The following is a 68,767-nucleotide window of genomic DNA, read 5'->3' on the forward strand; positions in this document are numbered from 1 at the left end:
ATTTTCACGATGGCGAATTCGTGAGTCAACAAGCTTTCGTGAATTGATTCCATGGCTACGTAAAAAAGTGTTGCAGGGCCCCTCTAAAACATGTTTCCCCATCACTGAAGTGGGTTTGTTGCCCTCAGTTAGATAATTAAGACCAATTTTAAAAATCGGAGCTAGGTAGCAGGACCATTAATGGTCGCAGCTATGAGAGCACTAAAAGTCTCTCCTTGAAAGCAATTTTTTTGTAAAAGAATGTAGAACGCTTCCATTATCGGGAAAATCGGCCCAGACTCACGTTGGCGTGTACATAATCTTGCTGGATCTGCAGCTTTGTTTTTTTTTTCTTTCTTCTTGCCTTCATTTTTTTCGATACTCTGCAATGCTTTCTTCTAACTTTTTCCTTCCTTTACGCCAACAGCTCGATCTTCACCCATCTGCTTAGCAGTTCGACGCTTCCGTTGCTACAGGCAACAACGACGAGCATGTGCAAGACAAATAAACATATCGAATAACCACAGCATGCAAACGTGGCAACATAAAATGAATAGAGTGTCCTCAATTAAAAATCAGATTCGCATATGAGAAACAGTTTATGAACGACAAGCCCACAATTGAGAAGAACGCATCAGTTAATAAAAAATGGCGCACACAAATACGCATGTAATGTTGCAACAGCCTCCTGCTGTGTAGCAATTTAGCAGTTATATAGAACTCAATAAGCACCTTGATTGTTCACAGTGATGTGTTATTGCACTCATAACGTCGTAGAGCGCCTGACGCATTCAAGATGGAGCACGGCAGAGAATTATACTGGACCGCAGACAAAGAGAAAATACATCAACAAACAGAGAACGTCTGATCAGTCAGTCTATAGCCTGGCGTTCGGGTGCTGGAGTCCGGAAGTTGCGGACGGTGATGGCGTAGTCATCGTCAGGTGGCTGACCGACAGGTTACGGATTGAAAAGTTGCGGGAGTCATGAAAGGAGTTAGTGACCCACCGCTCGGTACACAATAGCAGTCACTTCCTAAAGGCTCGTCTGAACCAGGCTACGACATTCAGAAATAGCTTGGTTTCATAAACATTTACTTTAAAAGCAGATGAAAACGGGAAAGCCACCGCTATACTGGCTAAAAGGAAGAAATATATCGTTCCTGTGAGGCTCAAATCTTTAGAGCAGAAGCCGCTTACCTGCGGCCCCTGGTGCGACGTCAGAAACCTTACCCTTCCCTCCTTTACTTCCTATATGAAAGGCTTGATTTATTGATATGTGGGGTTTACCGTCCCAAAACCCCCATATGATTATGAGATACGCCGTAGTGGAGGGCTCCGGAAATTTCAAGCGCCTGGGGTTCTTTAACGTCCACCCAAATCTGAGCACACGGGCGTACAGCATTTCTGCCTTCATCGGAAATGCAGCCGCTGGAGCCGGAATGCAATCCCGTGACCTGCGGGTCAGCAGCCGAGTACCTTAGCCGCTAGACCACCGCGGCGGGGCTACATGAAAGTCTACAGGGGGGTTTTCACCTCATATGCCGTTTTAGCTTGCGACACATTTGTTTGTGAATAGAAACCTTGAGGATGCTCGTGATATCCATCTTGATTTTTTTGCTATATTGTCATTACAATTAGCTGAATAATTTTGCTCTTTGCCGGCAAAAAAAAAAAAACCTACAGCAACCCCTCCTCTCACCTCGATTGGCCTGGTGGCCTGCGCCATTATGGCTGCATGTGACGTGGCCCTCCCCTTCAAAAGGTAACCGACCCTTGCTCTGGAGCATAAAAACCAGAATAAGTATTTAGAGGCGACTCACAAGCGAATTTCGGTTTAGAGTCAACTGACAGTAAAATTTGTTTAAAATAGAATGTTAAAAGGAGCGCAAACATTGGCGCAGCTAAGAAGTCATTTCGAGAAACTTTTGACTACTGAAAGTGTAGTGAGTGGATGCAATGTAGAACTCAATACTGCTGAGTGACTGCATTTTTATTTCCACTATCGTTACGCTATGTTGACAGCCGTTTTGTTTAAGTGAAGTTTTATTGCTACTGCTACAACTAACGTCGAATATAACTCAATTATGGACATGAAGCTTCTTTGTTGCTTGCATTTATTTTGAAAACTTGTGGACTGTAAAAGGAGTACTGAAACTGAAAATAGGGAACACCCGCACCACAATGACAGTTGCAACGACTGCCTTCAAAGTTTTTAGCTTTGATAGCGTGCATATTCATCAATGGTGCTCTACAGCTGATTCATAGCGTTGTAGTTGTAGTGCTCTCGTCGCAAACGTTTTTTTAACTCATATAAAGCACAAGGACTATTTCGCTCAGTTCAGCGGCTTCATAAGCTAAAGCAGGAAGCTGTCAGGCTTTTTTGTTATAGCGCTACAATTATTTCCTATGGCATTCACTGCTTTGCTCTTGCGAAGAAAATGTGGCTTTTTTCTAGTTAAAACTATTCGCAATTGAAAGGCAAACAAGCACACATGTCGACAACACGTTTCACGTGCGCAATAATTCTATAGTATAGACTATTGTGCTTCTCTAAATAAAGGCTCGTCTTACAAAGGCCGCGGCATGCTTAAGGCTCAAGAGATGTCTATGTTCATTGCGAATAAATTTAAATTCGTGGTATACAAAATACTAGTCGTGTTGGTAATTGTTTGTTTGTTTGTTTGTTTGTTTGGTCGTCTGCTTGTAGCGTTAACACGATCAAAACCTTCGTTCAGGAGAGCAACAAACTTTCGGAGTGACGCCCATGCGCAACAACACAAATTTGAAGGCTCAAGCGGTACGTGGAGCGAGGGAACCGGTCATGTGGCTTTTCCACTGCGCACTCCGTCCGAAGACCTGCAGTTGGGAGAACAGGCCAATGACACGCGTATCTTGAGCTCGGACCGTCAGCCGGGCGATTCATCTTTTTCGACAGCTGTCGTGGGCTGGATCGAGACGACCAGGCACTACAAGGAGATCACCCCGAACTGGCCTCTCGACGACTCGCTTCTCCACCGCCACTTGTCTACGGTGCTGTTGGCGCAATACGACTACTGGTGGAACTCACTGTTTCTCCATATGGGCGCCTTCGCCGAGCCACTCTTCTACCCGGACGCCGACATGTCGGCCAGCTATGGAGGCCTGGGTGTCTTGGTCGCGAGGCACCTCTTCAAGGCCTTGGACTTCAAGGTTTGCGCAGCAAAAAAGACGTCGCGCGTAACGAAATACTTTAAAAAGCTTACCAAGTAACCTTCGACAATAGCGAGGGTGACATCTCCCGCTGCTTCCCTGATTAGTTAAACAGGCACTGACACCTTTTTTTGAAAGGCGAGCTTGCTTTGCCATACAAACTTTTAGTTTACATAGACGAGTCTGAGCAAGTGTGACGCTCAGCAAATGTTCATAAGATATAGCAGTTTATTATCAAAGTGAATTTTCCCGAGGCGCACTAACCGACATCGACACTAACTTGACGTCGAGCTACAGTACTAATTCTGGCGACTTCACATAGCAGCCTGGCTAGATGTGATGACGTCAAGCACCAAAACGCACAAAAAAATGGAACATTGAGCACCATCCTCTCGATCGTCTGCTCGCGCCGTGTGGTCATTGTTATCCAGCTTGCCTGTGAAGCGAAGAAGTGGAGACTGGAATGGTGTACGTGCACGTGAATACAAGATATACACTTATCCGAGGAAAGGATTCGTTCGTGACTAGGATGCATTAAGAAAATTTACGCAAGCAGATACGGCCGCTAGTGGCACTGCTGATTCCGTGTCGTGACGTCAAGGTACAGTAGGAACTTAACTTAGCTTTTGAAAGCTTGTTGCAAAGAATGTTTCAGGGTGCACTCATGCTTACCGGTACATTTCTATACGCTCTTGGGTACTCGACTTAGCATTTGACGCAAAAAATATAATTGAAAATTTTTGTGTAAGTACCCCTTTAAATTGCTGGCACAAAGTCGGTCCCATACGCATACGCAGTCGCATTTGTCCCACCATTCTCTTAAGAGTAGGGCTACGGTCACGCAGGTCTCAGCAGCAGATAATTGTGGCTTAAGGCCCCTCTTCTTGCATTCCATGAACTGTTCACCTCCAATCTCCCGGTCAACGAGAAACCAAAGGGCAGGCCTTTTAGAGTTGCACGTCATACCTTCATCATCATTTATCCATTGATTGTGACGCATGTTCTCTTTTGTGACGGTGGAAGGAATCGCGATGAAACTTTGCTTCTCCTCACTTTAATGGGCAACCCTGCGCATGTTCGTACATATAATGCTATAGAGTTGCGAGTTTTTCTCCTATGATTATGGTCGCAGATTTGAAGACGATAGTATTTCTCGGGAACCTTCGACAAAAAAAATGGTCTGTCTGTCTGTACATTTGTTTGTTTGTGCATTCTTAAAAGCCAACTCCGGCGAGTTTTCGATTATGTCAAGATAATGGCTGTTTTATGTTCCTTTGACACTTTTCTTACGCGCCCGATAACTGAAATGCTCAAAACATGCAAGAATAATCTTTAATTACCGAAAAACTGCAATACCGAAACCGAAACCTAACCAAGTGCACTTCTATGTGTCACGTAAATATTAGCCTGACACTGCCAACACGAGCCTGATTGCACATAATGCCCGCCAGATGGCACTACCTGTCCAGGTCAACCGCTGCGATCGACTGTTCACCATAACACTTACGCGTTTATGGTGAACATATGACGAATCGTGTGTTGCTCACAACGCAACACCACTTGGCACCTATTACACGCCCACCAACACCGAAAAGGAAATTGCACACTCAGCCGAGGAAGCGCCGGCCAAATCCACACAATTCATAGCAGAAAAGCAGACGCTGCAGTGGCACATCAGTTCGTCACTTCCACCTGGCAAAACTCAACGTCACACACACAATGTTGCCATGAATTTTGGCGAACGAGGTGAGCGTCCCGAGGCCAGCTATAAAGTTCACTTGAAAAGAATCTGCGAAACTCTCAAGCCTGCAATTTCACATGAATGGCGCAAACGTACAATTTAACGTGCCAAGTAATTTTGATAGCGATCCACTGACCTCGAAAAATCACCGGAGTTGCCGTTAACCACACCCCAAACGCACCTAACGATACTCTAAACGGCCGACTCCATATGCAGCGCCCACCAATATTGCTCAAGATTCAGTGCTCATACTTGTCAATTAAAAAGCAACTAATGCACATATCTGAGGCACCATAACAACACGTCAATATTCTATATGTGTGTTTTTTACTAGAAAAGGCATACATAAGTGTTTCTAAAGACCATAGCGTTTATCACGCTGCGATGACAACGCAATGCTTGCACAAAAAGGCGATTGTTTCCAACACTTTGCTAAGGTGGCACGGTGGTGGCACCTTAGCACTGGTGCTAAGGCGACACGTTGGTGGTGGTGCCCTTGCGTTGTACACCTTATCGCCGAGACGGGTGCGCACGCCGCGCGCTTTGTTTTCCAAAATATCTGCCAGATAGCGTCTCACGTGTGACGTGACTTGATGCGCTTGTTCATCTCCGCTGTACGCTGGAGGCACTCTAACGCAGTGCCTCTAGAATACCATTCACCGATTTTCTTGCGCAGAACATCAAATGAACGTTTCGTTCGCTCTCTCCAGACGCAAGGCTATCGTCTTTCGGCGACATTTGCAGTGTAACATGCACATTCTGGGCCAATTTTTTTACACTCCCGTTTTATGGAGGGCATTGAGCTTTTCTAGGGTACAACCTTTAGTATATGATCAATACGATTGTAGCGTCACCAGGGTGAACCTCGATTCAGAATGAATAGAAAAGTTACAGACTTGTTCACAAAAAAAAAAAACTTGGAGGACGCTATCGAAATTCAGTCTCAAGAGTAGAACACAATAACGTAAATCAGGACCCGTGCTCAACGCTTTTCCCCATGGCGCAAGAAAATGTAACATTGGCCGTTCTATACTGTCCTGTACTGTATACTGGGCTCGCAGTTGCTTAGGGCTCACTACGCCAGAGTTCCTTCTTTCGGGTATCGAGGAAGTACCAAATACTGATTCGTAAAGTGCCACGCGCAATTTATGCAGCTTAAAACCACCTAATGGTTTCGCAATTCACTTGTTTTGACGTCTGATGTGATTGTAGGATTGTGCTATGCAATTTGACATGAGCTTATAAGTCTGATTTCATTACAATACATTCATATGGCGTATTTTTTTTTTAATGTAGTGTGAAGCAGCCCCGTGAATGGAACATTCTTTTGCATGCATACGGTCTAGGTTCGATTCTCGCTTCAAAGCGGAAGTCTTTCAATCAATTTTTTGTGTCTTTGTTTTCTATTTTTCGTCCATTGACAAGGTCGATATTTTTCGCTCACAACCAACGACACTGACGCCGATGGCTGAAGGAGGTTTTTAACGCATTCGCATTAAAAACATAATATTGCTGTAGAGAAAACGACGAGCCGGCGTCCCCGTCACGGGGCCCATCGTCCACCTCTTTTTTTTTGGAACACTCTGCCCCTCATCCTAATTATCATAGTCGCTCGTCCTCGTCTACACAATATTTAACATCCTACGTGCCCCATAAATTACGCATGTTGACGAAGAGCACTTAAACACACCCACGTTCTTGGTACACAATACAAGTCAGCAGTTCCAAGTTGGTCTATACGAGGAGCAGAGGCTTGATCAGTACAAATGGCTTGATCCTGTGTTTTCGTGATATTCCTTCTGCTTCTTTTAGCTCTATTATCTGGCCTTGATTTCCCTCCTTTGGGCACTTTTACGCTGGCCGATGAAGACTTTTTAACGTCCGAGTCTGCCAGCTTTTGCTTGGACGCATCCGTAACCTCTCATGGGTGAACATTTCGACATACAAAGCCTTCTCTATTTGCAACCATGGGAATGCCTCCCACCTCAAATACTGAAATTGTTGTAGACGTCTTGTCGATAGTTTCATAGGTATTGCACGCTGACGACAGTTATAAAGGCGTGGGCCTACTCTTTTTAATTATCGGTTATTTGTGCGGGCTTCTTTGATGGCCGTTACAGCAGTCAAGATGCTAGTCGGTTGGCATCTACAACGCTCAAGAATATGTCCAGAGGCTGATTCGTCTGGCATGTGTGTGGCAAGATTGCTGTCCAACGGGCTATGGCTGGATGGCCATGATGCAGATGCAGAGAGTGCCTTTCTTTGTGCTTCCAATTCAATCTGTTGACTTATTGATGTCAAATGAGACTGTCGAGCATTTAAGGTTTCCGCGATCTTGTATTCTGCTCTCACCCCTACTAGAATGATTTTGTGCTCGTAAACGTCAGCTTCCTCCATCTCTGCCTCCAAATTATTGATGTCTGTTGAACTCCCTACTTTTTGTTAATTCGTCTGAGTTCATCATACTGCTCGGTCAAAACTCGGTGAATGCTTCGTAACTCAAAGATTGGTGGGCGATTCCATTTTCGAAGACGTTCGATGTCTACGACGACTTGCAGGATGACCTTGCGTACTTGACTCCGCCTTTCGTAGAGGGGCTTCATGATCCGGTTCAGTGTCGCAAACGTGAGAAGTCACTGGCCGGCCGTGTCTCTAGGCAATGTCGAAGTCAACCGGCAACCATCACAAAAGGTTCGCACAATGAATATCCGGCAGTTGTCGGGCACTAATTGTTCTTTATCTTGCGAATATGGCGCCGTCGACGTTAAGGGCGACTCAGGACAAAGCCGAAGTAGAAGTGAGGGCTCCCATCCCGCGAGCCTCCAGACGATGCCTGCACTCACGGGGCTGCACCGTCAAGATTACGTCGTCGACCTCGATAGGCTGCCTTGACTTGCTAATATCGCACCGTCGTCGTGAAGGGCGAGTCAGAACAGAGCCGTAGTAGACTTCAGGGCTTCCGTCACGTGAACCTCTAGACGATGCCTGCACTCACGTCAGTCAGTCCATAAGTGTTTATAGTGGTCTTAGTTCTAGCCAAAGTCGTGCTCCCGGGTTTCGGCGGTCGTTAAGCCTCATTCACAAGCTTGACGTAATGGCGGTGTCCCGAAATTCTCCAGGCTGCATACGCGGACGTCCTCGTCTCTTGTGTTCGTTTTCTGAAGATTTTGAAGATTAATAATGGATTACCAGCTAGCCCGATTCCACACTTTACCTCAGTGCGGACGAGAAGTCGTGAAATCCGCTCTGTCTTACCTCTGAAGGCCCTTTCTCCCGGGTTTCAAGGCACCAAATTGTAGAGAAAAGGACAAGCCGCCACCCCCATCGCGAAGCCCACTGTCAACCTCTTCTTTATGATGATTATGATGATCCTTGTTACTCTGGCGCACACCCGCAAAGGGGGGTTGGCTAAGAACCAGGCGGCAGGATCTTAAGTAAAGGTCTTATGGTTTTTTGAACACAAAGTAATTTTGGACTTATAGGAACAATCTGCCCCTAATCCTAATGATGATAGTCGCTCGCACTTGTCTGCATAATACATAACTATTGCTACAAAAGACACCACTGCGCCGATAAGAATGCAACATCTAGTTTGAATTCATAGCTTTTCTTTCAACAATCAATTCCTCACGCTGCTTCAGAAATACCTGGTTTTGAGCACTTGTTTATAGTACAAAAATAGTAAACTGCAATACAATGCTGTATCATGAAACATACCATCCTCAAATTGTTTACGCTTTGAGTTAAACAACATTCCGCCATCCTGCTCTGTCGTTGGCTGCCGTATACTGTTCTAAGATATCGTGCTGACGAACGTGAATGTGCGGGATATGGCGTGAAGCAACGTAGGAAGTACTCGACTCTGTCGATGTGGTATGAGGCCATTGAGACCCTGCTCCTAGTCGGAGGACCACGTTTCTCGTCTCACGTTTGTTCGTACTTCATCTTCTTCGTCTGGTGGTCCGCGAGCGCTCGCGATAGAATTAACACGTATACAGCTAGCGAAGTGAACAACGCCAAGTACACTCGGCGACCACTTTGTGTGGCAGCACAGCTAAAGCTACGTGGGCGGAGCTCATGCACATGCACATGGCAAGACTACGCCAAGTAGTCTAATATCTTGCGGCTTAGGTTTCGGTTTTGAAAGCGCATCCAACGCGTACTTTTTCGCACGACCATCATACAATGAATATTTCATTAATTTGGGAGAAAGTAAGTAAAATGTGCATTGTTGAAGAGAAAGCACGTGAAACTTCTTTGAAGCGTTGAAATTTATTTGAGAAAGAAAAGAAAGATATGACCGAGCATGTACTGGGCGATTGGAACAAAGCAAAGCCAAGAAAACATTTCTTATATTGCAGTGCATACTTGTTCAGCATGATTGTTTTGCTTTTTTTTTAGAGACGGAAGAACTTTCGGGAGACGCTCACGTTATTTATCGGGGCCGGGAAAAGGTGAAATTGCACCTGAAAACCAGAAACCTAGAAACAGAAAAGAACGAGAAACCTGTACGGTTGATGCTTTCTGATAAAAATGCAATCTTAAACATATTATTTACACAATTCTTTTCTATTTTTCGTTAAGCTACGTGTACAAAGATTAGCGTTCGTGGACTACAGGCAGACGCTTAGTAAAAAAGGGCGTGCCTGGGCTTCGTAGCCTTGGCTGTGCTGCCACAGAAAGTTGCCGCTGAGTAAAGTCTGGTTTTTTCATGTCATAAATGGTGTGCAGAGTGTTAACTTCCCAATAAATTTCTGATGGCAAACTAGCGAGTCCGGCAATATAAAAAAATGCCGGCGATCCAGATGGCGATTACTGTTTACTAACAGAAATCTACTCGTGCTGTTTGAGTAGGTGGTAAGCATTTTTTTTTGCTTTCTGCTTCGTTTCTTCGTAGCGTGGCTCCCGCGTCGACGCCCAGCGCCGTCGTCGCGAGTGGATGTCAACGGATAGCCGCGCGTCGTACCAGCGAAAGATCGCGTGCACGGCAGGCAACGACGAGGTTCTGGCTCACGTCGCCGCGCTGGAGATCGCGTATGCGGCTTTCTTCGGTTCGAAGGCAAAGACAGGTGGCGCCAAGGAAGGCCAGCCCAAGGGCCAGCATTTTCCCGGGCAAAAGGAGGCCTTCTCTCCAGAGGTGGTCTTTTTCCTCGTCTACTGCCGCGCCTTGTGCGGTGATCCGCTGGGTTGCGGAGACGTGCTGAAGCACGTGGCACGCTTCCGTCGTGAATTTCAGTGCCCCGACAACTTGACTACGACTGCAACGTCTGGGTGCACCTTTTTCTGAAGCTGACGGTGTGGAGCTGCGCGCAGGTGCTCACCGAAAGGACCACAAGGCGCTTCTTGGGCCGTAATATTCGCATCACGCTGCGATAGCCCCACAATTGCATGATATGATCGTACGTTTAGATTATACTCTTTGTTAGATTGCATTCTTGGTTAAATGGCGCAGGATGAACGCCTGTACTGCAGTGTTCCATTCGTTCTCGTAGTTACCGCATTCGTCGACACTGAAACTGAGTAGGAAAGTACCGTCGCCTTTATTATGAGATGCAGTGTGCGAGCCGTCATCCCTGCGGAGCATGAAACACAATTCAGCACAATTTTTGAAATACAATTTCACAATTGACAATTACAGCAATACGTATTTTTTTACCTTGCGCATCGGTCCAAAAAAGGCTGGCGCGTTGCAAGTCATTTTAACGCAACAGCACTGTTTTCTATACACAGTGAGTCATATTACTTTGCTATATAGATAAATCTCCAATGTTGCATTTGGTATTATTCAATATTTGGGCGAAACCACTTTTCTACGACCATATATACGTGCCAGTAATCATCGTCGATTTAGGAGGTGACACAAGTATACAAATTGTGCGCCTAAATTTTACCAAACTCGAACTCTTACACTCGTTCCTAGTGTACAATCTTGTGTATTCCTTGTAGTAGTCTTTCGAAATTCATGGACAAAGCAAGGTTTTTGTTTGCCTTGTGAATTGATCTTCAGACGATTATTGCATGAAAAGCTCTGTTTGACACCACGTGAACAAAATCCTATATGAATTTTTGCACATTATCAGCATAGTAAAATCTACAGACACCATGCAGGACAAAGAAAACGCGATATATGAGCCGTGTGTCTGCATGGTTTCTGTCGCGTTGATGAGTTCGTTCTGAAGGAATAATTTAACGCCTATTCTTTGCGTCATTTTCGCAACCTTGTGTTCGTAAAAAATCTTTCAAGTGAGAGCAACATGAATTATGCACAGGAATAACCATAAACGAAGCCTACTGGAGTATTACAGCTTGTACAGAGAGGGTCGTACAACAAAAACGTACTGCACACCACGGTACTGTGATGTGGTGACGATGTTTGGTTGCTCACCCGGAAGTTGCCGGTTCGACCTCAGCCATGGCGGTCGCGCCTCAAAGTGGGCGAGCTGTCAGAGGCTCGTGCTCTGTTCGATGCAAGTGCTCGTTGAGGCGGTGGGCAAATTTTCGGGAGGACTGCACTACGTCGTTCCTCATAATCATATCAAGGTTTGGATACGTTAATCATCAAACATTTTGCAGCGAAAGCTGTTATGAGATTCAAACAAGGGTCGTGTGTGGCGCCGTAGTGGTCCGTCACCGCTGTCATCAGTGTCCATAACCACTATCGCACAAAATAAGAAAACAACTAATAAAAACACTACGTGCACAGCGGAACTCGAGCCCGGGTCCCCTGCGTGCCAGCCCAGTATTACCGCAGAGCTACGCCAGTGCTTGGAAACTCCGTTGCAAACTTTTTTTTAGGTAGGCTTGATGTCGGGAAAGGAATGGCGTTGGTAGGTGTAATAAAGCGTTTTAGAACAGCATAGGAACAACCAGGCGTCGCACTATGGGAATCACGCAACGAGTGGCGTTGTTCAATGCTGAAACGCATTACAAAAGCTTCTTCTAGATCGCCTACTAACTATGGCCCATACCCAATGCAGGCATATTTCTTCATGGTCGTCATCCACAGCATAAAACATTTGCGCGAAATTCCTAGCAAGTTAGCAGTGGATACCACGCTTCTCGGAAGAATGACGAAGGCTGGCATAGTGAATGCAGGCCTACTAAACAACAGTTATGATTGTTTATGGTGTAGTCGGTACCCATCAGGTGTACTTGTAGCAGTTACCCAATGTGGGCACGGCGGCAGCGTCAGTATGCCACCTAACAATTCGTTTCAATTCTTTATCCACACGCTCCTCATTCTGCTGCTTCGAACAGTGATGCTCTCCCCTGTAATAATTCCCAAGAGGGATTGGCAGTATTATGTAAATAAACAAAATAAAAATAAAATAAAGGGTGATAGGCCGCTTTTCCAGGTTTTGGTGTGACTGTACTGTGCGTTCCGCGCAGTTCTAGTGTTTTTTATGAAAGCTGTAGTGGTTTTAATGAAAGCCGGCTTGTTAGCGCCGTGGTCAAGGGCTGCGCTAATCAACAACCAGCACCCGGTGACGCAAGTTATCGAAATAGTTCTTCCATCGGAAAAATGTGCTCCATCAAGAGCACTTTGCAGGATATACTAGCTTAAATCTGAGTACCCTTTAGCTTCGCCTTCAAGAGAAGATCTCGATAGTGTAATCACGACTCGTGCTCATCACCGCTTGAACTGCTAGCCTATTTCAGTTCTGGGTGGATGCTTCTACTTTGCGGCAAGGAAACGAGTGACTGCGCGCAAAACATGGGCCATTGAAAGTATAATTGAATGCCTAACGCAAGCACAGTTAAGTGCCCGCTATGCCTAACTTATTTCTTTGGCGAATCCGTGAAAGGTCCATGACGTGTACGCAGGGCAACTCACGAATCTATGCAGCTGTTCCCTTCCTTGGTGGCTCTGTTGCTGATGATCAATCGATATGTGCGAGATATTTAGAATGGTTGGGTCTTCAGAACATGCAGCTGTTCCCTTCCTTGGTGGCTCTGTTGCTGATGATCAATCGATATGTGCGAGATATTTAGAATGGTTGGGTCTTCAGAACACCCAATAATTGCCCAACTCATCTTTTGACGTCTGGCACAGTTCTATATACGTTTCTGTCACGCAATATTGGTCGCGTCAAACCCACTACCTTCACTACATGAGATCCACATGGTGGTTTCTTTTTGAGAGCACTTTCAACAAATATTGCGACTCTGGCTTAAAGCACTTGCTTGCCATATAAACGGCCTGGTTTTGATTCTCAGCTTGAACCAGGAGATGTTCACTACTTATTTTATATGCATTTTTTTCGGCCATGGACAAGATGGTAAATTTTTCACTCATAACGAACGATTCCCATGCCCATGGCGACTCCGCAATTTCTTCGAAACCAGCCTTTTGACGCTATCGTGTCAATATCCCAGGCCCACCCTCTAACTTCTGATTTTTGTATATTTCCACAACATCTCTGATTAGGTAGCTGCTTGGGACGGAAAATATTTCGGTGGAAAGACACCTCTGTGAACAAATGATAGAGCTAGGTCCCTGGTTCTGTTTATTGCAGTAAGTTTGTCAGCGAAATTGTAAACACTGAAAGACGCTTTAATTTATTCAGAAGAAGAGAACATCTAAAGAAGAGGGTGCTCTTTCGCGTTTTCCAGCCTTCACGCACATGATGTTTACAACACTGTAGACAAATTCCACCAGACTTACGTCACGAAAATGTGGTGGCACTGTCTTGGTAGGCAAAAGACACTTTGCCTACCGCAGTTACTTCTGGGTTTTGAGTGCTGCATGTGGTGTTCAATCAAGCAACGAGAAAAAAAACGCTGTGCCGAAGAGCTGCATCGTGGTTGGATGCGAGTCGCATCTCACAACTTGGATTTTTTGTTCGCGCATATCGCAGCCCTCAGAGCTTAAGGCGGAAGTTAGGTGCGTACGTCGCTATAACTTTTCCCATAATATTGATGTTGGCCCACCTGTGTTTACAAACATGGAATGTGTCTATATCCTCCTGACTTCCGGGTTGGATTTTGGTCCACGGAATTTCCTGAAACTTTCACAACTGGGTGTGTAGATGACGAAGATAAAAAGTGAAGCTTATTATTTCCGTGATGCCTGTGCTTTTGGTATGGCGTGATGTCCAACTAATTGGACGCTGAAACTTAATTAAAGCGTTAAGTAGTGGGCCTGAAGCAACACAAAGCAAGGTTACTGAAGAAAATTGTGACAAATTCCGGAATAACTGCTAGCTATTATTCAAAATTTAACAAATAATAAAAAACCAACAGAAAAGTGGACCTTAACTTTCGCCGTTTAACTTCTAGAAGATTGCTCTGTTGAACGCCACCATGTTTTCTTCTTTGTTTCGCGATCTCCTGGCGCAATTTTGACAAAACTTCATGGAGGGCGCCAGTAGATGTCCAAAATTTTGGACAAGTGGTTTTTGAGGAAGAAAACGTGCTGAGATCTTTGTGGTGATGGGGTATTTGATGTCCAATATTTTGGACAAATCGCCATAGCTGGAACTCAGGAGGATATATGACGAGGGCATGTTCGTCGGAAACATCCGCATTTCGCGGACGAATATGCAAGTGCTACAAAAAAAGCTATGCCGATCCCCTATTCGCCACTGGTCCACTGAAAATGAGAAAGGAAACACATGAGTGAAAAAAAAAACATTCAAGATTTTTGCACAGACGTAACCGTAACTGAGATCGACTTTATACAACCAACGTGATTTACCCAGTGAAATACATTGGTGCGGCTTCTCTAAGCTTTGCAATTGTCCGCAGTGGTTGTGAACCACAGATAACAGATAGGTAGCTAAAAATACTTAGGCCTAGGAGAATATTTGTCTCATTTTATAGGAGCCAGAAAGCGGTAGGGAGCCTACATGGCGCTGCCTAGAAAGTGGGACGCTGCACCGCCATATTGTGGGCGTTCTGGACAGGCCGGAATTGATGAAATCAGTCGTGCCTCAACGAAATGAATAACACGCTTACTCTGCGAATCCGTAATTCGTGTGGGGCGGTAAAAAGGCACTCTGCCAGAGCTAGTGCTTAACGTCGCTGACCCCATCGCAAATGGGATGCTGAAAGGAGACCTCCATTTATCTGAACTATAGCTTTTCAATTTACCCCAAAAAGTGCACATGGCTAGGCGAAACTAGAAATCGTTCGCCACGTTAAACGCTAAACGTCTTCATTGGCTGCTACATCAGTGGCATCGCTCCTTACGTGGCACGGAAGCCCAAAATATGAAAAGAAAAAAAATCGGCAGATCCCACGTACCTGGGAATCAATTTTATGTGTAGCACGCGGAGGAAAGGTGACCATGTTGCATTTTTTTTGAGCGACACCCCATGAAATGACGCTAAATATACGTACAAATTCTGCACGCCTAAACATATGTTGAAGAGTTGCAGATGTTTATATAACCACTTTACCACTTAGACAACGAGGTCAGCTGGAAATGTGTTTTAGCAACACCAGAAGCTGATATGAAGCGCTGATGCTCGCGAAGATGCTGGCCCTTGACACTGCTACTTATCAGCACATGGCACCTCACCACAATTGACGTTAAAGCGACGTGACGGCTGTATGAAAGGAGTACATATGTAACGTTTATAAAATTGGGTAGGCAGCACTGCAACCACTATTGACGTTTCACGAAGATTAGCGTCTATTTGGAAAGTATTTCCCAGACCTCGCGTAGCTCTGTGGTAGCACGCTTGACTGCCACGCAGAATGCTTGGGTTAGAATCGTGCTGGGAGCCAGAAATTTATTATTTGCATTCGTTGGGTGGTCAACGCTGCCTATGTCCGGTTTTTCTTAACACAGACATTTATTCTATGCCTTTGTTGGGTCGACGCTACCGATGTCGGGTATTCCTTAACGCTCACGCGTTAAAATTGCCCATTTGTGCTTTAGTCGTTCCTTAGTAGATACTAAGTGTCAGTCACCTGTGGCACATACCCACTTACCAGTGGCACATACCCACCCGTGAGTATGTGCCAATGTCTGACGGGAAGTGTTTGACGACGTACGCGACGGGATTGTGGCACTATTCATGTCTTCATCAGCGTGTCATATTTGTCAAACCATCTAACCTCGCATGCTAATTTTGGTTCATGCCAAGTTAAGGGGGTGACCACGAGAGCACCCCAACGTAAGCGGCTAGATAGATAGATACGCTCAACGTCGCCGAAGTTCGCTAAGAAATGCCACAATTTAAAATTGAAAGACGCTTTGTGAAAACAAAGTGTATGCGGCTAAGGTCTGCGCTCACTGAGATGGTGTAGGCCAGAAAGGAACACGATGCGCGCATACCCCTCCTGGACACGCTTTCCTAAAGAAGCTACGCAAACAAAGAGCGAGCGTTGTGTAGTCCAACGCGAGGCGCCAAGGACGTGGCAGGCGTCTGTTGGCGCGTCCCGGTGGCCACCTAGGGAGTCTTCATGTGCACGCCCTGAAAACGGAGGCGACGCGCACCTGAAACAGCTACAAATACAGGCGGCGCGCACCTGAAGCCGCTAAAAATGGAGGCGGCTTAGCAAACACCGTTCATGCAGCGCTGTCTTTTAGTGGAGGCCACCTCAACAGTGCTATACACTGATGGAGAGTGGGATAGAAAAAGGGAAGTTTACTGCATATACTCGTATAGCACTTCAGGTGAGTACAACTGTCTCATGCAGCAAAATCACTTCTGTGGCACCTTGGTTGCACTACGGTGGCACGTACAAACAAGACAACATAGACACGATGCAACTTACAGCGCTGCAATATTCTCTCAGATCACAAATCACCGAAGGAAACGAATGAAGTGCGCGCGTGCCGCTCCTCTAGTGCTGCCGTGCCACCTCTTGGCATGCCCGCTGGATGGCGGTACTTCTATATGCTGAATATTCGATGAGAAGGTGTGACGTCGTGGTAGTTGGAGTGTTCGCTAAAAGGACGGAAGAATGAACGAATGGACAAACAGACATATGCATGGACGAACGCATGGATGGATGGATGGACGGGTGGACGTATGAATGGACGGACGCAGGGATGGACTCACGGATGAACGCACAGATGGACGAACGCACGCACGAACTGACGCATAGATGGACGCACGGACGGTTGCACAGACAGGCGCACGGAGGGACGGACGCTTAGCCCAACTAATCATCATGTACTCCATAGATATGCTGTGATTTTTTTTATTTTCATCTTCCACGATTATTCGGTCGCGCATAAGATGACAATTTTTCACTCGCAACCAATGACACCAACGCCGACGCCAGAATTTCAGCGAAACGAGCTCCTTAAAGCTTGACGATAGTTATAGCAAAGAGAAATAAAGAAAGGTGAAGAGTGGACACTCCCGTAGACCCCAGCAGCCCAATCGACCCTAGCGCACCTAGTGGTTGGTGAGAGCAAGTGGCGTGCGCTTCCTGTTTCGGTTTCACTGGCGCCAATTTTGAACTTTTATTTTTATTTCAATTAAGTTATAATAAAGAGAGATGCAGGTAGTGATAATTCACTACAATTTTATTCATCGCGCTTGTTCTTGTTCTTTTGTTCACTTGTTGATCACTTGTTCTTTTGGAACAAGTGATCAATGTATATATCAGTCAAAGAGACAGAGTATCCGCAATGTTTTATTCAAAGGCGAGGTAGAGTCTGAGAATATAAAAAGCACAGTATGACAAAGGTAGACAACAAATGCATCTCGCCTTACAAATAAATTGTAACAAATATTGTAACAAATACAGAGAGAACACAGACAACGCACACATCGCTAGAGTTGGCAGAAGCAGAGAAGTTGGTGAAGTATGACACACCGGGCCCGTGGGTAAGTAAGGATCTATGGCAAAAACACAGCGCAAAATGCTGAAGAAGGAAGAAGTGACATATACACAGCAATAAAGTCGCGAATCACGCGTGGGGTTAACCAAAATAATGCATAGAAAAAAAGAGTGCACAGGAACTACACGACACAATATAGCAGAAAGGCAAAGCTGCAGTGTGCTGGCTGTGCTTAAGAACAGCTAGCCCAAAATGAAAAAAAAAGCAGACTTGATGCCTGCTTGTCCTCAGAAAGGTAGGTCTTTGCAGCTTGCTCACTACGTGAAAGACAAACTTTATGCTACAACACTGGCAGGTCTTGTGGCTCTTCTTATCATCAAAAACTTAAGATCCCAAGTGATTTGCGTCTAGGTGTTGTTGTGACGCTTGCGAGCTAAAATAGATTGTAGTCATCAATTATCCAGAATTGTGGACCTTAATTGGTGTTACGAGAGTGGTATTACAGGGCTAATAAATAGCACAAGGAAACCACTTTGGCTCATTATTTTTCACAAAGGCTCTACATCGTACGTTATCACTCACAAGCTATATAAAAATAAAATGGCAGCGTCCGCAGCCCCATCAAACGCTACAAGTTTGGGTATTCTTTTGAAAGTTTTGATGGGCGAGATGAGGAGGTTGATGAGAAGCTAAAATACAAAAAGCGTGATAACGTGAACTGTGCCCACTTCATACTGTGTTCCTCACCCGCTCGAATACATTTCAACAAGCGGTTTTGTTATCGATATATTACTTGAGCTGGAGAGATAAAGCATACACAGTGACCAAGCGACCCACAGTAAAGTGTACAGTTCACCCGCATTTGCTACAAAAATACAGACAGGATACCCAACATTCTTTTTAAGGTTATGCAAATCACTTCAAGCGAATACACAGTGTCCCTACTCCTCATAGCGGGTAACCAAAACAATGTATGCAACGAATGAGTGGTTAGTTTGGTGAGGCTGTCTCCGCAGTCTTTTGATAGTTTTCAGCTGTGCTGCTACTTTGGCTTGCAGATGTTTAATGGTTTGCTTGTACTTCATTGATTGAGACATTGTCGCTGGCACACAGGAACGCACTGCAATAAACAAAAAAATGGATGTAAAAGCGAAGAACAACTAATCCCATATGAGAACTTTCCTCGCTCTTTCAGACCCAAGGTGCACAACTTTCTGTGGTGCAAAGTTTTCGATTCCACTACCTAAAAACAAACCATTCACAATGTTGACAATGCACGAAAAAATGAAAATCACTGAGAGCCCACCCTTACATTTTGTAAGTGCACACGTAGTGTCCTTTTGAGGATAGTTTTCTCAGAATGTCCTAAACATAAAATAGCACATTAAAAACAGCTGCAATAAAAGCATAGTCACCATTTTCTCTAGGGCACTCAGACGTGGAGCTGTTGGCGGAGACATCTTCTGGAGGGTCTTGTGAAGCTTGTTCAGTGTCTCGGACAGTGCTGTCGGAACAATCTTGCGAGCGGCCTGCGGAAGTCTCAATATCAATCCACTCTGGTGTTGAAGTGAACATACAGCTTACCGGTCACACAAGTTCTTTTTGTGACAGCTGAACGACTGGTTAAGGTTTTCTCTGGCAAGACGAAGTCAGCAGAAATTCTTTCACCAGCTACAAGGGAGCTGCCACCTGCAGAGGTTTGGTCAACAGTCAGTTTGGGTAAAAAAAAAGAAATCGCGACACTGAACGCACCCTGTTCATCGGGACACCTCAATGTGTGGGAGCCGCTTTTTGAAGCCTCTACCGCAGGTCCTGAAGAAATGAAATTACGACAATGTGTCAGCAAGAGGCTCAAAATAACACAAACTGAAGCTCATCTGCACCTTGCAGTGCAGCTTCTGCAGTCATGTCACAGTCACTATTTGAAGCGACGCTCAGAAAATCTGCATATATGTGCAGTTGGTACAAGTTACAAAGCTTGTAGCATGGGGAAACTTAAACAACTCTTTCAAACGCATAAATTGGTAGAACGTGAAAGAAAAGAGAAGGCACCAACAAGGAAACAGGAAACAAGTAATTTGTGATTTTTGGAATTATCTACAGTGCCAGCTTTCACTGATGAAAGGTACAGATGCTCGCGTCCGTGGCAGACGCAGCACGCGTCGCCTCGGCTTGACGCCGTGCCGCCTATGCTATACTGCATACGTTGCACAATGTTCCCGTCTAGCCGCCGCATAGAGCCGAAAACTTTCTATTTAGCGAACTTAATTCCCTGTCCTTACAAGCTACAGAAAAAGGTTACAACTGCGTGAATGAGACGCCACGTAAGAAACAAACTCGCACACACGAAGCGCAACGTGTGTGTGTGCATCTTTCTATGTTTGTTGCATGGTGTCTTATTCGCACAGGTGTAACTGTTTTCTGAAAAAAATGACCGAACAAGACCAACAACATGTCATTCAACAAGCTTCGCTTGAAAACGTGCCTCACCTATTATCTCACGCTTGAAAACGCCGACGCAGCCGACGTTGACGAAGGCGACGAAAGCTTCTCGCTGTCAGTCATGCATGGGCTTGTCGCTGGGTGGATGGTGTTTACGACAGTACGGCTGAAGAAAAATAATCGCGTAAGGTGTGTTGAATAAATTGTTTTTATGTGTAAAGAACATACCTAGTTTGGGCGTATAATTATTATTTTGTGAAAACAATTCTGTTGCATTGATTATAACAGTTTTTTTGCGCTTGCGCCCTCTGACGTTTGATGAGAGCACTAGTTGATTACATAATCGTGACGCACTTCCTGAGGCCAGGTTTCGCGGAGTGTCCTCTCCTAATTGTCTTCTTCTTTCTCTATGGTTATAGCGCGAGAACAAAACGACGACACAGAGACAAGAAAAACACGAAAGACACGAAAGACATGAGCGCCTTCTTGTCTCTGTGTCGTCATTTTGTTCTCGCGCTATAACTATCATCATGCCATACCAACTAGCCCAAGCTGCCACACTTTCTTAAAGCTGTCACGTTAAAATCGCACTGAAGCCAAGCGTTTGCAACACACCGGTCTATGGGAACAACGTTTTAAAATACCGTTGGTGTAGGCTATCGTTGGTGTAGGCTATCCATCGCTTCTGCGTGTTCTTGCAGCCGTCGCAGCCTTTCCCGGGCTATTCTATGGTACCTTCTCGTTGTACATATTCAGGGTATCCGGCTTACCAGCGTCCCTTGTCAGCTATTTGCTGGGCTTAGGGCCTTCTACATTTTTAGAAGACGAGTGCTATACCACTGTGCTATTCCATTTCTGCGCCACATATCTCTTAAGATAATCGTTTGCTACAATCTATTCATCAAAGTTTTCTAAACAGCTTTGCAGTTAAAAGAAAATAGCATATACGAAGGACATAACAGCCCTGCTATTTACGATGTTGGAGCAACGGTTTAGTTTGGATAAGGGCCACTTGACTGTCAAGATAATAAACAAGTGCTTTTCGCAACCTGGATGATGTAACGATTGTGATAGGATAAAATTGCAACGTCTCACGAAAAACGACAGGCACCGCATTACTTGCAGCGCACCGCTGAAGCACAACAAGAAAGAACGCTCGAAAAGAGCACACAGGGGTACAGAGCACATGACTGAGCTAATAACTGTCGGACTCCTTTCACCTGTGTGTTTGAGCAGCCCGCTTCAAGTGTGCTCAAACAGATAAACAAATAGCAAACTTGTGCCTGGCACTCCTTTTTTTCCCCTACCCCCATCACAAGTGGGTACAGAAGGGGACCAACTTCTCGTGCGCGTCTCAAGGCCAGTATTCAGATTGAAAGAAAATGTAGGAGCATTGAGTGATGACAAAACCGGTCAAGCTCCTCTAAAAACTGGGTAACGTCAACGGCAAATAGTGTATATAAGTAGCTTTTTGCTCTAATGCCAGCGCGGCATGAAAAAATTGTTACGGGTTGTTGCATCATTTCATGCAGCCCGCTGCGGAGTAAGGGTCGCTGGTTCGAATACCCGGATGGGTGCCTCGGGGTGCTTCTCTTCAGATTTATTTTGTGCGCCTTCTTTTTAGGTATACTCAGATATACATGTTGGAGACACGACGACGACGGCAAAAATTGCTTATTACTATCAATAGGATAATCAGTTAATTCAAAGAGTAGATGCTTTTTCATAGAGTTTGTCATGCAAAAGGGGAAAAGCTACTTCAGGTGGTTGAAAAATCCTTTATAGTGACTCCCCTCTTGCTTATTATTATTACGAGGCAGTGGGCATGACCCCACCGTCGTAGACTAATCGAAGAGGAATGAAGCGGACAGAGCGCGCGAAAGGCTGGCAGTCCTGGTGGTTCTCACCTACTTGTAAATATTGGTAATATACTCATTTCTTTCTTCCGTGTGCTTGTAATCCCCGTAACAAATTGGTGGAGATGCTGGGTTACAAAGCGCCATACAACGGAGCTCCACAGTGGTCGTCAAACTGGAGTTTCCGTGAAGGAATACAATACTGATTCCAAGGCCACCTCTCCATCAGCCTCGGCAGCGCCTGCACCATCCACGGCAACGCCTCAACCGGCCCCACCCCCACCCACGTACGTGTTGACACAACCGAAGCATCCAGAAACGTTCTGTTATACGGACGATGTTGATGTCGACGACTGGATAGCCGACTACGAACGTACCAGTGCGCTCAGCCGGTATGACCCGGCTCTCATACTGGCCAACGTGCTGTTTTACCTGAAAGGCACGGCCAAAGTCTGGTACGAGAACCATGAGGAGGAGATCGGCAGTTGGGACACCTTCAAGAAGAAGCTTCACGACTTATTTGGGAAGCCCATCGGTCGACAGGCGGCTGCGAAGAAGGAGCTGTCTATACGTGTTCAGACGTCCACAGAGCCGTATATTTCCTATATACAGGACGTGCTGGCTCTATATCGTAAAGTCGACAACGACATGTCGGAGTCTGATAAGGTTGGCCACGTCCTCAAGGGGATACGGAAAATGCGTTCAACCTGCTAATGTGCTGGAACTGTGTGACCGTCTAGGAAATTATTCAGGAATGCCGGCGTTTTGAACTGGCTAAAATAAGGCGCATTTCAAGATCATTCACTCGGCTGCCGAACACCGCTGCAAATTCCTCCTGCGAAGATGAATTGACCTCTCGTCGGCAGTCTTCACCGGCGTCTGAAATCACGCGAATCGTCCGGCGGGAAATCGAAGCAATTACAGCTGCTCTTCCCGCCAATGGCCACACCGATTTGCCAGTGCTTAGGTTTGCTTGGTACAGTCGATTGTGCGGGAAAAACTCAGCAATTTGGGCTTCGATGTGTGCGCGGCTGCTTAGTCTCAACCCAATAACTTCCGTTCAAACTCGCCGCCTCGTCCCAGGGTACCGAGTGCTGCAGCTTCGGCGTGATCGACGAAAATGTTCACGGCATCTGGTAGCTTCCACACTGATTATGAGTAAAATGAATGACTACCTTGTATGTGAAAAAGAGGCAGTGTACGCCAAGTTTCAGGTCACGTGGTCAAGCTGAAAAACAAATTATAATTATGACATCGTACTGATATTCAAGACCTCAAACCTGGCTGCCGCCCGAGGAAGGAGGGCTATACGGTGGGGCTAGTCTCCGTAAGACCCAGCGAGAACAAAATATAAAGATTTGACTCTCTCTCTGAAATCTGCAGTTGTGAGATGGGGTCACATATTGTAATAAATTATTAATTCGATATTTCTTCATTCCGCAATTTAGATTCCTACACGACAACAAAAACATGTGTGTCATGCAGATTGGGAAAACACCACTATTCACCACTGACAGTAAATAAATCGGACTCTGGCTCTGAAAGTTTTGAAATTTGTTTTCAGCCTGATTTTTGTGTTTCATGGCGATCAAAATGCCCTGGTCACAAGTAAGTACCAAAAAGTAATGGCCTACTGACAATGGTGCGTGCATACCTTTCGCTGTGAAGACCACTAACGGAGACACCGAATTTAAGTTTTCGGAAGTTGAGCACGCAACACAAATAATTTTTGCCATTCCTTTACAGCGCTGAAAGGCTTACACTTTTCCGTCTCGGGGAAAAAATGTTTTGTGGACATGCAAAGTCTTATACAAGGAGTTATGTGACATTTGCAACGTCACAAAATCAGCCGAGAACATATATCACTGCTGTGTTAATTTGTTTATTAGTGGTTGACATGATGGAATTGTACAGGATTCTCATGAACTCTCTTTCAACGCTGCACGTATTTCAAAACATGGCCGCGTTTTGTGCGTTTGACAGAAGTACGTTGCGAAGGGTGAGGTTTATTAACAGGTTTCAGGCCTATGTGTCCCTGGCCAATATATCATCTTGAACCTTTAAAATTGTGGCTACAAAACTATACTTGCACTTTTCCTTTCAAACACACACTTTATGCACTGGGTATTATTATTTATTGCAATTGTAAACTTTCATTATTGTGGCCACTGCGTAACAAGCAGGGACGCCCTGTAAACCCAAAGCGCCCACTGCTACGCGATCACGTGGCTCTCTGTTGCCTCACAACGGTTTTATGCGCAACAGTGATCAGCGAGTTATCGCAGCGTTAAAGGAAATAAAACGCGACGTTCCATGGTGACCTCACAGCATCCACACTGCAGTATCCTCGGTCAATTACTGCGCAACGGGCTTCTCTTCTTGACCGAGGCGTGCTGACGGGTGTAGCGCCGGTGCGCGATCAGGGACGCGTAGTAGCACGCCATGTTGAAGGAGAGAGTGACAGCCAGCGCGTAGACGAGGCCGCGGGACAAGCCTTCGTTCTCGTACACGATGCAGTTGCCGCTTTCGCCACACGGCTGGTGCCACGACAGGCACGTCTGGTCCAATATGCCACCAAAGATCACTGGTGCCGGGATGGAACCTGTCGAAAGAAGAGATCGGTTTAGTAGACCGTTCTAGTTGTGTTCCAAGTCGCCCGACTGATGCAGTATAGTTATGGCATGTAATTTGTAAGCCAGTAAGGACTGAGTGCATATAAATAAAAAAATTGGGAGCACACTCCACCGACCTGTCGCGGATGTACATTTTTTCATTACGCGACATTGCCTAACGTGCCCACGTTTCCGCAGTTGCTTCAGGTACCATGTGCGAACTGTTAGAGTTCTACTCAGTTTTTTTTCTTTTGAACCAGTAAGTTTAATAAACTCGCATTAGTGTTGTATGTATTGAAATTAGCTTAGGCCACGATCTTCTTTTGCTCACACTTCACCCACCAGCATCGTGCCTTGAATAGTCGTAAAAACGGTTAAATTTATGTTACTTTACAAAGCTTGTTTCCAAGGCTGCAGCATCCACAAGACAGTACTGGAAAAGGTAAGGGTTTACAGCATGTGTAGAAAGCAGTCATCCCTTGACAAACACTACAATGACATGCGGGAAGATGAAATAGAACCATCAAATTCGCTTAGCCTGTTTTTTTTTTTTCATGAAGCCCGCTTTTCGAACAAAAATCATGCCCGCTTGCCATAGCTTCACAAGTTATCCGTTGTCAGTGCCGACAACAGGTTATTACTTTTGGGACTGATTGATGACAACTTAAATAGGAGGATATTCTGTTAAAAAAAAGGGGGGGGGGGGGAAGCATGCAGACACATGCAGAAAACTGAAAACACGGTGACACTTTTATGAATGTTATATAGCCAATTCACTTACTTTCACTAGCAGCTGTTCGTAGCTTGGAGCGTTAGGCTTGCTTAAAACTCTCTATGCGAAAAAAAAATGCGCGGTCGCGCCGACACGAAATCACACGTAGCACAAACGCGGGTGCGAAAAATTATAGACTACCTTCAGGAGAAATAATAAAAATAAAATAAAAAATGCAACGCTCCGTAATCCCGCCTGTCCGACAAACCACAAACGCGCTTGTCCGGCTTTATTGGGAACGTCTGTAGTCGATAAAGCTTTAGCCTTATTAGGGTCATACGTAAAGTTTGCTTCGGTTCAAGGACGAAGCACTGAATGCGAATCCTTCTCGATAAACAAATAACGACAAGCCGTTCACTCATCAAACCAACGTGGTCTCGGTGGCGAGCGACATGACTATCCTGCGATCTGTGGCTTCAACGCGAGCTTTCATATTAGAGCACAAGCCGTACAACGCTATTACCGTTATAAGCCGAGCTTTCGAGATAGGCGCATGATCGAAGGCGACCACGCGCTGCGAATGTCAAACTACGGATCTGGAGGTGCGTATCATCGCGAATCGACCGGTTAATTTTAAAGCGCACCCTTTGTCATCTTGCGCCATTGTTGCAGGTGGAATCGAACATGCCTCTATCACGCAGAAGCATTTCGAAGATATGTGCACCACCACTGGCAAATGGTGAACATACCTATCTGACTGTTTGTATGCCGTCGGATGTATGTGCTTGTCATCGAAGTCTTTGGCGTGAGGGGTCACAGGTTCCAATCACATGTCACATGATTCTGAAATACTTTCCTCATACTGCTGCTCTGTGTAGGTTTAAATAATACTTTCCTTTCACTAAACAAACAATAAATATGACAGAAACAAATTGTAATGCTATACGAAGTGAAACTAGCAATCGACTCTTGCATCCAATCTCGCATAACTCTACAAGGACGCAGCAATCATGGAATGCGGCTACTTTAGGAAGTGAAGCTGTTTCATGTTAGCACAAAGTAATCAGCGACAGCACAGGACGTACATGGGTATAGGAGCCATCTACTTAGCGTGCCGAGGAGGCACTGCAACAAAGTTTGCAGTGCGTCTTCGAGCGATTAGCTCTGAACACAGTTCCCGATTGCTCACAATTCCCTTTCGTTAACAGATTTAGGTAACTGATTCACAAAGCTGTTCTTTCTTTACCCTTTCTAGTTATTGGGCACGAGCTTTCGCAGATAAACACAGTATGCCAGATATTCGTATTCACTGGAGCCATTTCATGAAAGTGCCTTGAGTGAACATTTCCTTATTTCTTCAGAACAGCAAGCCGGTGACTACAGCATGAACATGCTCACTAGATGCTGTACAAACTCGGTACACAGTACTAATACGCTAAGTAGTAGTACAAAGAGAGGCAATGTTGCATGCTTTGTTCTTTTTTCTAAGCATTTCGCAATCATTGCTAAATCGCTCAATTTCACATATTATCGTTGTAGTCATCCAAAACTTTTTCCGTGGTCCACCAGAAACTTATGTATTTATTTCAATTATCTGCTGCAATGAAACGGCTATCGAGTTGGCCCGAATTGAGGGGTTGCTGAAGTGAAAAGAACAAGTAACAGTTAGGCTGCAAATTAGGTAAATACTTAGCGCCATATTTTAAAACAAATGTCTGCGACGATGGAATCCAAGGGCGACTAAATGTTGCCTTTTTCTGACGCCTTCTCACTTTTTTTTGCCTTTTTTCACTCTGCGATCTTCCTTGGTTTTTCACCAGTACAACGTACATTGCGTACATCGTGATCAGCAGAGTCGGCTGATCAACGCACCGTAAGTTTCGGCCACCATGTAGTGAACCAAACTGGTCGTACCAGTCGCGGCACAAACAATGCTACTTTCAAAAATAGAGTTGTCTGAAATCTTAATAGGACTGTGCTCTGTGGTCTGTAAATGATGCGCATGTTTAAAGCATTCTGACATACTCTCCGCTTCACGGAGAGTGCTTGAATCGATCTGTTGTAGTGATCGTGAATTGAATGATTGATTGATTTGTGGGGTTTCACGCCCCAAAACCACCATATGATTATGAGAGACGCCGTAGTGAAGGGCTCCTGAAATTTTGACCACCTGGGGTTCTTTTACGTGCACCCAAATCGTAGTACACGGGCCTACAACCTTTCCGCATCCATCGAAAATGCAGCCGCCACAGCCGGGATTTGATCCGCAACCTGCGGGTCAGCAGCCGTGTACCTTAGCCACTAGACCACTGCGGCGGGGCGTGATCGTGGAAACCTACACCAGTCACTCGGTGGGTTTGTAAAGAGTGTGCAATTCCATGGGGCATTCATGGGCTTGTGCATATCCAACAGTCCTCGCTCAAGGAATGTCGCTGAAGCCAACGTCTTCTCTCTGTTCATTCCTCTCAACTGAAGCATTCTTTGGATTCGCACAGATCCAGTCACACTCACCCGCAAGGCGCCCGATGACCTGCCTGATGCCGAGCGCCAGTGACCGCTGAGCGGGCTTCACACACCTGCGTAAGTGTTAGGAATGTATCGCTGCACCAAAATGTATATATATGAGAAATTAATGCAGAAATGTTCAGCCTATTCCACGACAAGCTTCGGAGAGTGAATCTGTAAATGCACGGGCGTTTCTGATTGGCTAGCGCGATCACGTGGTTAGCGCGATCACGTGGCTAGCGTGAAACCACTGGATTTTAAATACTTCTGCCTACACTTGATTGGGCAGAGCGAACTTCCGTGATGCTCAGGCTCGGGCAATGCCGTTTCGGGCAACGCTTCACTTTACTAGACTGCCGTCGTCTGCTTGGTGCACGTTCCTTGTTATTTACATGATGTTTTCACGTGCTCAGGTGTCTTGCTTTTATTACAAGCATTTGTAAACATCAAATAATATAGACAACGAACGCGCCAATCGCTTTTCCTGTTTTCTGTATTGGAAGTCAGCGTCATCATTATTTCGCTTTTGTTGCATTTTTGATGGAGCCGGAAATGCTTGAAGACAGCGCACTTAGTTTTACGTGCACGTCGAACTGCCTCGCATGGTCCAAATTTACGGGGCCCTTCACTCCCGCGACTCCTGCAACCTTATGTTGATTTGGCATGATGTTAAACCCCAACAGTATTTATTTTTTAGTTTATTTCTTAATGAACCACCCTGTTTCAACACGTCAGCTGCGTAACGTGTACTACTTCTACTTCTACTACTACTACTACTACGGTGACGACGACGGCGACTACTACTACACAGTGTAAAAACAGCGAAGATAGCTGTGGCCATAAGCGTGCGCAGGGTACCCCTTCAGGAGGATGGGGCGGGTGGAGGTGAAGGGTCATCGCAGCGCCCCCTTTCTATCATGTATGTGGCTGGTTTTTCAACTCCCCTCTCAGCCATCTGCCAACCCCCAACGCCGTGCATACGTTTATGGCCTTAGCAATGCAGGTGTTTGACCATAACGGCACGCTAAGTTCTGTTCATTTCCCATTCCCGCCCCTGCGAGAACGGAGATCTAAGACAATCTGTTGCGGGAACCACGTCACGCCACCGCCACGACCGGTGTCCATAACCACTATCACGCGAAACAAGAAGGAGAAAGTATATAAACACACAAAGGGCACACTGAGATTCGAACGCGAGCCCCCTGCGTGCCAGCTCAGTATTCTACCGCTAGACTACGGCGATATACTCGGAACTATGACGAAAATCGATGCTGGGCGTAATTGTGTGTGAAGTAACAGCGTTAATGGGTTTAATAAAACGTCTTGGACCAGCAAAAAAACTTCCTGGCGTCACACAGTGAGAACGGCGTAACGAGTGGGTCGTTGAGTTCTCTAACCCAATACAATACCGTTAGGCATAATTGTTCATCGTATCAGCCTCAACATGAAAAAATTGCACAAAATTGCTGGCAAGTGTGCAGCGGCTACCACGCTTCTCCGAATAATGACGAACAATGGCATAGTAAATGCCTACCTGCTGCGCAAAAATATTATTTACGGCGTAGTGGGCACCCTGTGAGTGAGCTTGTAGCAGTCATCTAAGGGGTGTTAAAAAAGGGTCTAGAAAGGTCACTGTTTTCGCATTTGCTATGACTGACAGGCCCGGCGCGTTTTTTTTGCATTTTTTTTAAATAAACCAAGGGAAGGGAAGAAGCACTGTGGAGACTGTCACCCTCCCTCAGTATAGCAAAGCCTCTACACACGTGAAAAACTTAATTCAACATAACTGGCTACTGTTGCCTAATGTACTTTCAATGAACATAAGGTTTCTCGAGCGAGGGAACTCCATAAACTCCCGTCTGGCATAAGGCAGACACTTGCCCACGTCTTTATACTACCGCTTTACACTCGTTCATTAGGGAATACTAACCAGTACAATCTACTGCCTTTCACATTATTTGAACCTATTGTAACCGCCATGTTAAAGCGTCTGCGCGTGACATCTTTTGGAATACGCTATATAGGTTGCATCCTTGGGGAAAAAAAAGGTTATACCCCTTGCTCGCAGGATTTCGCGCCCACCAGTTTTACCCCCCGCGATCTCAGACGACAGCGCAGCTCTGGCCGACTGGGCCTCCCTAGCCATCTCCTGACGGCGACAAGAGCTCTCGCCGAGTTTTGCCCTGTCCTCGGACTCCTGCAACCGTGTCCATCTTTCCTATCTCCTCTTTACTTCCGTCGTTTTCTGTTGTTCGCTGTCCTTGCGCCTCGCTCTCTCCTTCCACTACCTATCTACTTACCTTTTAATCCTATCCTTTTGATCCCTCCTTATCCCCATCTCTCGTGAGCTATTGTTGAGGTGTCGCACTCTGATGCAGACAGTTACGGGGTTCACTTTTCTCTCTAGGAACCACATAAGATTATACCTGATTGATGCCGCTGTGGCCGGAGCAGCGTTGAGGAAGCACGCGCTGAGCGACAGGAATATGCCTGCCAGGAACGGGAAGAGCAGGACGCAGTCGGTTGGGCATCGCGAGCGCGTCGCTTGCAAGGCCTCCAGAAGCAGCTGGTGGGAGCTCAAACCGGGAACTTGGCTCACCGTGCCGTTGATGCACGTGCAGCCACTGTACATCTGCATAAACGTGCACGTCAAGGATACAACGCTTTCGATGCTGAAAAAATGTGCCGCGAGTACTATTAACAATCACATTACTTGGCATTCTTTGGATTGCTGCAATTACTATTCATCCCAATTACGGTGCGACATTTAAGAACATCTCCCATGGGTATTGACTGTGCTTAATCGATTCACCTGTCTAACCCAGCAAACCAACACGGGGCGCTGGCACTAAAGCATTCACCGCGTATCTGTACTTTCCGTTTGTGCAGCCCACTTTGCCTTATTGTACTTTCTTCCTGTCTTCGTTTTATTTCCTCTTAAAACATGGCCAAGGAAGGCCTACTAGATGAGTTATGTCAGGTTCAATTGTTGACAACATGCACATTACGCGCTTCACAGAAAATGCACTGAAACGGCCCAGAAAAAAAAAATTGGCATGCGCATCAAGGCAACATGTGAGAGCCAGATGCAATAGAGCTGTGCTATACAATAACATACCCCGGTAACCTACCCGCATTATTTTGAAGGCGAAAACCTTACATGCCTCGTTAAAACAAAAATTGACCATAGGCTTCGGCGTAAACACGACTCATGCAAAGGTCATAATGGGTTATGGCGTCATACATCACCGAAACGTGTCACGTCATCATGATGTTCCATAATGACACATGATCGAGGCAATGACATTTCATGACATAGACCCTTGACCAAAGTTAAGCTGACAGAGGGGGCTCAGGGTTGCGGAAAAGTAGCAATGTCTCCTGTTCCGAAAGAAGTTTTATACCACGTTAGGCAAAGAAAGCCTTCGCCGGTGAAAGGACCAGAGCAAGCGAATAATAAGGAAAAACAGACTATGGCTTTTGCATTCACGTCACCTTAGGTGAATGTAGGATACCTTAAAAGTTTATCTGAAATAGTCGCAGTTTAAAGAAATATTGCACGATTCAATGGTACCACAATTCTAACCAAGACGCTACAGGTATTGTCCACACACGCTAAATATTTGTACGTACGTAAGACTCTTTGTCTTAAGGCTGAAACCCCTGACTTTAGACTGATAACTTTCCATTCTTCTCGAATATTATCACTCAGTCTAATCAGATTGCTTGCGCTACTCTAATAGTTGAGTACGTAAAATATATTTCTGAGTGGTTAGAAAAGATCACACGTAGTGTTTATTGACAGCCGAAAAAGCATAGATGCTCTTCTTACTCAGGCGGCATTTCGATTACGTCCGCTCGCGTGCTCATAACACTCGCTGTACTTCAATGCATTTAGTTTGCTCGGCATTAACCCGACATTACCCCAAAAGAGTTCTGTCTTTGCAAGCTTGGCTTCTGCATTCTTCGCCATCACAACGTACCTCGCGACATGCAGATATTATACAAACTGAAAATAGAGAAAGATATGAGTGAAATACTCTGTTTCACGCCTAATTTTTATAAATATTTTCTGACGTATGAATGTTCCAGAACGTTTTTCGCTCTATAAGGCTATTTTAGAGCTTGACAAAGTCAATTACCTTAAGGTCTTCTACCTGAAGCTCCCTCTGACAGCCTGCCAAGCAAGGAGACAGATAGACCACGCCATCAGCACCACATATTGGGTTCAAGAGGCTGGTCGTGCAGTTGCAGTCAGCGTTGCAATGCCTATTGAAGCTCGAGGACACTCTGCAAAAAAGCCAAAAACTTGAGGCGGGAGTAATAGTTTATATTTTTAAGTGCCTCTATGTGTAATAATGTATGGAGGTTTCATTCACAAAAGATGCAAGTTCCCTTGTCTAAAGGTTGCAGCACCCAAACACGTGGGTAAAGTTACGGCCATCCAATGCGTTGAAACGCCGAACATCTTCCCGAAAACGATCGACATATTTGATTTTTTAAAATGTAAAGAGCATTTTTCAGATGATTCAGCGAGTTCTTGTGACACATGTCTTTAGTATCGAGACTAGCGTGCTAGTCCGAATTGTCGAAATTCGCCATACGCCCGGTTACTCACCCAGCATTTACGGCTACACAAAGAAAACGTAGCGGCCTTCTAGATCTTCTATAAGATTTGTCATGACTTCTGACGACCTAAAAATGCATGCGCTTAGCTGCTTCCGCTAAAACAGGCGGAGCATTCGCTCGGCTATTATTCTTCCTTTTGTTTTGCGTTCTGCTCCCATTTCCGCTGGCTTCTGTGCTCCTCCTTGGGGCGCGCTAGTTCACTCAGCCGCTCAGATTACTCTCTAGTGACACCAAAGTAGTCTCAATTTTCGCCTGCCACTGTTATGTCCGAGTTATCGCACCTGCTTTCATGTTGGGGAGGGGGAGGCAAGTTTTATTGCAGCTGCTCCCCTGCGCTTCCCCTTTCGTTGGTGCTTCACCATGACTGCAGGGGAAAATCAGTCGACGACGCACTTTCACTACGACTTCCCATTGGCCCCAGGCTTTAAGGGAGTGAACATGAGAAGTAAACAGTTCTTTCAGTGCAAATTAAGGTGTACTTCAATGCCATTATTGCGAAAAAACCTTCGCCACCATAGCTCCGCGCATTAAATGATGCCGTCAAAGATTCGACTCAGAACAAGTATAGGGCGGAGTTGACGCCTCCCTTCCCGTTAGAGGTATAAAGTGGTGGCTCGCGTTACATCTGTATAATAAACACGGTTGCTCGGTTGCGGTACATAATACTAAACGAACAGTCGGAAACAATCACGATGCTTCTAAACATGGCGGCGTGGTCTGCTACGAGTGGTTGAAGCAGTTTTAATTGATGAAACGCGATTATGTCAGAAATAGACGAATGATCTTTCATGAAGAGAACATCATCCTTGATTGTGCGTTGTCACCACATGGGCAAACTCACACTTCGCCGACGAATCCATCCGGCGTTGCGTAAATGCCCTGGGGGCAGCTGAATGTGAAGATGAGCACGCCGAACCAGGAGAAGCAGCAGTTGTACATGCAGAGCCGCATGATGCCCTCGTAGTCCAGGTTCCAGCGGCTCACTAGCGCTCCGCCGATGATGGCGCCAAAACCGCCACCGACAAGCACGATGGGTCCTATGAAAAGAAAAATTGGCTCCAGTTAGCTTGGTTGAGCGATTGGTGTACTTGTTTGTTTATCGGTGCAGAAGATGAGTGTTCTATGTTTACTAAACCTGACAGTGATTATGATGTCTCTCATGCACGATAGTTAGCGCATCATTGTCGTGGAGACAGTTTTGAACGCGAAGCATTTCTTAGCAAACTTCGGTGACCTTGAGCGTATCTATCTATCTATCTATCTATCTATCTGTCTATCTATCTATCTATCTATCTATCTATCTATCTATCTATCTATCTATCTATCTATCTATCTATCTATCTATCTATCTATTTATCCAGCCGCCTACGACTTTTAGCTCTCCTGGCTGTTTCGATAATGGTATCGATACCAAATTTGGAATGACATAACATGACTGTATGAAGAACGTATTCGATTAATTATAACATGAAAATCATGACACGGATGTCACAAATGTCATGATTTACATTTAATGGCCCTGCAGCTCTTGTGGAGGTTTCGTTCACTTGGCATGTTACAAAACAGGTATGGTATGACATGATTGCATGGCGAACACAAGCGACATACCCTCACAAAAAATCATGACATGCGTGTGATGTAACAACATGACTACATGCCACGCTCATGATGCTCTCGTGGCCGTTTCGGTAGTGTAACATATACCAAATTTGGTATCATGGTACGTAAGTGGATGACGAAGGTATGTGACTGTTGCAAACATGATAATCGTGAGATGCGCGTCATGTAACAACATGACTACATGCCACACTCATGATGCGCTGGCGGCCGTTTCGCTTGCTTCACATGTACAAAACTCGGTATTACGCAACGCGAATGGGTGGGATATGTAAATAACACATCCAAACATGATAATCACGACATGCATGAACAACTTGACTACATACCACACTGATGATGCGCTCGCAGCCGTTTCGCTAGCTTCACATATTCCGAATTTGGTATTACGTGACGCCAATGAATGACGAAGGTATGTGACTGGTGCAAACATGATAATCATGAGATGCCTGTCATGTGAAAACATGATACATGCCACAGTCAAGGCGCCTATACATTTCGACGTGACGTGGTGCGCGTGCTCGCTGGCGTTCATTTCGTCGCGTCACGCAGGCGTTGCCAGGCCAGGCGCCAGTCCTGCCATATACTCGCAGACAACCACTGCGCTGCGTTGCTTTGACGCATGCGCGTTTCAGCGCGCCCGGCGTCCCTCCATGACGAAAAAAGGGAGACGCAGTGTCGGCTTGGTAACGAATCGGCATGGAGTAATTTTACTCTATGGAATCGGCGCGAAATGTAGGATGTCGCATTTCGTGCCAGGCGCGACCAGCGTCCGTCGGAGTGGCGCGGACGCTGGTTGCGCCTGGCGTCAGACTAGAAAGTACTCCCGTTTTGCGGACGCTGGTCACCCCTGGCGTTATACTATAAAGTGCTCCAGTTTTGCTAACGTAGCGTCGCTGTGCCCAGCGTGCACGAGTGTCAACGCTACATTGGAGTATATTGGGTCTTTAATGATGCACTCGCGTCCGTTTTGCTAGCTCCACATTTACCATATTTAGTGTTACGTAACGCCAAGAGATGACGAAATATATGACTGCTGCAAACATGATAATCCTGACGCGCGTGTAATGTAAGAAGATGACAACATACCACGCTCATGGCGTGCTCGCGGCCGTTTTATTGGCTCCACATATACTAAATTTGGTATCACGTGACGTGAATAAACGACGAAGGTAAACGACACATCCTAACATGATCATCATGAAACGAAAGTCATGTACGGCATCATTTACTTCCACGTCGTAACGTTGTGCTGATTTTAAAGCAACATATGAACATTTCTCATTCATGCTTCGCATACCATCGATTACCACTGTACGTCGGATCTGCCAATTTTTTTGCATTTATTATACAGGTTTTACAACCAGCTGGCACATCAGGCACATGCAAATTCATCGTCAAGTCCACTAGTGGTTTTCCTATTTTGAAAAAAAGTGCAGGTATTCCCATTGCGCTCAGTAATTGTGGTTCCCAACAATATATATATTGTAGGCATCTATTATGTGCTTCATCCTCATCTGAACAGCATTCAATCCTCATCATATATTCTGGCTGACAATCATCATCTTCTTGGAACGTGCGCTTCTTCTTCGGGTCCGTTGCGCTTGTTCGTTCCCGAGCTCACAACCAATAAACCTCGTTACAATCGAGTTGTCATACGTGGTGGCGGTGGATGGACGTTCCCAGTACCTCTCCTTACAACCCCTACTCGCTGAAGCTCCGTTCAGGCCGCCGCTTGGACCCTCAGTCCGCCAACATGTCTCAGAGTGAGTGGGTGGATGCCCTTTCTGTTCCCGTCTCTGCGCCGCAATCCCCTCCTCTTTACATCGTAAACCACCAGCGTGACCCTCTGATCTTCGCTGGTCTCCGCGGCGAAGATGTGGAGGACTGGCTCGATAACTACAAGAGAATAAGCGCAACTAATCACTGGGACGACTCTAACAAGCTCCGCCGAGTATCGCTTTATCTCACGGGCGTTGCCAAGACATGGTTCTTGAACTATGAGATCAACCTCACCGACTGGCCTGCCTTCAAGCAGCAGCTTCGCCAAGTATTCGGCACGCCAGCCGTTCAATCCGCTCTAGCGAGGAGGGCCCTAGATACTCGCCAAACAACATCTCGGCGAGTCATACACATCTTACATCGAGGATGGTGGTGGTAGTGGTGGTAAAAAACATTTATTTCAGAAAAAGTTTACTAGAGAGTGCCGACGTGGCCCATCGGCGTGCTAGAGTGGCAAGACCCTATTCCGGGACGCCAGTGGAGCTGGAAGCTGCCCGTGCGCGCTCCACCAAGGAGCGTTGTGCAGCCAAGGTAGAGCAGCCGAGCAGGTGCTCCTCCCAAGCCTCTCTAGTTGGGATAGGAAAAGGGGATGAGAAAGGGACGGGATTAACTGGGCACGATGCTACGACGTGATATGTGTCGGCGAGCACATGACAGGTCGAGCAGGTGCCATTGATTTCCGGCAAAAAGTGCCTGGCGACCGCCGGACTGATAAAGGTGTTCGTCTGCAGGCGGCGTAGGAGTCGTTCGTCCGCTTTCTCCAAACCGCGTGCGGGGTCCGGGTAGAGGCGGCGCGAAGCCCGGTAATAAGCCAAAATTTCGCGAAAGCGCGTCAGGTTGGTATTGCCAGATTCCGTCTCGGGACATGGAGGGGCAACGGCCCGGACAGGAGAAGCGCGGGCAGCGGCATTTGCCGCCTCGTTGCCGGGCAGGCCCGAGTGGCCTGGGGTCCACACTATACGAATGGGATGAGGGTTAAAGCGCCAAGAGGCTGCCTGTAGTAGGCAAGCCGCCAGCGGAGCAATGAAACCCTGAAGGTACTGAGAACAGGCCGAGCGCGAGTCCGTCAGGATGGTGCGTGAGGCAGGGTGAGAGGCAGCCAAAGCTATGGCAACCTCTTCAGCGTGCGTTACTGTGTCTGCTCGAAAGGAGAGGCCATCTACGTGTTTGCCCTCTGTAATCACGGCAGCCGTGAAGTGACCCGAGGGGGAGGGACCCGAGACGTCCACGTAGAAAACACCAGGACGATCGGAGTGTCGCGTATGAAGGGCCGCGGCGCGTGCTAGTCTACGGCCAGGATGGAGGTCAGGGTTCATATTACGGGGTAGAGGTTCCACCCATAGCTTTTGACGCCAGAGCTCTGGTACCGGCTGCAGAGGGTCTTGGTCAGATATCGTATTAAGGCCAAGTCTGTGTAGAAGACGGCGCCCTGAAGGCGTCTGCGACAGTCGATTGATTTGGTTAACGCGATGAGCTTCGCGCATCTCTGCAAAGGTGTTGTGTACCCCCAGAGCCGTGAATCGGCTGTTGGAAGTTGCAATAGATAGGCCAGAGCGCGTTTGTATACTGAACGAAGAAGGACGTCCAGCTGATGCTCGTGTCGACGACGCAGGCGAAGGTAAGGCAAGGCGTAGAGGACGCGACTGGTCACAAACGCGTGGGCCAATCGAAGGGACTGAGACCCGCGGAGGCCACCGCGCTTGGTAGAAACTCGCCGTATCATGCGGCTCACCTGTTCGCTGGTGCGTCTGAGGCCTGCTATTGTGCCCTTTGGATCCAAGGACGATGTGAGGTGAAGGCCAAGAACCCCAATATTTTGCACTGACGGGACGGGCCCGGACGGAAGAAAAATTTGAGGCGGCGGTAGCGGAGAGACTGAAAGAAGAGCCGATTTAGCTGGAGAGCACTCCAGGCCGCATGAACCTGCGTAGGTGTCCACCAGAAGGGCAGCCTTTTGCAGTCGTTCTTTGATTTGTGCTAAGGAGCCGGTGTTGGTCCAGATTGTGATATCGTACGCATATAGTGCGTGTTGTATTCCCTCGACCTCGCTTAGAAGAGAGGGGAGGTTCATCATCGCCAGGTTAAAAAGCAGAGGAGACAGGACTGCCCCTTGAGGTGCACCCCGCGTGCCTAATAAGTTCGGGCCGTGTTTGGTAGAATTAAGGCGAATGAAGGCGGTGCGATGTGATAGAAAGGCGCGACATCGAGGATGTCCTTGCGCTTTGCAGGTGCGTCAATTCTTCGATGTCCGAGTCGTACTAACTGCGCCACATCCTGAAGGGCATCGGAAGCATTGCCTACAATGCCCTTGTTGCCCAGAATCCTTCTACTGTCACTGACGTCGTCTCTACGTGTCAGCGTCTCGACCAACTTGATTCTCTTCGCCTTCAGTCGGGCAATAGTGAACACCGTACAGCAGACCGGGACCTGCGTGACATGATACGGGAGATCATACGAGAAGAACTTCAATCAATGGGCATCTCACAACCTTCTCCATCTGTCACAGAGCCTTCAAGCATGGCCCTCCGTAACATCGTAAGGGAGGAACTAACATCATTCACCGGTCCAGCCTACGTACAGCCACCTCCGTCTAGCCCTCCAACGTACGCGCAAGTTGCGGCCACGCGTCCTCGCAACATACACTCTACATCGCCGCTGCTGTTAAATTCACGCCGGTTGCTGCTGCACCACCGGTGCACTTCCGGCCAATCCCACCCGACCGTCCGTCTGTCCACTTGAGTGCGCTATCTCCCGTAAGGTCCCTAGATGAAACAATTTTTCAAGGTAGCAACGCCCTCCCTTTTCCTCCTCGCTTACTTGCCTGAAGCGCCCCCTAGAAGGTTTAAAACTTTCATCCAAAAGCGAATGTTTGGGTTCTGTTGCTACGGTGAATAGATGTATATGAAACAAAATGGAAGGAAATAAGACGTAGAATAAACAGTTACCTTTATGAACATAAACGGCACAACACAAGAGCAAGCGGTATGTGCGTTACTCAACCGGCAACGTTGTGCAGTTCTATACTTCACACCACTAGCCATGGCGTCTCGCGTAGTACATTTTAGTTCCACGGCCGCGGTATTTCGTTCAGTTCTAACTAGTCCACTTCTCCGATTGTGTTTTGTTCGTGCTGTGACACAGTGAACGTGCTTCTTGCTGGATCCTGTAAGTGGCCACAGGGCGTGACGTTGTGACGATTGATTACAACCGGCTTGTGCACACGCAAGAAAAAAAACTACGACCAGACTGGTACGAACACTCGTCCAGCAGCACTGCGATGGCGTTTTTTTTAAAATGTGCCCATTTGGACAATCGTGATGCCAAGTGATTCTGATGCGGTGCTGGGAACTTCCTGAAAACTGAGAGTTCTACTGGTGAGGTGTCTCGAAGCAGCGCGTTTCGGCTCAAGCGGGAACTGGTCAAGAGTGAAATGTTTCTTAAGGTGCGTTGATTACAACCTACAGCTGCTCTGTATACGTGCATACCCACATGTATTTGTACCAACTGGCATGCACTAGACACGCATTAGACGCGCGCCTGGCGTTTCAATAAAAACCGACAAGTGAACTCGCTTCGCAGATCCGCGTCGACGAAAGCATTCGCGTGAAATGGTTCATAGTTGCACTTCATGGTGCGCTTCATCTCGGAAAGCACGAGGTAAGTTGAAGAGAGCGAAACCATTTTCTTTTGTTTACGGCAACGCAGCATTGCTGAAAAACGCAGATGTTGCATTGAACGAGCATAGCGAAACAATCTTGGTTGACTTAGCGCACACCGAAACGCTCGTCCTCTTCAGTTTATGTTCTGGCTACGATTTTGTCTTCGGTCACGGCGAGAATCCGGCTGGAGCCACATGCGCATGCGTACTCGTTTTGAACCTTTTGCATAATAATAAATAACACCACCAGCCATTTGCAAGATCACGTGCAAGTAATGCACCAATTACAGACGCGGATGGCAGAGAAAAGAGGAGTAATCGAGAGAGTGAGGAGGACGGCTCGAGAACAATGAGTGACGCTACCTTGTTTCATCTAGGGACCTTAATCTCCCAGTGCGCCGAACGCCCTCTACTACCCGCCTTGGCGCCCGTCTCGCCCAACATGCTTTTACTGTGGATATCTTGGCCATATATCGCGCTTCTGCCGCAAGCGCCAGCAGGACGAGCGTCGCGGGTACGACATGCGCGAACGGGACTTTTCCAGTTGGAATTCTTACGCTCGGCGTTATTCATCTGGACAGCAGCGGTCTGCATCTCCGCCCGCGTCGACTGAGACGCGGAACACTTACCGTTCAAGCCGACGCCGATTACCTTCGCCCTTTCGTCGCTCCTCCTCTCCTCTTCGGCCAGCCTCGTTTACGACTGACAACCGGTCGGAAAACTAAATGATGCAGTTTTCGGAGGAGAAACTGCAAGTAACAGTAGGACTCATATTCCTCCAGCACGCCCGTTCACCATGGTTTCTGTTACGGTGGAAGGAATTCTCGTGGACGCTTTGGTGGACACCGGTGCTACAGTTTCTGTGATTAGGTATGATTTGTGCAAACGCCTGAAAAAAGTAATAACACCTTATAATGGACCCAATCTAGTCGAAGCCCAGGGGAACACTATCCGCCCTTTTCCTCTTTGTACTGCTCGTGTGTTTATTGATGACATTTTGCATTACATCGAGTTCACTGTGCATACCCGGTGCTCTCACCAGCGAATTCTAAGGTGGGACTTCCTATCTTCTTCAGCCGCTATATGTTGTGGTGAACGGATTCTGCACCTAACTAATACGGACTCCATGTACGAAGAAGGCGTTCACAAGCCACTACGCCTGTTCGCTCGCGAAGATCTCGAACTACCGCCACATCAAGAACGAATTGTGACCCTGATCTCTAAGGACATCGACCACGGTGACGTCTTGGTGTCCCCTTCGTTGACTTGCGTCGCAAAAGGCGTAGCCCTTGCATCAGGTGTCGTACGCTTTCACCATGGCTCCGCGCTCGTCATTGCTACGAATGAAACGCCAGAGAAAGTTCTCCTGCCAGAGGGCACTGCAGTAGCCTGTGTTGTGGATGCTGAGCCTGTCAGCGTCACGCCACTTAAACTTGCCTCTACCAACGACCGTCCTATGCGTAAGCCTGGCTCATCCTCTCCCTTCACAGCTCTTATCAGTGATCTCTTAACAGCTATCCAGGCGCAGCAGTTGCTTGCGTTATTAACGAAAGACGCCGATTTTTTCGACACCTGCTCCTCAACGTTGAGCCGAACTACCACTGCAGCGCATCGCATTCAGACGAAGGGAACATCTATTGTACATCGCCGCCCGTACCGCGTGTCTCTCGCTGAGCGAAAAATCATCGAGGAAAACGCCGCTGACATGCTCCAACGAGAAATATTTCGTCCATCAACTAGCCCTTGGTCATCCCCTGTTGTTTTGGTACGAAAAAAAGACGGCTCCGTGCGCTTTTGCGTTGATTACCGGGCACTTAACAACATCTCACGCAAGAACGTATACCCCATGCCACGCATCGACGACGCCCTTGATTCACTGAAAGGCACCGAATACTTTTCAAGCCTTGATTTGCGTTCGGGATATTGGCCCATTCTCATGCACGATGACGACAAAGAAAAACGGCATTTGCAACCCCCGATGGCCTATACGAACTAAACGTGATGCCTTTCGGGCTCTGCAATGCGCCCGCGACGTTTGAACGCTTGATCGACATCGTCCTGCGTGGTCTGAAATGGAAGACATGTCTCTGCTACCTTGATGGCATTATCATCTTTTCATCAACGTTTGCTAAGCACCTGAGGCGCTTGGATGACGTCCTAACATGCCTCGCCGGTGCGGGTCTGCAGCTCAAAACTAAGAAGTGCCGTTTCGCCACCAAATCCATCAAGGTTCTCGGTCATGTCGTCAGCAAGGACGGTATTCGCCCTGACCCCGAAAAGATCGCTGCCGTCCTTCGATTTTCATGCCCCACAAGACTTAAGGATTTGCGAAGTTTTCTTGGCCTCGCATCAAATTTTTGTCGCTTCATTCGAAATTTGGCTTCAATAGCTGCGCCACTTCACAAACTACTTGCATCTAATGCACCCTTTGTGTGGTCCGAGGAATGTCAGTCGGCGTTTTACCTATTGAAGCAAGCTTTGACGTCAGAGCCTGTACTCTGCCATTTTGATGACACCACCCCAACACTCCTGCATACCGACGCCAGAGGTTGCGGTATAGGTGCTGTTCTCCTCCAACGCGATAACTCTGGACGGGAAAGGGTCATCACATATGCTAGCCGAGTGCTTACTTCTACCGAAAAAAACTATATCATCACTGAGCAGGAGTGCCTCGCTGTGGTTTGGTCCATACAAAAGTTCCGTCCTTATCTGTACGGCCATCAATTCACCATCGTAACGGACCACCACGCCTTATGCTGGCTTTCTACAATGAAGAACTTGTCCGGACGCTTGGGTCGTTGGATTTTACGCCTACAGGCGTATCAGTTTGAGATTATTTATAAATTGGGCAAAAAACATCACGACGCCGACGCTCTTTCTGGTTGCCCACTACCTACGGCGTCGTTCGAAACTCCAGCTGCCACCTCCAACGACACCAGTGCGGACGTGACTCCCACTTCTGTTGCCTTGTTCACCCCGCTGTACCAACCGCGAATCGACGATAAACAACCCTTCAGTTCTCGCCAGCAGGCTGACCCGTATATTCGGCGCATTATTCGTATGACGACTCTATTGTAACGAGATTTATTGGTCGTGAACTCGGGAACGAACAAGCGCAACGGACCCGAAGAAGAAGAGCACGTTCCAAGAAGATCATGATTGTCAGCCAGAACATATGATGATGATTGACTACTGTTCAGATGAGGATGAAGCGCATAATAGATGCCTACAATATATATATATATATATATATATATATATATATATATATATATATATATATATATATATATATATATATATATATATATATATACGCTTTTGGAAAATGCTTTTGGTTTTAGTATCGAAAGGCTTGCTTATCCTCGACAAGTCATCGCAGGGTGGCGTCCCATAGCGGCGCACATCCGTCATATGTTCGTGGTGCATGTAACAGCGATAAATGTATTACCACCCTCGTAAGAGCGCCACTAAGCACGACACACACGAAGAGACAGAAGAAGACAGAAGGACAGGGGAGTCATGTGCTCTGACGGTGGTTTCTATGTCGAAGCAGACGCGCCCAACAGTTATCCTTTTTGAGTTACCGCCCAGGAGTCCCTCCCTCCCTCCACAGCAATTTCGGCAATTTAGGCTTCATAAAAGGCGCCGAATTCACTAATTCAGAAAAACACTGTTGAGTCGCATTAGCCAGAGTCTGGCTAATGCTCAATGCAGCGGGCCCGGGTTGCTGGTGCTCCATGACGAAAGCTTTAAAATCGATGTAACATAGTTTTTACTTGTTGTATAGACAGATAAGTACGTAGACAGAAGCGCTGAAGGTACCTGCCATTCGCTAAGAAATGCTTCGCATCCAAAGCGACATTCTCGAGTGTGCCACTACTTACCGATCATGTAGGCGATTCTGGCAGACGGTAACCCTAGCTGCGACTCGAAGAACTTCGTCATCATTGCGGTAAGGCCTGTGGTGAACATTTCTGCGATAAAAAAAGGTGCCCCTTTCGCACTCCTCTGTCGACGGCCGTGTGTCCGGTAATGACAGAGCATTTACAATCAAGCATAACTCGTCAAACCACATTCGCTTATAATAGGCCCCGCATAAGTATTGAAAGTCTGTCTTATTGAAAACTCTACGTTCTTTTTGTTGTTTTCTCTAATACGAGGTAATGTATAAAAGCACAAATAAATATAACAAAACCAAAACGAATTCTCATCATTACTTGTTTGCCGACCCGACTTCTAGCTGAAATTTGACCCCAATCTTTGTTAAATGGAGACATCACGCCCTTTAGGCAGAATACTGGTGCTCCCCTCATTTTCGTGCCTATTACGAGAAATTTATTAAAAAGAGAACAACAAAGATAAACTTTTTGCACATGCTTAAAAAATAGACGAAAGGGCAAGCAAATTGATTATTCAGTACTCCTTCAACGTTTACTGGGACATGCTTACGGAACGTTTTCGAAAAATTATTCTTTCGGCAACTTCGCTCGTTCTGGACTCATGTCATCAAAAGAAATGATAGGAGACCGTTGCAACGCGAATGGTCCACTCACGACTAAACGAAAATGAGGCGCACAAAAACAGAAAGGGCACGTTGGTCAGGAGCCGCCGTATGGCTTTTGGCAGGTCGGAGATGCGTCGGCCGAAATCGCTCGACCCAATCATGCTAAACACCGAGACGGGTGTTTGGTCACCTTTCTCGGCACGGGCGGCCTCATAGCCTGCGAAATAGAATCATTTCAAGTGAAGAACATCGAGCGGAATGCTTGAATAGCGAATACAGCTTTCAGCCAAATATTTGTAGTCTTCGATAGTAAGTAGACTCATTTTATCAATAGGCCGTATTCGGTAATGGTAGTATGATAGAACGCAGTGAAAACTAGAACGGCTGACACTACGTTTCATGTGCCCTCCTCATGCATTACGTGGTAATGAGCACACATCCTTGTTCTTTTATATCTTTCTAAAGGTGTCAAAAATCGAGTTGTATGCGGTTCGAATAATTGCTTGCTTGTTCGTTGACTTCGTCCTGAGTTACACTTGAAAAGCTTTAAGAAGAAGCAGAAATTGATCAAAATGGCAGCGTATTCACGGGGTGAATAATGGAGAGTGGGGCGAAGCATCCGTCCGTCCATTCATCCTTGCTTCCGTCCATCCATGCGTCTGTCGTTGTGACCATCCGTGCGTCCATCCACCCGTCCGTGCATGCATCTGTTCGTGCCTCCACACATCCATACATGCGTCCGTCCCTGCGTTCATCCACGCATCCGCCCCTGCGTCCGTGCATGCGTCCATCCGTCCGCGCAGACATCCATGCGTCCGTCCATGCATCTGTCTGTGTGTTCGTTCGTATATTCCGCATATAAAACCACCGCCATCCAGTGGACATTCCAGGGACTAAACGAGAGGTGGCACACGTGCACTTTCTTCCGGCTTGCGCTTCTTGTCTACTTCCCACCTTTAACCACCTCGAGTTCATGTTATATACTAGTTCGCTGTATTCATGGCACTGCGGCCCAACACTCGCTAAACCTTTCTAAAACCAAGGAGGTTATGCCCAGCGAGTATAACCTAGCAACCTTTTCTTGTCAGGTAGTGCTCAATATACATGCCAATGGCTGCTAATGGGGAATGAGAGACAGGAGAATTCGGCTTTTAGCTAAGGGCCACTCACCAGGCCCCATACCGAATTTTATTTAGACAGTGGAAGTTGTTGGGTGTTCGATGAGGAACATTTTTCCACAAGAATTTTTTGAATCGGTTCACCACGAACGGAGAAAACAAGTTTTTTGACGCGGCGTGAAACGAGTAAGAGAGAGGCGAGCTCGAAACACTTGCTGCTCCACCGCGTAGCCTTCGTAAGCCAAATCTCTTCCCCACCCTCTCCAGCATCCGGCCATGAGGCGACGTGTGCATGTCGTGCCCTAACAAGTTCAACCCCCGACCACGCGAGCAGCGTTGCTTTGTTGACCAGCCTCATTTTGTGGTCTTCTGCCTGTTTCTGCGGGATGGTTCAAAACGCTGGCTTAGACGCGGTAGAGTAGATGAGCACAATAAGTGCGCGAACGCGTAGGAGCGTTCCACGGCAATCGTCTGCTCAATGCGCTGACCGCGGGAACACGAACGCATGCGAAACGCCGGCACATTAGCCCCGCATCCCGTAGCATTTCACGGGAAAAATATGAAAGGAAAACGCGCACAATCTTTAATTGCGTCTCATTATTTATTTCAAGTTTTATTAATCTCCTAAAACAACAAATACATAAACTACGCATGTTGTGTCAAATAATTTTTGCCATGTCACGTGCTATACTGTTGACAACGTCAGAGCAGAGTCGTCTACGTAGAGGACCAACGTCATTGCATTGCTGTGCACGTAGGGCGATTCCTACGCTCACGTCATGCCCTCATTCTCTAGGCGTGCGCCGGAAGAGGGGAGGGGGTGCAGCGTTCATCTTACACTTTGACCCATTTTCGAGCGCGTAGCGTTGCAAATTTTGGTAGACGTGATCATGAACGCCTCGTCTACGCATTGTGCTTGTCAGCACAAAATTGTCAAACCTGGTGAGTGGCTCTTTAACGCACACGCTGCGAATTTTTTATTGTTCAACAACGCACAGGAGAAATCTCCCACCAGCACCACTTTGCAGGTCAAAGCGCAAGATACGTTACGTACTACGACGAGGGACGAACGGGTGCTGCTTTGAAGAGCTTCGCCCCTAAAAAGACCATCTCTCCGAAGATGCAAAGTAGCAGCGGTGCACATGGTGTGGACCCGGTTAAAACGGGCGTCGACACGGGGGCTAGAAAATGGTTTGAAGCAAAACGCTATGTAGCGCTTGCTCGAGTAAACGTTTGAAACGGAAAGACAAGGGGGGAGGGGACGTTTGAAACGCAAAGACAAGGGGGGGGGGACGTGCTGCAGACGCTTGCACTCGGCTCCCATGGCTCGCGTCTCGTCGGTGTTACCAAGACCACCTAGAATATTTTAGGTGGTGTTGGTTTTACCCGCGTGCCGTCTGTATTCTCGAACGCTATCAGTGTTCTTGACTCGCTCCTCGTCGCTGTCACTGGTGCCGATGCTTGTATTTGGCTTCCCCGGCTCGCGCCTCGTCGGCGTTGACGTCACCATTCACGAACGCCATCAGCATCGCTAACACTAGCAACGCCGGCAAAAACCGGGAAAAGTACACCCATACTGACGGGAAGCATGCTACAACGGCGCCCTGCCTGTCGGCGCGACCGCGCGGCAAGCAGCGGCGTGCTGACCACGTTGTCGACGCCGCGATATTCTGGAAGCACGCGCATCGCGCGCACCCGCCCGCTGGTGGTTTTTCTCGTCGACAGATGGAGAGAGGTGGCGCGAATAAGATCAAGACCGACTAAATTTGACGCGGCCGGCGTGACGCGGTAATCGGACGTGACGCTCATCGGTTCCGTCGATTTTCGCCTGGAACCGTGCTTTTTCAATGTGGCTGCTCCAAAACGTGTGCGACTGCATCTGCGAAGTCAGCAAGATTCTGGAGACACCAATCTTACCCAGGTGCGCCCAATTTTCGGCCACTTCGAGCAACTTCGCATCACGACATAGCGAACGAGCTAGCTAAGCCTCACGGCTGTGTCTCCGCCGCTGCTGGATGCGGAGACGCCCCTCGGTCAACTGCTCAACATGGCGCTGCCTGAACAACGTGGCTATGACCCTACGACTCTGTCGTGGTCATATATGCCGACAAATCAATCAGACGATAGCCCATACACCATTTCGGCGGAGCAAGCCGACATTTTTCAACTCGTCGAGGGACGGCGTCGCCGCCGAAGAAACGCGGAAGGAGCGTCTGCACTGAAAACTCCTCTCAACAATCCAACCACTGGAGACGCTCGCGCTCCATCGCCTAAAGCACCACAAAAGACTTCACCAGTCTCCAAGTGGACGCCGAAACCAATGGTCAGGATCTATCCTGGCGACTACGTGACCGTGCTCAAGCCACGCATCACAGTAGCCCTCAAGACAGCGTTTCAACAAGGTGAGCTCAGCGCTGCCATTTGCAAACTCATCGGAAGGCAGCCCATAAATGAGATCACCATTTCCCCCAATTGGGAGCAAAACATCATCATTTGTGGCACGAAGAATAACGAGGTGGTTCAGAAACTGCTGTCGGACTTTCAAATCAACACCAGCAAAGGACCACTGCCGCTTCGCGGTCACCTCAAGCTCACCGGTGATGTGTGTAGCGGCGTGATTTCTGTGCACAACTTCGAAACCAGTACCTCCCTGAAACAAAGTGTGCAGTGGCATGGTGGTGAACTATTCCATGCGCGCAACCTGGGGAACTCCAACGTAGCTGTGTTCACATTCGCGGGAAGGAACGTTCCACGTTTCGTCCACTATAACGCAGAGTAGACTCTCGTCAGGGAGTACAAGAAGACAGTGCCAGCGTGCTACCGTTGTGGCGCACTGGGGCACTGGGCGGATATCTGTCCCAACCCGGTCACCGAAAGATGCAGCCTTTGTGGCCAAAACGTGGGCGCTGGTCCTGAGGGAATGGCCCCCCCCACGAATGCAACCCAACATGCATAGTTTGCGGGGGTCCGCACCTCACCTGCTCCCACGAATGCACCGAAAAATTCATCAGGCTTCAGCAACCAGGGTACTGGACATCGGGGACCCCAACAAAACCAAAGCGCCAGTCAAGTGGCAAGGCGCCAACCCCTGGCAAAGCAGCAACGGCAACGCTACCACCTGGCGGGGTGGAATCACCGGCTCTCAGCGCTCCATCTGGCAACGCTGCACGCGACCAACCCAAGTTAGGCAATTGGGCGGAGGGCGCCTCCTCTCCCTCCCCTGCACCTTCTTCTCCCACAAGCACTACCGAAGCACAAAAACTCAGGCGTGAGCTCACCCTTCTGCGATCTCAGAACTGAAAACTAACCAGTGGAATTGACTCGCTCAGAACCAATCCCACTATTCTGCCCTCGTTGAGCGACGAACAGGAAAATATAACACACAGAGAGATTCCTACTACTGTAGAGAGTCGCGTCCCGGCCCTGGAGACCCAGGTCAATGCTATAGAAACACAATTGGCTGACCTCCCCAAAATTATCTACGACACCGTAGCGCGTCAGATGGAGACTGCCATCGCACAGGTGACACAAACTGTAACTCACATTATCCAAAAGTGGATACAAGACAATCCACGCTTCCTTAAGCACGTAGGGCCCATTAGGGACGTTAATTGCCCCTCAAAATTTAACAGATTGACTCCAAATGAGTCTGACTTTTCTGAAGACTCCAGCACGTCTGCACAGGGTGCTAGTGAACTGAGTAATCTGACACAACCCCACCCTCCATCTACGAACATGGCCCCCAACCCTAGGTCGCGAGCCAGAGCAACTCAACCGTTGTTACTAACACAGTGGAACTGTAGAGGTCTGAAGAACCACAAGAAGCGGGCTCATTTTCACCTCTATCTTGAGACATTTGAGTTCCTTGTTGCCGTGGTTGCGCTTCAGGAACCCGGCACGGACGTCAAACTCACTAATTACACTACATTTGAACACAACCCGGAGACATGTATACTTGTTCACAAGCAATATACCGCCCAGGAATTCACACTCCCCACAACACCGCCTTTCCCATACACGATGGTGCCGGTGCTGCCCATAAGGTGATCTGACCCACCTGTTCATATTTTAAACATTTACTGTTCCCCAAAGCTTAAGGACGTCACGTTCAGCGAAACTTTCACACAAGCTATGCAGGTGGCAGGAAGGGACCCCCTCCTGATCGTCGGCGACTTCAATGCCACAAGCAGGTTATGGGGTTACACGCGAGAGGACACGCGTGGAAGGCAGCTTGCGGAACTGCTTTCTACACTTGGATTCACCCTCCACACTGGTCCCGCTAGCCCAACACGTGTAGGCAACTCTGTTACACGAGATACTTGCCCGAACCTCACAATTCCACGCAACATACGCCATGCCGACTGGCTGAACACACAGAACACTCTCGGTAGTGATCATTGTGTATTAAACATAACCGTGTACATGCGTGCCCTAAAACGCCCTCTTACACAAGCTCGTATCCCAGACTGGATAACTTTCCGCACCTCTCTACCTATCGTAGACCCTCTCCAGTCGGGATACGACACCTGGTCTAAATCACTGACGTCTACACTGAAACAACACGAACGGCCTATGCAGCTCACGGAAACTCAAACTGACGTAGACAACCACCTCCTCCATCTTTGGCAGGCCCGCCGCAGCCTCACCAAACGATGGAAAAAAACAGAAACATAACAGACGCCTCAAGAAACGCATCCTAGAAATCACGGAGCAAGCTGCGGAATATGCTGCTCAGCTAGCCGACACTAACTGGGTGGACAGGTGCAACACGGCTGCACGCAAGATGTCTGGTCGCAACACGTGGCGCCTGTTTCACGCTCTCATCGATACAACACAAACACGCACGGAAACTCAACGTCACTACATAAGGTCATGCGCAATTTTACAGGAACGACAACACAGCTGGCACAAACGCTCAGGGACCGGTACCTGTGCACCACGAAGGACCCCCGGACAGCCGCATACTCTTACGCAGGCAAAAAGAACACGCAATTTGACACCCTATTCCAACTCCACGACCTCCAGGCGGCCTTATGCAAGATGAAGCGTGGCACTGCACCTGGGCGTGACCAGGTTATGGTCAAACTGTTGGCCTATCTTTCCGACACAGCCTACACCACGCTCCTCGTATATATCAATAGCATTTGAGACGGAGAAACTCCTCTCCCTCTTGAATGGAAATCAGCTCTCGTAACCTTCATCCCGAAGGCAGGTAAACCTATTGACGTGGAGAACCTTCGCCCCATCTCCCTGACGTCTTGTGTCGGCAAGCTGATGGAAACGATGGTACGCAACAGACTCTCCGAGTTTCTAGAAACACAGCACACTTTTGCGGACACCATGTTTGGTTTGCGCCCTCAGAAGTCAGCCCAGGGTATACTTCTACAGCTCCGCCATGACATATTAGATCTTGTTGAATGCCCCCTCGCCCCAATGACAAGATAGTCCTGGCCTTGGATCTTAAAGGGGCGTTCGACAACGTGAAGCATAAGGTAATCCTTGACCACCTCAGTCAGACCAACTGTGGTTATAAAACATTCAATTATGTCAGACAGTTTCTTACAGACCGTCATGCCTACATACGCATACAAGATGAGGAACATTGGGCCTTACGTCATCGGCTCGAGGGGAACTCCTCAGGGTGCGGTCCTCTCTCCCTCCTATTTAATATAGCCATGGTTCATCTTCCCCCCAAATCAGCTTCTCTACCAGGGATACATCACGCACTGTACGCGGATGATATCACGATCTGGGCCACGCAAGTTAACCTGGGTCCTATGGAGTCATGCCTGCAAGCAGCAGCGACTGTAGTCGAAGACTACGCAACCTACTGTGGACTCCAGTGTGCCCCGGCTAAGTCAGAATTTGTGCACGTACGTCCCTCCCCTCAGGACACAACTCAGCTACATATCAGTCTTCCCTCGGGACCAATCCGTGAGGCCAAGGAGATCCGCGTCTTTGGCATCTTCATACACCACCAACGCAAGGCCGACACCACAATAGTCAAACTTCACGCGGTGGGAGACCAGGTGGGCCGTATGGTCCGCCAGGTCTCCAACAAGCGGGGCGGATTGCGAAGCAGGAATGCAATGCAGCTTGCCCATGCTTTCGTAACGAGTAGAATACTCTACTCGACTCCCTACTTGCACCTACGCAAACACGAGGATGATCAACTTGAGGTCATCCACCGTAAAGTTATCAAGCGGGCCCTCGACCTTCCTATCCTCTCGTCCAACCAGAGACTTCTGGCCGTAGGCGTGGTGAATTCCCACCGGGAACTTCGAGAAACTCACCTCGTTAACCAATACACGCGCCTTGCACAGACCCATTCCGGTCGCCGCCTCTTGGACTGAATACACATCAAACACGATTACTATATTGAGGAAAGGGTGAGAGTGCCAGAACCTTGGAGACGCGCCCTCCGGGTCCGACTCTTCCCCGCCACATGTCCAAAGAAAACCACAGTGGTCGCCGCCAGACGCGCGCTGAAGCGTTGCAGCGACACTTTGGTCAAGAAGAACACGTGTGCTACGTGGACGTTACCGGCCCGCACCGTCGGGGGTGGTATACGGCCGCAGTCATACACAACACAAACAACGTAAACGGGCTCACTTTCAAAGCCTACAGCGCCACACACGCGGAGGAGATTGCCATCGCTCTGGCTCTCACCTATCCTTCTTCTAAACATATCACCGACTCACGAGGGGCCTGTCGGAACTATCAAATAGGGTGGGCTTCACCGCTTGCTTAGCGTATACTGGAACCTAGCTGCCGAAACGTTAATCCAACTGCACGAAATCTGGTTTGCGCACCCGGTCACCAAGGACTCAGGGGTAACGAACAGGCCGATCAGGCCGCCCGCGCACTCTCTTCCCGGGCTGTCTCCCTGTCTTTGGAAGCCTACTCCCAATCAGACAACTCGGCCCTCTCATTCAAAGATATTACCAATTACTACAAGGAGGAGCATCGGCGCTATCCAGACCCTTGTAAGGGACTGCATCGGGCTGACGAGTGCCTCCTTTTAAAACTGTTTACCAATACCATACTGTGCCCGGCGGTGCTAAAACATTTCAATTCATCATTTGATGGCACGTGCCAGTTCTGTGGTGAGGTGGCTGACACCTTCCATATCGTCTGGGCGTGCCAGTTCAGTCCATCTATCCCCCCAACCCCAACTCCACGAGAGAGGACTGGGAGGCAACCCTGCTTGGCTGTCAAGACCTGAAGGCGCAAAAAACCCTGGTTCAACGGGCGCAGGCGGCGTTGCTTGCCAATGGAGCTCCGGAATAGGGGTCTAACCTAGTGCAGTGAGGGTAGTGGGCTAATAAGGCCCCAACCCAATCACCTCTCTGTAACCATTTATTGGTTAATAAATGTTTCACCACCACCACCGACTAAATTTAGTCGGTGTTGGTAAGATTATGTTCACGTGAGGAGTGGACTCGATCCTTGCGAGTAGTAGAAAGAGTGAAGCGAGAGAAAAGTGACACGTGTTGAGCGCGTGACACGCGAGGGAGAGAGACGTCATCGCGCACTGCTGGAGGGCGTGAGCTACTTGACACGACTCCAACACATGCGGCGAGGGGAGTGGTGCGAACGGAAGGACAGCGTAAAGGCGCGTTCACACTTGGCCGCAAAGAGAGCGAAACGAGCGAAACTCCTTGGAAACTGGCTCTTTTCACCGCCAAAGCAGCCGGAAAACCACGCCACGCGCAAAAATCGGTCCGAGCACGATTTTCCCGCAACGCAATACCGGATGCGGTTTCTTCTTCACAGCCTTGCCTGCGCTAGATCAAACCACATGACCTAACCAGCTGGTCACAGATTCAACATGACGGCACAGGCGTCGGTGGTGGCTCGCATCGACTCATAGCGAAAACTACCCGTGCAGCACGACGAAGCTTAATGGCCTCAACAAGGACGCGCTCATCAAGAGCCTGACTTGGATTAAGATCACCGAGAACTCTGGAGGCAGACGGTGCCGTGGCAGCGAGTCAGCATGCCCCAACGTCTCTCGCGTTTGCATACAACCAGCTGAATGCGCCGCCGCCGCTGCCGGAGCGATCGCTCGTGTCGTTTCTGCTGGCTTACCTCCCAAAACAACGTTTGAAAAGGTTCGAGCTGTTTCTTTTCACTACTTTGCGTGAATACGTGGAGTTCGATACGAACTTTAGTGCTCAGAAAGCAGGCGAAATTGAATCGTCAAGGTATCAAAGGCAACGGCGGCGGAATGGGGCAGAAGGAATGCGAACATCTTCGACGTGCGCGGTCGGGGTTTTCCGGCCGCTCTGGCGTTTTCGTTTTTTCTTCTCAAGTGTGAGCGCGGCCTAAAGCGCGAGTCGTACTGTGCGATTATATGTGCGATATGGCGTGCGGTGTGACGATGCGGCAGCCAGAGTGGTGATGTTTTGTGACGTTTCGAGCCGAGTGAATGGCGCGAGCCTGGATATGTTGACATCACCGCTTGCGGCGGTGTGACAAACGTTGAGTACATTTTCCTTGTGACGTAAAATTATTTCGCATTGAATAAAGTGATGTTTCAAGTGTGCCATTTCTGCAAGACAACGCCCGTTTTAAAACCGATAGTGAGATTGCAGATCGTGAGCAGCGATGCAAGGTCATTTCGCAGGTAAACATCGCTACACCGGCGTCTCTGTGAGCCGGATCGTTTGGCATGCTTCCGCCTTTGCTCTTGACTTCGATGGTATCTAGAAAGTAAGAGTGGATGCTAACGCATTACATACGAGTGCAAAGCCTAATAGTGCTGTCGCAAAGACAGTGACCAAGAGATGGTAAGGCAACGATTGACATACGGTTTTACAGCTAGTATTTCTTCCCTAATATGCCGAAAATTCCTCACAGCGTCGAGTGTTGCACAGAAGGTGCGCACTGCTACGTTCAACCTAATGCTCTACATGCTGCTCTCCAGCAGCACTATCTCCTGAGCGAACATCAGCAGCACTATCCCTTCTAAGCGAATATCAGAAGCGACTATTACTCGTACAGAGACAAAGTGACTGAAAGTAAAGCTGCTTTGCATGTTCGTTTCTTAACACATGTTCATTTCGTAACTACGCAACGTCTCTGTATATGCCTTTTGAACCGCTTTTATGCAGTGGGGTATGTACGGTCTCCACGAGATCATTTGTGAGCGAGCCCGCCGTAGATTACTTCCTAACACTCACTATATAACACGACTTGAAATGTGAACTCGGTGTAAAAAACCGAACTGAAAGTAGGACCGCGACTGCGCACCCGGAAGTAAATTCCGTCGCACAGCAGCATGAAGACCCACAGAACCACATGTTCCTTTATCAGAAAAATTAACGCTCTTAAACTCGATTATGGGATTCAGTGCATCATGCGATGCAAGAAGGCTTATAAAATAACCAAGATTTTTCAGTACACTTCTGTCACGAGTAAGTTCCCGTTTGAAGTCGCTGTGCCTTAGTCTTACCTTCACGAATTACGCCAAAAGCACACCTCTTTCGTCCAACTAGCTGAAGAAGCACCACTTGCAAAGTGTGTTTTACGTTGACCCACGCAACTGCAATTCCTTACCAGGAAGATACTTCGGTAACGAACAGGTCATCACGCCGAGGATGAGGCCCATGACAGCGGTCACTACGGAACCAAGCCACCACGCGCCGACCCACGCAGGGCTCTTGGAAGTAAGGCCCATGCTATAAATAGGCAAATGATGCGGTTCTAGTCCAGTATTGATTGTGGGAAATTCGCACTAAATGCATTTATCTCAAAAGTGCAGAAACTTGGGCGTGTTCGTAATCCGTATTTCTTCACTGTCATACAAGTTAACAGAGGACGGAAGAACGAAGCGGACACTTGCCCGTGCACGTGTTCTTCAGTTCTCTGATAACTTGTGCGCTTGAAAAGTAAAATTTTTGTCGTGCTTTAATTGATGGTTCTTAGTTAGCAACCATCCTCTGGTTGCTTCACCTGTGTGTGACATCGATAAAGGCTGATGATGAAGCCGAAGTGCGTGTACTTAGAAAATTAACCCTAGCAAAACTTGTCCTAATGACATTATACAATTATGCAGCACCTTCATTTTGTTCAACGGTACAGCGTTAGAGAATGCTGTGCTCCTTAGCGAAGCAAGCTTTGTCGTTAGGCAAAGAGTTCCGCCAATGCTCCGGCGCCCTAATATTTGGGTGTAGTCCGCTGCGGTGGTAGGTAAAGTACCTGGTCGCGGTGCTTGGATGCTATTGCGAAGGCTGCGGGCTCGTTCCCGGTCGCGGTGGTCGGATTTTCACAGAGACCAAATGATTTCAGTCCCGTGTACCACAAAATGTCGGTGCAGGCACAAAGCATACCAAAAGGCCGAAATTTCCGTAGGCCTCCGTGACGGTGACCTCAGACATATCGCGGTTTCGGCGAGTAAAAGGCCTAAATTATATACTGATTGTTCTATATTGTTACATAACACTATATTGCTGCCTGCCATCAACTTTTTTCCTCGCATAAAGGTTGGTTAATTATATGATGCACTTTTGACGGAGCGCTCCTCTGTCGACTTAAAAGCCATCTGCAAGGAAATTTCGTACTCCGTAAATTGTCAGTAAATACGTCCTGTCGGACGTAGGGGCTTAGAAATTGCCATGAACGTCTCAAAGTCACAAGAAACTGCATTAAATTTGTCTTAATAGGAAGAATCCAAGAGCCAAAACTTGTAATCTCAGGACATATCGAACAAGCAGCCACAGCAAATGCCAAGCATTCACATAACTGGTACATTATAAATGCAGCGATGACAGAGATGACATATGCTTTAGGCTCGCACACGGGTACGCGATTTCTCTGGTCACCACATTTTTTGTTGCAGATTCAAGTCAAACGAATAATCCTCAAAAGTAGTCACTTCTTATATTTTACAAGTCAGGGTGGCGCATACATACCTCGAGACGTCAGTAGATATATCGACGTAGTAGGTGAGTGTGTAACCACCCACGATGAAGCCGACGGCAGGCCCGACAATCGTCATGCTGTTGAAGATGCCTGCGCACATGACGTGACAGTCAGGCGTTAATATTTTTGGAACGAACAGCGCTAATCAAACTATAAGTATTAGTCGTTTCGTCAAGTCTAGGAATTTAAGGTGATAGATTTAAGAGCTAGTTTCGCAGACATTCCGCTGTCGGTGCCGGTTTCGAACAGAGACGAAGTCTCGGCAGAGGACCAAGCTAATTCTTGTTGGTGCCAAAGCATCGCGAAATAATACATGATCTACTTCTAGACGCTCTGTCAAGTCATCGTGGTGAAAAATGAGACTGAGCTGTACAGAAAAGATCAAGTTACATGACATTATTTACTAATTATTTGAAGTTTCTGGACCTTCATTCAAACGCAGTACCACTCCCACGAATTGCCGACTGGAAAGGGAATTCGCAACAGTGGCACTGTAGTTGACGACAAACGAAGATATGTCCCGCTGCGTGGAAGTGCATCGTACGCCATGTTTCGCCACGAATGTAATGTTAACAGACTGATATGAGATTGAGCAAGCTACAGCGAAAACCTCGCAAAATCAGCACAGTGGCAAAAGAGCTCACTGTCCTGCGTTGAGGGCCGAACTCAACGCTGGACAGTGAGCTCTATAAGTACCGCATTCACAAATGCAGATTGCCATGCATTTAAGCAATGTTAAGAAACGCAAAGCTATATATATCGGACTTGGAAATGTTCAAAACAGTTTGATCAACACGGTTACACCTCTGGTGTTCACATATCGATTGAACCTTTCCCTCCGCGGTAATTTTAGAACAACAAAAATTGGCAGAGTATCCACGGAGTGAATGAAGGAAAGTGGCGCGAAGCATTCATCCGTCCATTCGTTCTTGCTTCCATCCGTTCATACGTGTCCGACTGTGTGACCGTCCATGCGTCCATCCGCCCGTCCGTGCGTCCGTCCCTGCGTTCGTTCATGCATCCAGCCCTGCGTCCGTTCACGCGTCCATCCATGCATCTGTCTCTGTGTCCGTTCGTCCAACTATTCAACACTCCAAGTACCACCATCTCGCATCTTTTCATCATATATTCCCCATATAGAAGCACCGCTATCCAGCGGACATTCCAAGGACTAAATGAGAGGTGGCACACGCACACTCTCTTACGCCTTGCGCTTCAGGTCTACTTCCCACTTTTAACTACCTCGAGTTCATGGTATATGCTAGTTCACTGTATTCATGGCACTGCGGCCCAACGCTCGCTAAACCTTTCTAAAACCAAGCAGGTTACGCCCAGCAAGTATAACGTAGCAACCCTTTCTTGTCAGATAGTGCTCAATGTACATGCTAATGGCTGCTAATGGGGATCGCAGCGTGCGCGTTGACTAAAAGCCGAATGCTCCTGTCTCTCAATCCCCATTAGCAGCCATTAGCATGTATATTGAGCACTATTTTTATTGTTCAAGAACGCAAAGAAGAAATCTCTTACCGGCACCACCTTGCAGGTCAAAATGTTATACTTGTTACACACTACAACGGTTACGGGATCGAACGGGTGCCGCTATAAGGAGCTTCGCCCCCTAAAAAAATTTCTATGCATAATGTCTTGAGCATACACGGAAATGAATGCACCTATGTAGAGGCTGGACTGACGCCTAGGCAGGTTCTCGTCCAAGTACGCGATGGTCACCGTGTTTATGGGAGTGGCGCCGAGTCCGCTGATGAGCTGTCCGGCCATCAAAATGAAGCGGTAGTTCCTGCACAAATCAAAAGTACGGAAGTTTTTTGTGATTAGCTAAGATCCTGAAGCCTCCTCTGCTGCGTCGCAGCTCTAGTCAGTGTCCTCGCACGGCGCTCAGTCCATACAGGCGAGTAATAAAGGAAGTAACAGCTTAATTCGGCTACTCGAGACAAGTTCATGCTTTACTGTAGGCATGTTTTTTATTGTGATAGCTAATATATGGGCACTCTCGGCTCTATTTTGCCGCCGGCGTCGACGTCGCCGTCGCTCACCATATATGCATACGTATCTATATATGTGAAAATGCCAGAAAGAAAGAAAACCCAGAAAAACACCCCGGTGCGCGCAATCGTACTTGGGTCCACTCAATCGTGAGTGCGAGGCGTTAACCGCTGAGCCACCGCCGAGAAGCACGTCCTTCACCATTCAAACGGCAAGCTATTTATATGTACCACTTACCGCTGCTGACGCACATCTCGGAGGGGGGGGGGGGTATCGTGTTTTGAGCATTATCAGCAAGTTGGGGCAATGAGCGCGCGTCGCCACATCACGCGGCGGCACGCTCTCTTATCTCCCATGCGTACTTTGCCCCGCTTGGAGGAGGAGAGCTATGCTCTCTCGCACGTCCTTCTCTACGGTAGGGAGGAGGGGTGGATTGTACGTCTTCGCTGGTGGCCTCGGGCTCTACCTGGAACGATTCTGTTGTAGTTACCACGCGCACAAAAGTCACTGCAATCATTGAAGTCTCCATTTGCGAAAAGTGTGTGCTTTTCAGACACAGCGAAGTAACAACTGAGACGCTTATTCGCGTGCATCTCTAGCTGTGAGTACGTTTCGTGCGTCATTTGTGAGTGAGAAACGTGGAGCACGTTTTGATCTGCTTTCTATTCTGCGCGTTACCTCCGATTAGTTGCTATCGCGTTCACTGCTTCGCCTTTGCGGCAAAGCTCTGACCTTTTTTAATATTTTCTTTTTCTACCCCCGAACCACTTTCACTTTGGTTGAATCCCCGTGACTCTCGGTTTCTTCTTTTTTTATTTTAGGACAGAAACTTCGAAACAACGCAGTCAAGGCGTAGATAAAAAGCTCCTACTTCATATTTATATTTCACAAGTTAACATGGCTCCTCCTGAACAATAGCCGACAACATCACGTTCAGAATTTATACGTAACAAGCGGCCAGGGAGACTGCTTGAGAAATTGTTTTCTCGGGAAAATCACAGAAGTATAGTAGAAATAAACTTCACCTGTGATCCCCCTTGCCTTATTCGATATAGTGCAAGATCAAAATTAGTAAGACGGTCCTATATTGTCACAATCGCGTTCTAAAGCATCATATATCCGACCAACGTACTGGCCATCTCTCGCAGCTCCCCTTCCCCTCTCCCTGCGATTTCCTCGTTTTATTCTCTCTCCTTCCGCTCTTACGCACTTCTTTATCTCTTTTCCCTCGCTGTTGGGAAAATATGAGCGATGGTCACGAATGTTTATTGAAAAGCAGAACATGGCCCCAGCGCTGCGTCGTAATTATTGCACCATTCCAGCCCAAACGGCAACGTTTTCCCGATACGTGGTTTGTGTGCCAACCCTAGCGTAATAAGTCTGTCTTTTCTGTAAGAGCTGCCTTACCCTCGACACATTGCTCTAGTGCACCCCCGACAACTAACTGCGTAAAAAAAATCCGCGTATAGCCATGCAACTAGCTTCTGTAATTGCTTGCATATAGCACAGCAGTCAGCAGACACACAGTTACCTTGCAGACCAGAATTGCGGCATTTCGACTATAGTTATGCTCCAAGTTGTCTGTAGTACCTGCATCGTGAGTCAGTTATACGACAGAATGTACGGTGTTCAGCTCTTGAAAGGTGTGAATATTTTAGAAATTGCGCAACTTCCTAACTGTTGCTGTCTGTTGTGTTGTAGTGTCTTTAGCGAGGATATATATAATCATTATAATCATCATCATCATCAGTCTGACTACGTCCACTGCAGGACAAAGGCCTCTCCTATGTTACGCCAGTCAACTCAGTCCTGTGCTCACTGTTGCCATTTTACACCCGCAAACTTCTAATTTGCCCCCCTAACCTTCTGTCTCCCCCTAACCCGCTTGCCTTCTCCGGGAATCCAGTTAGTTGCCCTTAATGAGCAGCTGTTATCCCGTCTACGCGCTGCATGCCTGGCCCATTTCCATTTCCTCGTCTTGATTTCAACTATGATATCCTTAACCCCGGTTACTTCCCTGATTCCCTCTGCTGTCTTCTTGTCTCTTAAGGTTACACCTACCAACTTCCTTTCCATCGCTCACTGCGTTGTTCTCAATTTAGGCTGAACCCTCTTTGTAAGCCTCCAGGTCTCTGCTCCGTAGCTGGGTACCGGTGAGATGCAGCTGTTATATACCTCCCTCTTGAGGGATAGTGGCAATATACCTGTCATGATTTGGGAGTGCTTGCCAATTGTGCTCCACCCAAGTATTATTCTTCTAGTGACTTCAATCCTGTGGTTCGGCTCCGTGGTAATTACCTGTCCTAAGTAGACATAGCCTTTTAGGCACTATTACATATCTCGAAGCACTGCTCTCTACCGAGGTTGTACATAAATTCGTTTTCTGTAGCTTAATTTTAAAGCCTACCTTTCTGCTCTCTTTGTCTAACTCCGTAATCATGAGTTGCAATTCGCCCCCTGAGTTACTCAGCAACGCAATGCCATCAACGAAGCGCAGGTTACTAAGGTACTCTCTAACAACTCTTATGCCTATCTGTTGCCATTCAATGCCTCTGAAAACTTCCTGGAAGCATGCGGTAAATAGCATTGTAAAGATCGTACCCACTTGCCTTGCGCCCTTCTTGATTGGTATTCTGTTGCTTTTTTTTATGAAGAACAGCGGTAACCATTGATCGCTTGTGGATTTTTTCCAGGATTTTTATATATTCTTCGTCGACACCCTGATTCCGCAGTGTCTGCATAACTGCTTATATTTCTACTGAATCAAACGCCTTCTCGTAATCTATGAAGGTTATGTATAGTGGTTCGCTATATTCTGAGCACTTCTCTATTACCTGATATATAGTATGAGTGTGGTCGATTGTTGAGTAGCCGGTTCGAAATCCTGCTTGTTCCTTTGGTTGATTGAATTCTAATGTTGTCTTGATTCTGTTATCTATTACCTTTGTAAATAGCTTGTATACTACGGAGAGCAAGCTGATCGGCATGTAATTCTTCAAGTCCTTGTCATATTATTTCTTATGTATTAAGATGATGTTAGCATACTTCCAAGATTCTGGTACTGTTCTTGTCAAGAAAAACCTCTAAAAAAGAGTGGCTAGTTTTTCTAACACAATTTTCCCTCATCTTTCAGTAGATCTGATGTTACCTGATCCTCACCAGAAGCTTTACCTCTTTGCATAATCTCCATAGCTTTTCTGACTTATTCTATTATTACTGGTGGGGTGTCACCTGGGTTACTGCTAGTTCTTAGATTAAGGTGGTGGTTGTCCTGCCACTGCACAGGTTTCTGTAAAACTCCTCTGATATTTTAACTATCCTCGATAAGAGCCGAGTACCTCTTCTGACGCGACACTCTGAATTCCCGTACTTTCCCTTTCAGTGCTAGCTCTTTGATTGGCTTCTTGCGTATCAGTTTTCGTCGTTCCTTCTTGAAGTCTAGGCGAAGTTTAGACCATAGCATTACATGGTGACTGCATCGTACCATGCCAAGCAATTCCACATCCTGCACGATGCCTGGGTGTGCACTCAGTATAAAGTCTATTTTGTTCTTATTTTGGCCATTAGGGCTCCTCCATGTCCAATCATGCGTCGCTCGTTTTCGGTAGAAGCTATTCAAAACCCGTCAATTATTGCGTTCTGCGAGTTCATTCGTAGCTCTTCTGTGGAATTTTCAGTTTCGGTGCCATACCGTTGTACTGAAGTCTCTTATCCGTATAGTATACTGTGCTTTTACCTTACTCGTTGCCGATTCCACGTCTTCATAGAAACTTTGAACTGATGCGTCATCATGGCTGGATGTAGGCGCGTAAGCCTGTACCACCTTCATCTTTTATTTCTTATTGAGGTAAATGCAATGCCTGCCACCCTTTCATTATTACTATAGTATTCCTCTATGTTGCTAGCTATGTTTATTAGAATAAGGAAGCCCACTCAAAGTTCTCTTCTGACAGACAAGCCGCGATAGCAAAAGACATGGTGATTTTTTAGCACTGTATAGGCCTTATCTCTTCTCTTAACCTGCTTGATCCCTATTACACTCTAGCTCCTCGAATAGTACAGCTAGACTTGCCTCACCAGATAAGGTTCTAGCGTTAAATGTTGCCAAGTTCAATTTCAATAGAGGCCTGCTAACTTCATTGCATTGAAAATATTCAGAAGTTAATACAACGTTGCTTTACATCAGCAGAAATTGTAGCCCCGTGTAATACTTAGATTCCATGCAACCAAATCACTCATTGGGAAGTAGCAGGTGAAATGTATGAACCACAAGTGCTCGTCTTTCTGCGTTTTTGGGGCCTCGCTCACACTGATTAGTAAAGCCCAAAAAGAAACGTCTGCAGCCCCTTCCGTTTTGACTGAACAGCGTACCTGATGCTTCCGGTCTTGGTGCACAAAGAGCTGAAGCCTGTCATTGGGCAAAGGTCGGTCCCTGACGCCGACAGGCGATAACCCGGCGCCAGAAAGTGGGCCATGGACACGATCAAGTTGCCCAGTCCCAACATGGCGACGCCGTAGCCAATGAAGCGCGGCTTGTTGCGCTTAGTGGCCAGAAAAGCCACAGGCAGCATGGTCAGGCAGCTGGCCACGTCGTTGCTGCTGAGGATCATGCCACTTTCGTAGGCCTTGAGCTGAAACCGACGCTCGAGCGTCGGCGACACCACCATCATGACGCCGGTCATGGAAAAGCTGCGCGTGAACGATACCAGGCAAAGAACGGTGAGTGCGCAGCGGGGCGTCCTGTAACTCTGCAGGAAGCCCGGGTAGAAGCCCATCACTCCGCAAAGAACTTCGTGCCTACGCCGATCCACTGCCACTATGTCACTCTTCTGTGGCGACGGGCTCATGGAACTAAAAGGAATTGGCTCTCGTGGAATCTGCGATTCGCCCGTGTGGATGGGAGTTTCCTCACCCGCCTTTCTGTCCACAGTCGGTGAAAGAGGTCCCGAGGGCGAAGTAGCCTCATCGGAGGACTTCGACTGCTCGTCCTTCACCATCGGCGAAAGAGGTCCCGAAGGCGAAGCCACCTCATCGCAGGACTTCAACTTCTCTTCCTCCACTCTCGGTGAAAGTGGCCCCGAGGCCGCAGCCGACTCATTGAAGGACTTCGACTTCACCTCCTCCACCACAGGTGAAAGGGGTCCCGATGACGAAGCAGGCCCATTGGAGGACTTCAACTTCTCCTTCAGTGAGAGCGAATCTATCGGTGTCGCAACCTCACCGCTGAGTTGTATGGAAAGGGCTTCCTGCTCTTCCTGGCTTGATAGGCTCAACGGTGATAGCATCGCCTCAGCAGCTGACCGTGCCTGGAGTTCTGCGCCTTTGCTGCGCTTTTTCTTGCTCCGTTTCTTTTTAGACCGCTTCTCGCTGTCGCTTCTTTTTACGTCTGCAGCCCTGGGGTCCTTGCGTTCGACACTTTGTTTTTGAGCGGCTGATGCTGACGTTGGACTGATGAGACTGTCAGGCCTGGCAAGGGCAGCCGCACCCTTAACCTCCGCTGCACCACCAGTTCTGTTCGTGAGAGATAAAGTATTCCCATATCGCTCGGCATTCACTGTTTCAGGTACAAGCTCAGTCATATCAACCCTCAGAAGCATACTGACCCTCCACGTTATCCATTGCCACACGTATAGAGCTTCACAGAAAGCTCAGTCAAGAGACTACTGTACCTAAATAGATATATATCTGGAGTCATAAGACCACTAAGAATAAATGAACATTTTACTGAAAATATCAAATATTGCAGTAAAATAAAATCAATGTTCCTGCTGCAAATGCTAAGGAATTCACTGTGCACGTCCCCGATTTTGCGAAAGCTGACGATACGAGCATTAGAGATTTTTTATCAATTCGTCAAGGAACTGTGAGTTCTGACGATGACGCCTATGTGTTGTGGGCAAGATCGAAAGCCATTATCTTGCACTCGAGCTGTAAACTCATTTGTACCACTACAAAAAAAAGAAATCAGCGTAATCCTTGGGTAAGGCGTGAGATTATTCATTTAACCAAAAAATATATGTAAAAGGAAACCGAAAAGTCGTGACAAGTAACTGCCCTGTCCGCATCACTGCGAATGAAGCTTGGACAAGCAAAAGAGAAATAGTAAGAGGAAATATTTGTGGACTTATTGGGGTCTTACCCGCAATAGTTTTAGCCTTACTTGTCACAAGTCGCTTCCAGTCAATACAGCATTGTTGTTCACGACAAAACCACAGCCGACTGTTCGAAAATTGCCTCCTATCATGATGAGTTCTTCCAGTCAGTTTATTCAAATGTTTCTAGCTGTACTATTCCTGCTAAACTTACATCATTTAAAGAAACATGAATCAGCTATGAAGATACTGTCACTACTTTTAAACATAAAAAAGAAAAATGTGTCGGTCCAGAAGGAATTATGAATTCGCTGAATGGGTTTCTAGGTACTTGGAAATAGTTTTTATTGCAGAATTGCAACAAAAACAGGTCTCAGACGACTGGCTTGGGGCAAAAATTATTCTGATATACAAAAATGGAGACAAGCAGAATACCGAAAATTATCAACCAAGCTCTTTAACTTGCCTCTTCTGCAAACTCATTCAACACATATCGAACTCAATATACAGGGTGTTTCAATAAATGTGTCCAATACTCTTTAAAAATACTCGCGGCTTTGCCTTTCCTGCGGCAGAAGTCATCTTCAAGAGGTTGAAAACAATAAATACGGCAGTGATTATAGAAGTTAAGAAAATGGAGTTTCTAACCAGTGGTGATAGGCGATCGAATCAGATGATGAATTCAAGACCGTCCTACGAAGAGTCCATGGCCACATTAAAATTTTGGAAAAGCGGCCACTCGTAATCACCGCGGAGTGTTAAAATCTGCTTAATTCAGCTGGCGAAACCAAAACCAACGGACCAAACAGCGCAGATACCATTCACTTCGACAACGCCCTCAATGACGACACTACTGAAGTGGGGGAGAATAATAAACGAGCGTCGTTAAGCGGCCTCGGAGCAAAATGTGTAAATTGACGGTTGACAACGGCGAGGCAGCGCAACACCTTCCGCATGTTAGGAAGCTCGAAGGAAGGTTAATGTTTCTGTAAATGTTGGCCAGTGAATGCTCGCAATGTTTTCTAGGTCAACTATGTTATCTATATCTTACTTTAACACGTTATTCGTTGTTGGACAGTTAAATATCAATAAGTATGCTAATCCGAAAGGGTTTATTATTAGCAACATATGTGCAGCACGAAGCCGCGAGCACATACATATGGATTTCTCAAAACAGAACATTTGTTCAAGAAAAATTATTTCATTCGTTTTAGAAAAAGGACGAGGGGACAAAGCACAATGACAAATCAAGTACAATAATTTATTTCCAAGCCTTCAGCGAAAAGTTTATTGTTTCAATATTTTTTATGCAACAGGACATATTGTTTATGACAGAGTTGTCGAAATACAACTATTCATGCTTCACTGCTATGACATTTTGAAACAAACGTAATGATGTCAGCAGGTTAAATTGTGCAGGTTGTAAAATATACAAATTTCAGGCACCGTAAAAATTGACTTCATGCGAAACAGTCAGCAAATAGCACCGTAAGCCGCATTTTTTTTTCTAATTTGAATCAAGTGATACCTAGCGGACTGAATTCTTTTCGTGTAGGTTGAGCAGTGGTTCAAAATTATGTGCTTCTCAGGCAGGACAAAAATACTGGTGCGAGGGCAAATTCTCATCCTACATAGCGTCGGAAATAACGCTAGTGCCGAGACGTTCCATTCTTTGCCAATAATTGTATAAAATGGTGGGATTTATTAACAACTGTAATTCACAGTTTTGCAAGCGTTCTCGACAAACCTGGACAAACTGATGTAATTTTTTTAGATATTCAGAAAACATTTGACTTTGTTTCACGCGAAAAGCTACATCACAAACTAAAATATATTGGTTTCCCCTCTTTCATTATTAACTGGACCTCTGTGCGATGAGACAAAAGCACCCACTAGGTTTATATTAATGGTCGCTACTCACGTCGCCTGTCAATTACCTCAGGTATACCACAGGGTAGCGTACTGGGACCACTTCTCTTCTTAATTTTTATAAACAATATCGTTAATGTAGTAACAGAGCTGGTTCAAATACGATTGTTTGCATATGATTGAATATTGTACCATGAGGTTGTTTGTCGGGAGGATGAGAAACTTCTGAACACTAACCTTCAGAACGTTCATTCTTGGTGTCAAAAAATGGGATATGAAGTTAAATTTAACAAAAAACAGTTCACATGCATATTACGAAAAAATAAACATTTCTTTGCTTACAGTCTTCCAGCTAATCTCCTAGTTGAGGTAAATGATTATAAGTACTTGGGTTGGACCATACCTAACAACCTCAGTTGGAATTCCCATACCGCTAACATCTGTGCTACTTCTTTTCGAAAGCGCTGTGTTCTACGACACAAACTAAAGCAGGCGCCCGCAGAAACCAAACTTCACACATATAAAGCGCTAATTAGGCCAAAATTGGAATACGCCTGCACTGTCTGGGATCCGCACACCAACCACAATATAGCAGCACTTGAGATAGTTCAGCGCAAAGCTGTAAAATCTATTTTTTTCTGAATACCGTAAAACCGACTCACCAACAGTAAATATACGTATTAATGAAATAGACTTTGAAATTGCGAAGAAAATTACTCAGGCTTAAATTTCGTTTCTCTTGAAAAATAACAAGTTGTATTTTTATCCCGATTCTTATCTACACCGTCAACGACAAGATAAACCAGACATCATCACTATGAAACCCTAACTCCATAACAAACAAGAACTAGTACCTTCAAATTTTCTTTTTTCCCTCGCACTATTAACGAATGGAACGCACTGCCATCATCATTTCTAAAATCAGTTGAGTCGATCGACACAATTACCGATATGTAAAGTTTAAATTGAGTTGTAAGTGTTTGTTTGTTCTTGTTTTTTGCCTTCTGAAAATTTTTGTATGTTGTTTTGAAAATTCATCCCTTCTTCCTGGGCCCTGTGAGCCTGCAGTATGTTGTAAATAAATAAATAAAGTACACCAATAAGAGTACACCGACCGCAGGCGTCTTTGTGACGCTTCCGTACCCTGAAGGTTCTATGCTGTGCATATGTAATGTTTGTTACATAGATATACGAGTTCCACAGATATACTCAACGTCATCCTATGAAAAAATTGGGCGGAAAATATCCTATGAAGGTCATGCCATACCATACTAGTTTTGCAACATGCTATGTGAGCGAAACCACCGCAAGGGCAGCAGGACCATGAAATGTAAATCATAACATTCATGGCATACCTGTCATAATTTTCATGTTATACCTAGTCAATTATAATCACTATACAGTCATGTTATGCCATAGTAATTTTGGCATTGATACCATTATCGAGACAGCCAGGACAGCTAAAAGTCGTAGGCGCATAGATAGATAGATAGATAGATAGAGAGATAGATAGATAGATAGTTAAATAGATAGATAGATTGATAGATATATAGATAGATAGATAGATAGATAGATAGATAGATAGATAGATAGATAGATAGATAGATAGATAGATAGACAGACAGACAGACAGACAGACAGACAGACAGATAGATAGATAGATAGATAGATAGATAGATAGATAGATAGATAGATAGATAGATAGATAGATAGATAGATAGATAGATAGATAGATAGATAGATAGATAGATAGATAGATAGATAGATAAACAGACAGACAGACAGACAGACAGACAGACAGACAGATAGATAGATAGATAGATAGATAGATAGATAGATAGATAGATAGATAGATAGATAGATAGATAGATAGATAGATAGATAGATAGATAGATAGATAGATAGATAGATAGATAGATAGATAGATAGATAGATAGATAGATAGATAGATAAATAGATAGATAGATAGATAGATAGATAGATAGATAGATAGATAGATAGATAGATAGATAGATAGATAGATAGATAGATAGATAGATAGATAGATAGATAGATAGATAGATAGATAGATAGATAACCTTCTAAATACTCATTTTGAATACAAATGCACAAAGTCATCATGTTGACTTTAGCAATCATTCCATGAACCATGAAGAAGTCCTCTGCATTGTCGCGCAAGTACTGTTTTCATCAGGCGCTCTACGAGGCTTTTCGTGGAAAGGCTAGAAAGGTTAGCAACGATAAAACTAAGTACTTTATGAGCGTGCTGCTAAAGATAGCAGCTGCTGCGATTGAAGACTAAATGGGAGTCACTTCTGCAATCGTTTTTCGCGTGATGATGAAGATCGAATAATTAATATTCTTGAGTCGCAGTTCATACCTAATCTTAAAAAATGACAAAATCAGTTTTTTTTCTTAATCCTAACTACTCATCCAAAACTGTTTCGTGGTTGTGCGTGTGCACGTGTCTGTTGGTTGTTCAGCTCAGAGAGCGGAAAACATACTTTACTCAACGAGTTTTGACACCGCATACCGGAATGCTGGTGGTTGTAACGTCACAAGATATTGATAATTTGCTTCAAACAAAAAAACTAAAGTTATCCAAAAACCCAAATAGGCAGGAGGCTTTTCTTATACACCGAATTTTGACGTTCTTTTCGCCACAGAAATGACGACAGAAAATGTACTCGATGAAATCACGAAGAAATGTTATAGCAAGGTGTTGAACCCATGACCTCTCGCTCTGCAACAGCAGCAGTAGTGCACGCTATTCACTGCACCAAGGT

General features: G+C 46.7%; 1 protein-coding gene and 1 long non-coding RNA gene across 2 annotated transcripts; both read right to left on the reverse strand.

Annotated features, from left to right (window-relative positions):
* Window positions 1–18,168: 18,168 nt before the first annotated feature.
* Window positions 18,169–19,358, reverse strand: LOC142786145 (uncharacterized). The gene is made up of 3 exons (XR_012888990.1): window positions 19,240–19,358; window positions 19,071–19,184; window positions 18,169–18,775 (listed from the first exon to the last, which is right to left on the reverse strand). It is a non-coding gene; the product is annotated as an uncharacterized LOC142786145 (long non-coding RNA).
* A 10,018-nt stretch (window positions 19,359–29,376) lies between these two features.
* On the reverse strand, window positions 29,377–43,426 carry LOC142791360 (solute carrier organic anion transporter family member 4A1-like). Its single transcript, XM_075885483.1, has 5 exons — window positions 43,356–43,426; window positions 33,253–33,448; window positions 31,925–32,072; window positions 30,209–30,414; window positions 29,377–29,380 (listed from the first exon to the last, which is right to left on the reverse strand). Exons 1-5 carry the CDS (start codon window positions 43,417–43,419, stop codon window positions 29,377–29,379), a joined length of 618 nt encoding a protein of 205 aa, XP_075741598.1. The 5' UTR covers window positions 43,420–43,426.
* Between the last annotated feature and the right edge of the window lie 25,341 nt (window positions 43,427–68,767).

The sequence above is a fragment of the Rhipicephalus microplus genome, chromosome 2 (genome assembly GCF_043290135.1).
Source record: "Rhipicephalus microplus isolate Deutch F79 chromosome 2, USDA_Rmic, whole genome shotgun sequence".
Taxonomy (NCBI): domain Eukaryota; kingdom Metazoa; phylum Arthropoda; class Arachnida; order Ixodida; family Ixodidae; genus Rhipicephalus; species Rhipicephalus microplus.

What these genes read in the sequence shown, in the direction of transcription:
- LOC142791360 (XM_075885483.1), bottom strand. Translation starts at nt 43,419, where the DNA reads ATGATGACGAAGTTCTTCGAGTCGCAGCTAGGGTTACCGTCTGCCAGA. An exon ending in CAGAATCGCCTACATGATCG is followed by an intron (nt 33,449 to 43,355) that starts GTAAGTAGTGGC and finishes TTCTTTTCATAG; the next exon opens with GACCCATCGTGCTTGTCGGT. An exon ending in GATGGATTCGTCGGCGAAGT is followed by an intron (nt 32,073 to 33,252) that starts GTGAGTTTGCCC and finishes GCTTTTTTGCAG; the next exon opens with AGTGTCCTCGAGCTTCAATA.